The following is a 69674-nucleotide window of genomic DNA, read 5'->3' as shown; positions in this document are numbered from 1 at the left end:
AGACCGAGAAAATTGCGAAATACTGAAACTGCCTGAAAAAGGGGTGAAAATAAATCTTAAGATACCTGCCAAATGCCACACGTTACAGTTAGAGACTTCCGGTTTGCGTCATTTAGACGTCCCTAGGTGTGGGCTTGCAAGTGTAGAAGCACTGAAGCGATAACTTGAAATCCAGCTTTTTTCTTAAAATCCAAAAGGTCCCCCCTTCTCTCCTAAAAGGGAAGGCTTAAATCTTGTATGTGCTGCCAAATGCCACCCGTTACAGTTAGAGACTCCGGAAAGGGCGCGTTGTACGCCCCTCGGTGTGGACTTGAAAGTGTATAAGCAGCTCTGAACCGATAACTTGAAAGGAAGACCGAGAAAATTGCGAAATACTGAAACTGCCTGAAAAAGGGGTGAAAATAAATCTTAAGATACCTGCCAAATGCCACACGTTACAGTTAGAGACTTCCGGTTTGCGTCATTTAGACGTCCCTAGGTGTGGGCTTGCAAGTGTAGAAGCACTGAAGCGATAACTTGAAATCCAGCTTTTTTCTTAAAATCCAAAAGGTCCCCCCTTCTCTCTTAAAAGGGAAGGCTTAAATCTTGTATGTCCTGCCAAATGCCACCCGTTACAGCTAGAGACTCCGTAAAGGGCGCGTTTTACGCCCCTAGGCCATGGCTACAAAAGTGAAACGGAGCACTTTTGCGATAACTTTAAAGGAATCCGAGAAAACTCCGAAATACGAAACTACATGAAAAGGGAAAACCTAAATCTTGTATGTCCTGCCAAATGCCACCCGTTACAGTTAGAGACTCCGGAAAGGGCGCGTTGTACGCCCCTCGGTGTGGACTTGAAAGTGTATAAGCAGCTCTGAACGATAACTTGAAAGGAAGACCGAGAAAATTGCGAAATACTGAAACTGCCTGAAAAAGGGGTGAAAATAAATCTTAAGATACCTGCCAAATGCCACACGTTACAGTTAGAGACTTCCGGTTTGCGTCATTTAGACGCCCTAGGTGTGGGCTTGCAAGTGTAGAAGCACTGAAGCGATAACTTGAAATCCAGCTTTTTTCTTAAAATCCAAAAGGTCCCCCCTTCTCTCTAAAAGGGAAGGCTTAAATCTTGTATGTGCTGCCAAATGCCACCCGTTACAGTTAGAGACTCCGGAAAGGGCGCGTTGTACGCCCCTCGGTGTGGACTTGAAAGTGTATAAGCAGCTCTGAACCGATAACTTGAAAGGAAGACCGAGAAAATTGCGAAATACTGAAACTGCCTGAAAAAGGGGTGAAAATAAATCTTAAGATACCTGCCAAATGCCACACGTTACAGTTAGAGACTTCCGGTTTGCGTCATTTAGACGTCCCTAGGTGTGGGCTTGCAAGTGTAGAAGCACTGAAGCGATAACTTGAAATCCAGCTTTTTTCTTAAAATCCAAAAGGTCCCCCCTTCTCTCCTAAAAGGGAAGGCTTAAATCTTGTATGTGCTGCCAAATGCCACCCGTTACAGTTAGAGACTCCGGAAAGGGCGCGTTGTACGCCCCTCGGTGTGGACTTGAAAGTGTATAAGCAGCTCTGAACCGATAACTTGAAAGGAAGACCGAGAAAATTGCGAAATACTGAAACTGCCTGAAAAAGGGGTGAAAATAAATCTTAAGATACCTGCCAAATGCCACACGTTACAGTTAGAGACTTCCGGTTTGCGTCATTTAGACGTCCCTAGGTGTGGGCTTGCAAGTGTAGAAGCACTGAAGCGATAACTTGAAATCCAGCTTTTTTCTTAAAATCCAAAAGGTCCCCCCTTCTCTCCTAAAAGGGAAGGCTTAAATCTTGTATGTGCTGCCAAATGCCACCCGTTACAGTTAGAGACTCCGGAAAGGGCGCGTTGTACGCCCCTCGGTGTGGACTTGAAAGTGTATAAGCAGCTCTGAACCGATAACTTGAAAGGAAGACCGAGAAAATTGCGAAATACTGAAACTGCCTGAAAAAGGGGTGAAAATAAATCTTAAGATACCTGCCAAATGCCACACGTTACAGTTAGAGACTTCCGGTTTGCGTCATTTAGACGTCCCTAGGTGTGGGCTTGCAAGTGTAGAAGCACTGAAGCGATAACTTGAAATCCAGCTTTTTTCTTAAAATCCAAAAGGTCCCCCCTTCTCTCCTAAAAGGGAAGGCTTAAATCTTGTATGTGCTGCCAAATGCCACCCGTTACAGTTAGAGACTCCGGAAAGGGCGCGTTGTACGCCCCTCGGTGTGGACTTGAAAGTGTATAAGCAGCTCTGAACCGATAACTTGAAAGGAAGACCGAGAAAATTGCGAAATACTGAAACTGCCTGAAAAAGGGGTGAAAATAAATCTTAAGATACCTGCCAAATGCCACACGTTACAGTTAGAGACTTCCGGTTTGCGTCATTTAGACGTCCCTAGGTGTGGGCTTGCAAGTGTAGAAGCACTGAAGCGATAACTTGAAATCCAGCTTTTTTCTTAAAATCCAAAAGGTCCCCCCTTCTCTCCTAAAAGGGAAGGCTTAAATCTTGTATGTGCTGCCAAATGCCACCCGTTACAGTTAGAGACTCCGGAAAGGGCGCGTTGTACGCCCCTCGGTGTGGACTTGAAAGTGTATAAGCAGCTCTGAACCGATAACTTGAAAGGAAGACCGAGAAAATTGCGAAATACTGAAACTGCCTGAAAAAGGGGTGAAAATAAATCTTAAGATACCTGCCAAATGCCACACGTTACAGTTAGAGACTTCCGGTTTGCGTCATTTAGACGTCCCTAGGTGTGGGCTTGCAAGTGTAGAAGCACTGAAGCGATAACTTGAAATCCAGCTTTTTTCTTAAAATCCAAAAGGTCCCCCTTCTCTCCTAAAAGGGAAGGCTTAAATCTTGTATGTGCTGCCAAATGCCACCCGTTACAGTTAGAGACTCCGGAAAGGGCGCGTTGTACGCCCCTCGGTGTGGACTTGAAAGTGTATAAGCAGCTCTGAACCGATAACTTGAAAGGAAGACCGAGAAAATTGCGAAATACTGAAACTGCCTGAAAAAGGGGTGAAAATAAATCTTAAGATACCTGCCAAATGCCACACGTTACAGTTAGAGACTTCCGGTTTGCGTCATTTAGACGTCCCTAGGTGTGGGCTTGCAAGTGTAGAAGCACTGAAGCGATAACTTGAAATCCAGCTTTTTTCTTAAAATCCAAAAGGTCCCCCCTTCTCTCCTAAAAGGGAAGGCTTAAATCTTGTATGTGCTGCCAAATGCCACCCGTTACAGTTAGAGACTCCGGAAAGGGCGCGTTGTACGCCCCTCGGTGTGGACTTGAAAGTGTATAAGCAGCTCTGAACCGATAACTTGAAAGGAAGACCGAGAAAATTGCGAAATACTGAAACTGCCTGAAAAAGGGGTGAAAATAAATCTTAAGATACCTGCCAAATGCCACACGTTACAGTTAGAGACTTCCGGTTTGCGTCATTTAGACGTCCCTAGGTGTGGGCTTGCAAGTGTAGAAGCACTGAAGCGATAACTTGAAATCCAGCTTTTTTCTTAAAATCCAAAAGGTCCCCCCTTCTCTCCTAAAAGGGAAGGCTTAAATCTTGTATGTGCTGCCAAATGCCACCCGTTACAGTTAGAGACTCCGGAAAGGGCGCGTTGTACGCCCCTCGGTGTGGACTTGAAAGTGTATAAGCAGCTCTGAACCGATAACTTGAAAGGAAGACCGAGAAAATTGCGAAATACTGAAACTGCCTGAAAAAGGGGTGAAAATAAATCTTAAGATACCTGCCAAATGCCACACGTTACAGTTAGAGACTTCCGGTTTGCGTCATTTAGACGTCCCTAGGTGTGGGCTTGCAAGTGTAGAAGCACTGAAGCGATAACTTGAAATCCAGCTTTTTTCTTAAAATCCAAAAGGTCCCCCCTTCTCTCCTAAAAGGGAAGGCTTAAATCTTGTATGTGCTGCCAAATGCCACCCGTTACAGTTAGAGACTCCGGAAAGGGCGCGTTGTACGCCCCTCGGTGTGGACTTGAAAGTGTATAAGCAGCTCTGAACCGATAACTTGAAAGGAAGACCGAGAAAATTGCGAAATACTGAAACTGCCTGAAAAAGGGGTGAAAATAAATCTTAAGATACCTGCCAAATGCCACACGTTACAGTTAGAGACTTCCGGTTTGCGTCATTTAGACGTCCCTAGGTGTGGGCTTGCAAGTGTAGAAGCACTGAAGCGATAACTTGAAATCCAGCTTTTTTCTTAAAATCCAAAAGGTCCCCCCTTCTCTCCTAAAAGGGAAGGCTTAAATCTTGTATGTGCTGCCAAATGCCACCCGTTACAGTTAGAGACTCCGGAAAGGGCGCGTTGTACGCCCCTCGGTGTGGACTTGAAAGTGTATAAGCAGCTCTGAACCGATAACTTGAAAGGAAGACCGAGAAAATTGCGAAATACTGAAACTGCCTGAAAAAGGGGTGAAAATAAATCTTAAGATACCTGCCAAATGCCACACGTTACAGTTAGAGACTTCCGGTTTGCGTCATTTAGACGTCCCTAGGTGTGGGCTTGCAAGTGTAGAAGCACTGAAGCGATAACTTGAAATCCAGCTTTTTTCTTAAAATCCAAAAGGTCCCCCCTTCTCTCCTAAAAGGGAAGGCTTAAATCTTGTATGTGCTGCCAAATGCCACCCGTTACAGTTAGAGACTCCGGAAAGGGCGCGTTGTACGCCCCTCGGTGTGGACTTGAAAGTGTATAAGCAGCTCTGAACCGATAACTTGAAAGGAAGACCGAGAAAATTGCGAAATACTGAAACTGCCTGAAAAAGGGGTGAAAATAAATCTTAAGATACCTGCCAAATGCCACACGTTACAGTTAGAGACTTCCGGTTTGCGTCATTTAGACGTCCCTAGGTGTGGGCTTGCAAGTGTAGAAGCACTGAAGCGATAACTTGAAATCCAGCTTTTTTCTTAAAATCCAAAAGGTCCCCCCTTCTCTCCTAAAAGGGAAGGCTTAAATCTTGTATGTGCTGCCAAATGCCACCCGTTACAGTTAGAGACTCCGGAAAGGGCGCGTTGTACGCCCCTCGGTGTGGACTTGAAAGTGTATAAGCAGCTCTGAACCGATAACTTGAAAGGAAGACCGAGAAAATTGCGAAATACTGAAACTGCCTGAAAAAGGGGTGAAAATAAATCTTAAGATACCTGCCAAATGCCACACGTTACAGTTAGAGACTTCCGGTTTGCGTCATTTAGACGTCCCTAGGTGTGGGCTTGCAAGTGTAGAAGCACTGAAGCGATAACTTGAAATCCAGCTTTTTTCTTAAAATCCAAAAGGTCCCCCCTTCTCTCCTAAAAGGGAAGGCTTAAATCTTGTATGTGCTGCCAAATGCCACCCGTTACAGTTAGAGACTCCGGAAAGGGCGCGTTGTACGCCCCTCGGTGTGGACTTGAAAGTGTATAAGCAGCTCTGAACCGATAACTTGAAAGGAAGACCGAGAAAATTGCGAAATACTGAAACTGCCTGAAAAAGGGGTGAAAATAAATCTTAAGATACCTGCCAAATGCCACACGTTACAGTTAGAGACTTCCGGTTTGCGTCATTTAGACGTCCCTAGGTGTGGGCTTGCAAGTGTAGAAGCACTGAAGCGATAACTTGAAATCCAGCTTTTTTCTTAAAATCCAAAAGGTCCCCCCTTCTCTCTTAAAAGGGAAGGCTTAAATCTTGTATGTCCTGCCAAATGCCACCCGTTACAGCTAGAGACTCCGTAGAGGGCGCTTTTACGCCCCTAGGCCATGGCTACAAAAGTGAAAAGGAGCACTTTTGCGATAACTTTAAAGGAATCCGAGAAAACTCCGAAATACCGAAACTACATGAAAAGGGAAAACCTAAATCTTGTATGTCCTGCCAAATGCCACCCGTTACAGTTAGAGACTCCGGAAAGGGCGCGTTGTACGCCCCTCGGTGTGGACTTGAAAGTGTATAAGCAGCTCTGAACCGATAACTTGAAAGGAAGACCGAGAAAATTGCGAAATACTGAAACTGCCTGAAAAAGGGGTGAAAATAAATCTTAAGATACCTGCCAAATGCCACACGTTACAGTTAGAGACTTCCGGTTTGCGTCATTTAGACGCCCCTAGGTGTGGGCTTGCAAGTGTAGAAGCACTGAAGCGATAACTTGAAATCCAGCTTTTTTCTTAAAATCCAAAAGGTCCCCCCTTCTCTCCTAAAAGGGAAGGCTTAAATCTTGTATGTGCTGCCAAATGCCACCCGTTACAGTTAGAGACTCCGGAAAGGGCGCGTTGTACGCCCCTCGGTGTGGACTTGAAAGTGTATAAGCAGCTCTGAACCGATAACTTGAAAGGAAGACCGAGAAAATTGCGAAATACTGAAACTGCCTGAAAAAGGGGTGAAAATAAATCTTAAGATACCTGCCAAATGCCACACGTTACAGTTAGAGACTTCCGGTTTGCGTCATTTAGACGTCCCTAGGTGTGGGCTTGCAAGTGTAGAAGCACTGAAGCGATAACTTGAAATCCAGCTTTTTTCTTAAAATCCAAAAGGTCCCCCCTTCTCTCCTAAAAGGGAAGGCTTAAATCTTGTATGTGCTGCCAAATGCCACCCGTTACAGTTAGAGACTCCGGAAAGGGCGCGTTGTACGCCCCTCGGTGTGGACTTGAAAGTGTATAAGCAGCTCTGAACCGATAACTTGAAAGGAAGACCGAGAAAATTGCGAAATACTGAAACTGCCTGAAAAAGGGGTGAAAATAAATCTTAAGATACCTGCCAAATGCCACACGTTACAGTTAGAGACTTCCGGTTTGCGTCATTTAGACGTCCCTAGGTGTGGGCTTGCAAGTGTAGAAGCACTGAAGCGATAACTTGAAATCCAGCTTTTTTCTTAAAATCCAAAAGGTCCCCCCTTCTCTCCTAAAAGGGAAGGCTTAAATCTTGTATGTGCTGCCAAATGCCACCCGTTACAGTTAGAGACTCCGGAAAGGGCGCGTTGTACGCCCCTCGGTGTGGACTTGAAAGTGTATAAGCAGCTCTGAACCGATAACTTGAAAGGAAGACCGAGAAAATTGCGAAATACTGAAACTGCCTGAAAAAGGGGTGAAAATAAATCTTAAGATACCTGCCAAATGCCACACGTTACAGTTAGAGACTTCCGGTTTGCGTCATTTAGACGTCCCTAGGTGTGGGCTTGCAAGTGTAGAAGCACTGAAGCGATAACTTGAAATCCAGCTTTTTTCTTAAAATCCAAAAGGTCCCCCCTTCTCTCCTAAAAGGGAAGGCTTAAATCTTGTATGTGCTGCCAAATGCCACCCGTTACAGTTAGAGACTCCGGAAAGGGCGCGTTGTACGCCCCTCGGTGTGGACTTGAAAGTGTATAAGCAGCTCTGAACCGATAACTTGAAAGGAAGACCGAGAAAATTGCGAAATACTGAAACTGCCTGAAAAAGGGGTGAAAATAAATCTTAAGATACCTGCCAAATGCCACACGTTACAGTTAGAGACTTCCGGTTTGCGTCATTTAGACGTCCCTAGGTGTGGGCTTGCAAGTGTAGAAGCACTGAAGCGATAACTTGAAATCCAGCTTTTTTCTTAAAATCCAAAAGGTCCCCCCTTCTCTCCTAAAAGGGAAGGCTTAAATCTTGTATGTGCTGCCAAATGCCACCCGTTACAGTTAGAGACTCCGGAAAGGGCGCGTTGTACGCCCCTCGGTGTGGACTTGAAAGTGTATAAGCAGCTCTGAACCGATAACTTGAAAGGAAGACCGAGAAAATTGCGAAATACTGAAACTGCCTGAAAAAGGGGTGAAAATAAATCTTAAGATACCTGCCAAATGCCACACGTTACAGTTAGAGACTTCCGGTTTGCGTCATTTAGACGTCCCTAGGTGTGGGCTTGCAAGTGTAGAAGCACTGAAGCGATAACTTGAAATCCAGCTTTTTTCTTAAAATCCAAAAGGTCCCCCCTTCTCTCCTAAAAGGGAAGGCTTAAATCTTGTATGTGCTGCCAAATGCCACCCGTTACAGTTAGAGACTCCGGAAAGGGCGCGTTGTACGCCCCTCGGTGTGGACTTGAAAGTGTATAAGCAGCTCTGAACCGATAACTTGAAAGGAAGACCGAGAAAATTGCGAAATACTGAAACTGCCTGAAAAAGGGGTGAAAATAAATCTTAAGATACCTGCCAAATGCCACACGTTACAGTTAGAGACTTCCGGTTTGCGTCATTTAGACGTCCCTAGGTGTGGGCTTGCAAGTGTAGAAGCACTGAAGCGATAACTTGAAATCCAGCTTTTTTCTTAAAATCCAAAAGGTCCCCCCTTCTCTCCTAAAAGGGAAGGCTTAAATCTTGTATGTGCTGCCAAATGCCACCCGTTACAGTTAGAGACTCCGGAAAGGGCGCGTTGTACGCCCCTCGGTGTGGACTTGAAAGTGTATAAGCAGCTCTGAACCGATAACTTGAAAGGAAGACCGAGAAAATTGCGAAATACTGAAACTGCCTGAAAAAGGGGTGAAAATAAATCTTAAGATACCTGCCAAATGCCACACGTTACAGTTAGAGACTTCCGGTTTGCGTCATTTAGACGTCCCTAGGTGTGGGCTTGCAAGTGTAGAAGCACTGAAGCGATAACTTGAAATCCAGCTTTTTTCTTAAAATCCAAAAGGTCCCCCCTTCTCTCCTAAAAGGGAAGGCTTAAATCTTGTATGTGCTGCCAAATGCCACCCGTTACAGTTAGAGACTCCGGAAAGGGCGCGTTGTACGCCCCTCGGTGTGGACTTGAAAGTGTATAAGCAGCTCTGAACAGATAACTTGAAAGGAAGACCGAGAAAATTGCGAAATACTGAAACTGCCTGAAAAAGGGGTGAAAATAAATCTTAAGATACCTGCCAAATGCCACACGTTACAGTTAGAGACTTCCGGTTTGCGTCATTTAGACGTCCCTAGGTGTGGGCTTGCAAGTGTAGAAGCACTGAAGCGATAACTTGAAATCCAGCTTTTTTCTTAAAATCCAAAAGGTCCCCCCTTCTCTCTTAAAAGGGAAGGCTTAAATCTTGTATGTCCTGCCAAATGCCACCCGTTACAGCTAGAGACTCCGTAGAGGGCGCGTTTTACGCCCCTAGGCCATGGCTACAAAAGTGAAAAGGAGCACTTTTGCGATAACTTTAAAGGAATCCGAGAAAACTCCGAAATACCGAAACTACATGAAAAGGGAAAACCTAAATCTTGTATGTCCTGCCAAATGCCACCCGTTACAGCTAGAGACTCCGGAAAGGGCGCGTTGTACGCCCCTCGGTGTGGACTTGAAAGTGTATAAGCAGCTCTGAACCGATAACTTGAAAGGAAGACCGAGAAAATTGCGAAATACTGAAACTGCCTGAAAAAGGGGTGAAAATAAATCTTAAGATACCTGCCAAATGCCACACGTTACCGTTAGAGACTTCCGGTTTGCGTCATTTAGACGCCCCTAGGTGTGGGCTTGCATGTGTAGAAGCACTGAGGCGAGGTGCGTATTTCATGCAACAACTTTGACGCATTGCCATTAAGCAACGAACGTTTGTACTCCGATGCGATTTTTAGTTCTTGACGAGGTATTATCAGGGGTCATTATGAAAAAAAAATTTGGTCGAAAAAAACTCACAATCAGGAGTGATTGATGAAAAACCGCACGCCGGTAGTATTTTTTTAGGGGGGTCTAATCAAAGTGGACCACACTGTACGCAAGTTGAGTAAGTCAACCATGAAGTGTGCGCATCCAATATCTTTGCATGGTTAAAAAACTTTATCACAATACAAATTTGATGAGGTCACTTCTTGGTTCACCTGATCGTGTGTAGTAAGTTAGTTCAAGTAGGGCATACCCTGTATACGTAACATTCGTGCGAAGCTCATCTATGTATAATTTATTAATAATTGTAACATATTAAAAAATATTAAATTATTTATGTAAGTGTGAAACATATCCAGGAAAAGGCTCGGCATGAAACGTAATTCTTGGTTACGTCATAGTCTCTGTATCTATGAAAAGCAAGGAAAATATTAAAACAGCATAAGATCGAGTCAAATATGCAAAATGTTTACAGTTGTCTGTGGCAGTTGCGGTTTTTTATATGTACGTAATAATAGGTCTGATTTCTTATTTGTGACAATAGATGCTTATCTCATCATTTTTACCATCAGGGTAATTCCCGTTCAATATTCTTATGTAAAACCGCAACCGCCAACTCGACCATACTCCTGTTTTCTGGAATTTCTAATAACAGTATTTAGAACCGATTTTCCTGACGAAACTCATCATTATTTAATCAGATTTCGTAGTTAACATAAATCTGGTTAACAGAAAAGATGTTGCCAAAACGAATCTCAATTATTCATGCGAGTATCGTTTTGTTTGCTGGATCGAGAGTGAAGTCCAAATTCCAGCGAACCACTCGGCTCCAAAATTACAGATACCGATGGATTACGTGGAGAAAGTGGAGTCAGAAAGTGAGACCTATGCCGTTCGAAATGTGAGGAAAAGTGGGAATTTTGTCATTAATTGCACAAGTAATCAACCCGTCGACTGGAGGTTTAAAGGATCCATTGTAAGATTTAAATTTATTATTTCATGTTATTTTAATGCAATGACACTAATTGGAAATATAAATTTTGTCTACTAGGGGAACACGTTGGTGAAATCGGAGCGGTCAATGACATTTGAGGAGTACGATGGCGACAGAGGGTTCAAGGGAGCATGTTTTTATAGTTCGCTAATATTTTCAAAAATTGAGAATGAAATATCTGGCCAGTATTTTTGCATCGTAAAGCCCAAACTGGATTTAAATCCGTACAAACAGCAGGGTTTACAACGGAAAATTACTCTACTGTCAGGTATTTTTTAAATTATAATCATAAAACCTATTAATTCTCTCGCCTTTAATTTGACATACACTCTCAAAAATGTAGCGTACTTCTCGAAAAGTAAAAATGAATGTAACCCTAAACCGAGAATAAGAAGGTATTTTAAGAGTAAGTTCAGTTGCTCTAAATCTAGTAAGCGATCCTTCTAACTCTGAAAAAACCATACTTGGCAATAACTTAAAAATGAGTCCACATCTACCCCCATTAAAGTTAGTAGAACTTCATTGCGAGTAAGCCTACCGCAATTCACCCGCCCTTCTTGATTTGCACTTTGGACTTTATTAGTCTATTCCAGATTTACACATTTCCCTCATTTATTCCGGAATTTACATTCCTATTTTTAAAATTCCAAAATGTGTGATGCGGAGATTCAAAGATTGTTAACTCAACTTAATCTTGGAAAATACTGTCAGTTGTTTAAAGGTAAGATCTATTTTAAATTCCATTCTACATTTTTTAAAGTTAAAACTCTTAGTTTTGCACGTTTTTTTAACAGACAACAATCTAACCGACGATTCTTTACAACACCTTCAAAAAGATGACCTCATCCACGTCGTTCCAGTCCTTGGTGATCGGATTCTGATATGGAATGGAATAAATAAGTTGCAGTCTGATTCGGTATATGTTTGTTTTGTTTGTGAAAAGAGATTTAAACTTTTAAAATTGTATTCTGATCACTTAAAAAATGATCATAAATTACTGGGAGCCGATTCACATAGGTGTGTTCATTGTGGTGGCTTATATCAAAGAAAGCCATACATCAGCCATTTAAAAAATGCTTTCAAGTTCCATAAGTTGCTATTGAGTGAAAATTTTCTCCCTGAAAATTACGAGGAAAGAAATCCACCAATTGAAAATATGAAAGTAGTTCACGCAGATTTTCTTGACCGAAGTTTCACAAAAGATTGCGACAATGATATTAACAAAGAACTTCGTGAATTAATTTTCAAATTGATTGCAGGAATTTTGCGTTCAGGAAAGGTCCCAATGAGCACAAAAGACGAGATTTTAACTTTAATTAAGGAGTTTACCGTAATGATCTTAGGAGAGGCTGTTTGCAGATCCATTATAATATTAAAAAGTAACGAAACATTAAGTGAAAAGTTATTTAAGCTTGAACAAATTAAAAACTTAGCTCACGTGTTCTCTTCGTTTGATAGTAAACACAAGTTAGACAAGCTTTTAATTGACGGAAATTTGTTTATTCCTGCTCGAGAAATAGTTTTGGACACAGATTTACATTTTCCATTAAAAATTGGGAACCAGCGACAAGTTTACAGACCAATTAAGCTTCAATGTTTCAATACGTGACTCAATTTTCCAATTATTACAGAAACCAGGCTTTTACGACATACTTGACAAACAACAGTCATATTCAGGGAGAAAATTTTCATCATTTCGAGATGGAAAGTTTTTTCGCGATTCCAACTTTCCATCTCAGGTAATTTTTATAAATATATACTTTGACGAGGCTGAGGTTGCTAATCCTTTGGGGTCCAAAAATGGGAAACATAAGTTGGCAAACTTTTACTATTCAATCCAAGATATGCCTTGTCATTATAATAGTTCAATTGAAAACATAATATTGCTCTGTTCCCTTAAAAGTGAGGATTTAAAGATATTATCTCCAAACTCGGTTATGAATATCATTGTCAAAGAGCTTTTATTTCTTTGGGAAACTGGGATAAATTTCAATCACAATGGCAAAACTATTAATATCAAAGTTGCATTGTCCCAAATATCGGGTGACAATTTAGGATTGCACACCATATTAGGTTTTTCCGAGGGATTTAATGCCAATTATCCATGCAGGCGTTGTAAAATGCATAAGCATGATTGTCAAACCGCTGTGACCGAAAACCCCGGAGTATTGCGATCAATTGAGAATTATAATCAGGATGTTGAATTTAGAAATCTTTCTGCTACTGGTATAAATTTTGAATCCGTGATAAATTCACTTCCATATCACCACGTAACGAAAGTGTTCGTGTTCGATATTATGCACGACCTACTGGAAGGGGTAGTTCCTGATTTACTCAATTTAATGATCAGTTTAGGAATTAAAAACAAGCGTTTCAATTTGGATAAGCTGAATTATCGAATTGAATCCTTTGATTATGGACGGCACTTCCGTAGAAGTAAACCGTCTCAAATTAAAGCCTCAGTGCTAAAGGGTGACACAAAGTCAGGACAAAATGCTTCTCAAAATTTGTGTTTGCTCGTCTCTTTACCGTTAATACTTGGCGATTTAATGCCACACGATGATCCTGTATGGAAACTATTTTTGCTATTACGAGAAATTTGTGACATAATTCTTTCGCACATTATTACGAAGGGTGGCCTTATTTACTTGGACTCTCTTATTTCTGAATTCTGTTGTAATTATCAAGAATTATTCAAACGAAAACTGAAACCTAAACATCATCATCTTCTTCATTATTCAGGTTCAATTGTTCAAATCGGTTCTCTAAGGCAGTACTGGAGCATGACTTACGAAGCTCGACACAAAGTATTCAAAACTACAGCGCATACGGTGTGCAATTTTAAGAATATACCCAAAACATTGGCTTATAGGCATCAGCTTGGGCGATGTTTTTCTTTAATCTCAAAAAATGTATTTTCACCGTGCACATTCGTAGTCCCTAAATACGAATTTATTCAGTTGAATGACTTTGTGCATGCTGAGCTTGTGGCTGATCATTTCCATTTCCAAGAAAATCCTATAATCAAAATATCAAATCTTGTTGAATCCAATAATTCTGAATTTAGAGTAGGAGGTTTTGTAATATTGAAATATTGCACGCTTTTCCCAGAGTTCGGGAAAATTGAAGGAATTTTATTAGAGGACGACGATTGTACTTTCATAGTAACCGAATTTTCTAGCAAGCTTGTGACACATTTGTCAGCCTACCAAATTTGTAAGTCGAATAAAATTCGATTAGTAGATCTGCATGCAATTAAGCATTACCAGCCCTTATACACAATGCATTCGTTTTTTGACAATGATGTCAACGAATATATTAGTGTTCCATTTAAATTAGTTTGAGTAATTCAATTTATTTTTATTACCAAGGTCTGACGTAAATGAATACCGAACTAATCCACTAAATTAACATAAATTTTAAGTACTTTGATATAATATAATAATTTATTTTGTGACAAGCGCGTCGAAGACGACAATCAAAGTTTGTTCACTTCCTCATTGATAAGCAACCGAGAACTTCTTGAACGAGGACTAAGATTACCAACCGACATTCTGCTATCCAAAAGGGCAGAATTATCCTCCCCATCATCTTCTATTACTCATCAGGTACGAATGAAAAATAACCAAATTTTCTAGCTGCTCAGTTTATTAATTTGTATTATTTTATATTTAGCAACTACCTTCAAGTCAAACGATTTTTCTTGAAGTAATCAGAGAGAACGAACCGTTAAGCCAAAATTCCACTGCATCAACTTCAGATTCCATAGAATTGGCCACCACTTCTGGTTCCTCATTCACAAGACCAGTGGAATCCAGCCCGGTTATAAATACTAAATTAAATATTTTAAGTACATTGTTCTCTTCCATATTTTTTGTGTGCTCAATACGATTATCTGGCTTCGTCAATTTCAGAGCGCTCCCATACATGAACATCGATTTTATAATTTCGTAAGTCTTCGACAAGTGTTGCAAGTTTCTGGGTTGCTAAGCTTTTCGTATACAATTTTTTAATGGGGGTAATATTTGCAGGATATTGATGCGGTTTTGCGAAAAAATGATGCAGTGAAGCATATACTATTTCAGAAGATCCCAGCCAAGAAAATGGTGGTTAAGGATGACCGTCAGACCATCGCCGCAGTACTGGTGGATGCTATCATTGAAAATCTTGGAACATGGTACGTTACAGGCAAACAATAAAAGATTTTATTTGATTCAATTAGTCGCCGTTTATAGCCCAAGTAAGCAAGCAATGGACCAAATGGCAAAAGATCTTGTCGGAAAATATCCAGCCCTAGGGGACCCCAGACGCAAGCATCTCGGTTACCAGATGTGGTTCATGGGTAGCAGCGATGGCTCCCCGGCGAGCGGATTTTTGGAGGAAAGGCTTAAAAATCAGCGAAAAAAAATCTCCGATAAAAAACTTCTGTCTACTTCAGCTACAAAGTGTAACGAATTGGATTTGCCCGTTTTGAATTGGATATCTGATGACGAGGATGGTGAGATTTTTTAACCTTTATAACCTTTAATGACCACTTGACTTCTCGCCCATTTGGTAGCCAAAACACTCTGCAAATTTTGCTGTCATTGTAATACCCTGTTAATATATAGATGATCCAGATCCGGAGGAAGGAATTCTGGAGTATATTCGCCAGAATTTTGGAACTGATGTTGACTCGGCAATGAAAAATACCGTTTTTCAACGTCGCACAGTGATACGCCGACTTAACGCGGTAAATGTAGATATTCTGGATAATTTAGTAGTATCCATGCCTCGACTTTTCGATACAGAGGGGATGGTATGTACAAATTATGTTATATGAAAGTACGCAAGAGTTAACTTAACAGGATTACTTTATCAAAATATATACATATATAGATAACTCAAGATTTCGATTGCCGTCATCCTGCACTGGCCTTCGTGATGTACGACCGGTGGCCAAGGGTATCTCGAAAAATCCTGGAATATGCAGAAGAGAGTGGAATCGACTACTTGAAAAAATTCGGTGTGATGAAGAGTCGTTATGACCTGTCCTCCGGTACTTTATTTACGAAATAATTATTTTTAACTCAAAGTTATGTATTTTTTTGTTCCTTAGATGACGTTACAATACTGGCTTATTGCGTATTGCCGTTTGTGCTTCCATCGTGTGGCCGACGGGCCGCATCCGACAACTTGGAGGACCAGTTTGACGATGGAGAACTGCCTATGGTGACTACGAGAGGAAAACGTAAGGCAAAAGCCGCTGGTCGTCCCCCCAAGAAAACCATGTCGATTCTGAAAGCGTCGGACTTGGACGTATACAAAAGCATGTTTGTTGTAAAACCGGTGCGTTATCGTTTGTACTATAATCTTAGGGCAATTATGTATAATCTCATTCTAATTAATATGCAATCTTCTTTTTGCCAGAAAAATACTCATGTAGCCGAAATTCTTAAGATGAACACACACCAAGCTCCGTTTTTACTTGCCCTGGGGACTATGGCCGATCTGCAGTTTGATTCATTTTTTATCATCATTCATAAGGTTGCCATTCCATGCGGTTCAAAATTTTTGAAAGCCTTTGACTCATTGACTAAGATTTTCACCGTGTTGCCACTTCCGTTTCCAGTTGAATCGTTTAACCATTGGTTATTTATTTATCACGGTGTATTTGGTAAACCTTGCCAATCAAATCTTCCACCCGTTGTACAGGCGTTGATTGGACAAATTATGCAGAATATTTAACTGTTTCAAAGCTTGTTTTACTGTTAATAATATTTCAAACATTTTTTGCTACACTGTAATATTATTTTTAACCTACCTATGAAAGTAATTGAATTGTAAAACTTAATAGTTGTGAAATAATAAATCGCACTCACACAAATAAATATATTTTTCCCCGTTTTTAACTGAACTTCTAAATTAGTAAGGCGAGCCCCGGACAGAGTAAGCCATATACTCAAAATCGTGTTCACTTTTACTTAGAATCGGGCAGAATTGCATCATATCGAGTAAAATCTTACTATGTATCGTTCAAGCCCTATGCATAATTTGGAGCATGCTACAACTCTGAGTGGAGCTTACTCCAGACTAGTTGCTACACGCATTACTCCGGGCAGCGTCGAAGCACTTTGACTACCTATTGGAGTGACATTTTACTCCATTCGAAGCGAAAATTTTTAAGAGTGTACGTATACTAAACCAGGCTTATCCTTGCTCACCCTACCGGATGAAATGCGAATAACGTACGATTTAAATTGGTTGCTTATCCTCATAAAAAATCACCGATATGACGATAAGCGATACCCTTATGAGTTACCGTGCGCTGAAAATTCACCCGATTCGGAGTTTTCCCTATTCTCAAAAGGAAGAACGGTCCGATACTGAATTACAAAAATATTTACAAATTTTAAGTTTAATATTTCTAAACTTATTTATTCAGTATACAAATTGGATTCAGGAAACGGACTTTGTTCGAAAGTCTGCTGTCTCCATCACGGTTAATTTGTATGAAACGGATCTTCCCCGAAGTTTCAAATGTGTTGCGCAAAATAAAACAAACAATTCTCAGAATTCGACGATTTTTATTCGAATTCCAGCATATCCAGGTCTCAGAAATGTATATACTTATCAAAGTACGAGGCGACAGAACGTATAATTTAAATCTTGATTTATTCCCGCCAAGTAGCCACCGTATATTGGCCTGATAGAGAGGACATCGTCTACAAAAACTTGAACATATTTTACTGCATTTCTCGAATCCCGGTTCGATTCGAGAAGGAAGATTCCCTCCCAACATACTTGGAAGACACTAAGGCGGGATTTGTCGACTACTATATCGGCATGGGTTTCAAATACACAAAGGCGGTACAAGTCACGCTGGATGATGGGGCAGACGCGGATGGCCAAATTGGAAAAGTCACGTGTCTCGATGAGGCCAGCAATGGGACACATGTTTATTGGAGTTGGAACTATACCATTTCGAGCGGTAATTTCGAGCGGTTCTTTTAAATATGTACTGTAAGACCAGTTCAAATATGTGAATAATGGCTTTACTGAATAAATTTTTACAGAGGAAGATGGTAAAGGAGAAAGAATAAGATTTAACGGGCCGTATAAAAGGGCAGAGTGTAAAACATCGGTTGAGGAGGAACTCACTGGTATCCTGTACATTGAAGCTGGAAACCATGTGGAACTATCAATGAGAGAAAATTGTCTTAAATTACCATACAATGTGACCGAGTAACTTTACTTATTTCAGATTTTCAGGCATTCTAAAATGGATTTTTTGGTAACATTTGTAGGAATGGAATTTTTGTAACCACCGAATACCCGAATTACCAACAGAGTCAGAATTGGAAGATTCTTCCTTTGTGTACTCCCCACTTCCGAACGGGACCTCTGGGGCGTTTCAATGCATGACGCCAGACGTGTACAATGATGGAATTCACTATGAAGTATTTGCTGAGACGGTGAATAACCAATTAGGTAAGAAATCCAAGTATTTACCAACCTACATATTATCTAGTATTATTAGTACTAGTGAGTAAAATGCTGGTGTTGCGATACAGGGAATGCAAACAATAAGGAGCAGGAATTCATAAAAGTGGGAAAATTATCCAAATACTCAATATTTATTGGAGATTTTATCCACATTAGTTGTATAACTTCTAACATGTATTTCTATGGGAGTGGAATTTGGGTATTACTTTTCAATAATGGAACTCAGTCCGCTGTCCAGAAATGTGAGGCAATTGCGAATTATGGGCAAATACTGGACAATATATTCAAGAATACCTCGTTTAAAATCGTTACTTTGACTTATTTATTGTTAGCATGGATCATTTCTGACGATATTCACCGCGTCGGCTCATTTTTGGAACGTCACAGCAAAATCACAATTAACAGTATGGACGTGATTGGAACAACTTGTGGTGGGATTTCCGTCATTTATTCAGAAAAGTGGGCGCGGTCTGGCAAGAATGCTGGGATTGTTTTTCCTGATCAGAGATTTGATAATTTAAGGGTTAATGCAAGTAGGTGTTAAAGGTATTATACATTGACCTAAATTTGTTTAATTTAATATTTAATCATTTCGTGGAAAGGAACCGAGTTGCCATCCGTAGGCCCGATGGGAATTATCCTGTCCGCCTCTGCAATGGTCATCCTGGTCGTAATTCTGATCGGATTCGGAATCTGGATGCGTATGAGGCCCCCAGTAGATGCCGTATTCTACAAACTAATCAAAGATTTCTTCGACGGATACGAACCGACGGGGGTGGATGTGACCAATCCTTGCCAAACTGCGGAAAGCCAGCCATACGATAAATCTTATGAAATTCCATTAAAACATGTGTCCATCAGTAGGTTCAATTTGCTTATCGTTATCCCAAAGGCCATAATATTTTGCTTAATTTGTTTCTTATAGAGTTGGAATCTCCGTTAGGAAGTGGAGCTTACGGGTTGGTATTACACGGGACGATAGATGGCAAACATATCCCGCGCATAAAAACAGGGGGTAATACGCGAGTCCCCAGCTGTATCGATATTGCTGTCAAGACGATCAAGCCAGACTCAGATTCCTCTTTTCTAACTTCTCTCCGAACTGAAAGTTATGATTTATATCGGACAACATGACAATGTCCTTGCCATGATTGGTGCTTGTACTGAGGAACTAAAGAATCGTACTGGCTTAAATATATGGTTAAAGGGGTGCCGAAATCAAGAGGGGGTTTTCAACAGTTAATTTGTGATTAAATAGGAGAGCTGTACCTCTTCTTGGAATACTGTGAGCATGGCCCACTTCAAAATTACTTGGTGGAAAACCGATCCCAGTTTTCGCTTAAAGGACAGGATCCTTCCCAGAATGGGTAACTAGTTGATCAATTTCACTAAAATGTGTAGCGCTCTGATAAAAATATTTGTACTGTTTTGCTACTTAGAGATTACGAAAATAATCTGGGACACGGATGTAAAATAAGTTTACAAGATTTGTATCGTTGGAGCAGTGAGATTGCATCCGGTATGAATTATCTTGCGGAAAGAAAGGTAATTTTTATTTTGCTTTTTTAGTGTTCTGCCAATACAGCAATTAAATTGTTGTTCCAGGTATTTCATGGTGACTTGGCTGCACGGAATGTACTCCTGGATTCTTCATTGAAAGCAAAAGTGTCTGATTTCGGCCTCTCGAGGAGACTTTACGAACGATATGAGTATGTGAAGCAGTCTAGGGTAGGTCCATTTAGAAAATTGTGTGATTAGATGGTTAGAATGAATATGATTTCCTACTTTCAAGGAACCTCTACCGTGGAGGTGGATGGCCCTGGAGTCACTGAGAGATTTGACCTTTTCCACGGAGAGCGACGTCTGGTCATTTGCAATCACACTTTGGGAAATATTCTCACTCGGTCAAGTTCCGTACTCGGGAATTCAGTATACTTCCGAATTTGTGGAATTACTAGAGACAAATTTCCGTTTATCAAAACCACAATATTCATCAATGAAGATGTAAGTTAATTATGTGATTGATTTTTAAGCAAATGCTCATTAAGCAAGGATGTTTTTTTGTCGTCTTAGGTATAATTTGATGCTTCAGTGTTGGCACAACGAACCAAGTGAACGACCAGCCTTTTATGATATTGTAGACGCAATGATCAACATTATGAACTAGGTGATTCTGTGGCACCCCATTAAATTCATATATTTATGAAATATATTATAGGACTAATTTGCAAACCGTTAATTTAATCGGCACAGAAATTGAGGATTTGCAGTTTGTTAACGGAACAAAGCCTTCACAGATTAGCAATAAACTAAAGTATTGATTAATAAGTTAGACAACGGCAGTTGTGCGTGACATATATACATATGCGATGAGTACGATATGGTATTATGAGGATTTTATTGGTTACTAAATTAAACAAAGGGTCAATGAAGTTTAAACAAATCATTTTTATTCGTTGGTTTATGCAAAAATTATTTAAATTTTAAATTTTGTCGATATTAAATAAATATGTACTTATGTACATATCTGTTCACATTCATTCAATTAGAGCGAAATGAATAATGAATGGTCAATTATTCATTGGATGAATGAAGCATAAATGAATAATTCCATATTTCAGAATGAATGAGCGGATTTTTTATTCATTCATATTTCCCCCTATGTTAAACACATGGGGTGAATATAGAATGAATGAATAATTCATTAATATGAATGAATATTAAATGAATAGTGAAAATGAATTTCGAAATGAATGAATTTCGAATGAACAAAAAAAATTTGAACAGCTATGTGTACATATGTAGGCAGTTTCAGTGGGTTAATAAAAAACCTGGTGGTATAAATTTCTTACGTCATTTATAAAATTGAATTCCATCATGATGATCAAGCCTTGAAATTTACAAGTACTTTTAGTTATTGGTGCCTTAAGCTCATATTCATACTCGACGTCTCTATGACGGTCTCTTCTACAATTTTAATGACTGGTAAGAGAATGCAGACTTGCTAGCGTGGGTATAAATCTGTCAACAAATTGGAAAAACTTGGCCACCGAATACTAAAAGATTTGGGAGATTTTCTTCTCCTAACTTGTGCAAGATCAACGTACAGTACTTACACAACCCATTTGTTTGTAGTTCAGTCTTTTGACATAGAGACGTACAATCTAACAGTGGCCGCGGAAGCAGGGGGGAAATGGCCCCATCACCTGCCCATGTTAAGCACACCCCACCCTTGCTTCCCCTGCAATGTCACCATTTGTCCGCACGGCTTCCGCGATCACTGTAATCGGCTGCAGTACTAACACACTACCCTACTTCCAGCTTGTAGAGTGTGGATATACATATGATGCTTTGATTCTCTTCGATTATCTTTCAGCTGGAGCAGCATGACTCAGTTTTTCACTCACTTATTTCACAGAGAAAGTTTTACTAAACTTAATTCGTCACAAGTTTTAATTTCCATGATTTTCTACTCATTTCTCTCTATTGAAAATGGGAGTGAAGTATTTATCACTCGTCCTTTTGTGCCTGTCTCTAAAAACCTGCCTCTGTGAGAGAGAGGATGCCGATATCGAGCGCTTAAAGTATGTCGAAAAGCTTGTGAAGGGTTTGCACGGTCCCATCCACCACCTCGGCAGCCTACAAGCCGCCCTCTGCGACCCGGTCGGGGTGGGAAAAGTGTTTGACGTCTTTGAAGCGGAAGATTTTGTGGACGATGTGGAAGACTGGGATCGTGACGAGGCGATGGAGCGTTTCAAAGAGGTCATGACCAGTGTGGGAGGGGAGGCGGAGAAATTGGCCTACTTGGAGATAATATTGGACCGGCTGGACATTCAGATCAGTGTGGAAGAACTGGAGGAGACGGGCGCGCTGAGTGAGTCGTTCCAGTTCCAAGTGGACGTCTACCAAAGGGCTGTAAGATCTGTGGAGGAGGTGAGAATCTCACCGCGAGATGGTTAAATACGTAATTTGAATTAATAATATTCTTAATTTAACCAATTTTTAATAGAGCTCACATCTCATCGAAGATTTGATCCAGACTGCGGAAAATTATGAATGGTTGGTCGAGGAACAGGCTAAATTTGTGGAAAACCTGACCTTGGCATGCGAAGGAGGAGAGGAGTTTATTGCAGGTCTCTTGGATGGAACGGCTAAGTTGGACACGTTTAATAGCGGAAACTTCGGGCCACGGGCTATTGAGCAGTTTACGAAGTATCAGGAGCTGGGGGAGAGGGTTCATGTGAGAGAATAATTGGACATATGAGTAATTTAGTTGGGCGCTGGGATAATAATAATTATTATTTTTTAGGACGCCGTAAAAACTGGGAAGATGGAGGACTCAATTTCCAACTCGACTCAAGACATGAACAAACTGGTTGAGATGTGCAACCTTTGGACGAAACATACATTCAGGGCGAATTTGCGGGTGGGATTTAAGCACGTCAAGGAGGGAGTGCCAGTCAAGTTGGAAGTTTTGGAGAAACTGGTCGAATTTCATGCAAAGATTGAAGGCTTGAAGAATCTTGTGCTGGTAATGTTATGATGATGGCAGGATTTTTACGAATTTTACAATATTTTAAATTTTGCGTATTCGTTTATTCGTCATAGTTGGAGACAGATGCCACCATGATGGAAGAGTTGGGAGATGAGCTTTCTGAGGAGGAAGAATTACTGGCAGACTTCATGTCCGAGGAGAACACGATTGAGCAAATACTCAACGTCGTGCCAGGGACCGGTGTGTTTTTGAGGAAGGCCGGCGAAAATGTGGACGCTATATCGACAATTGTAAGTTTACAGTGATATTTTTAGCGTCGCATGTACGGCTCACATCAGAATTTATGGATTTTACAGCGAAAGGCCATCTCACAGAAGAGAGAAGTGGAAAGCATTCTGACGGACCAGTATAAAGAGTTGTATGGAAGATGGATGGGAAATATAAAGAGAATAACAGAAATTTTGGAAAACGTGGTGAAGAAGAAGGTTAAGACTGAACTGTGAACTTGGCGTCAATGTCCATAAATAATGCGGAGGGTGATAATTATTTTATTAAATGACGGTCTTCCACTTACTATGATAAGCTTTTGGACATTTTTCCTAATTTATTTAAAATGTCTATTTATTATTAGGCATCTTTTAACGTAAGAAGTCAAGAATTAATTTATTTGTAAGGCGTTCTCCATAATCCCAGAGGTTTAGTTAATGTTGAATTACAATTAATATGAGTGAATAAAATTTTATAAAATGACAAATTGCAAACTATTTATTCGTATCTTACAAAAATCAGCCCGGAAATAATGTTGCGGAGAAAATAAGGAAACCTAATCTTCTATGAAATGAATATGAAAATTAACCAAGATTTAAGCAATACAAAGAGAGGTTATAGATGTACGTTACATATATGTAAGGTACATCTATAATCTCTGAGAATTATAATTCTCAGATGGTCAATTTAACAAAAGCTAATGTCACAACATGCACTGAAAATATTGGTGCAATTTTGAGATATTAATCATATGTACTGGAAATTAATTGTGAAATGTGAAATGAATATATGCATTTTTTATATTATTACTGATAGACTATCAGTGATAGTTATCAGTGAAATGTCAGAAGTTTCCTTCGAAGAAATGAGAAAATCTCATAAAATAATATTCTTTAAGATACATTGTCAAAGTTTGGTCATTACTCAGAAGTGAGAATTGTACTTATTAATAATTTCAGATTTGACAAGCTTTGTAAAATTAATTACATAATTATAAAATGATTTTGGACATAACTGCGTCTCTGTCGTATAATTTGGGAAAATTGTGTGCAGGATCTATATTGAAGAGTTTGAATCTCCCGCCAGAGACAATGACGGCTGAGATGTATGTAAGTCTACAAATAGAATACAATCGCACTATTAGTAGTCTATTTTTATAAATTTGTATATCAAATTAATATTTAATCTGTAGTATTTGCATACGAAGAAGAGCGTGAAAATTTTGTTAAATAGTCAGATTTTCTTGTGAAATTGTGTGTAAAAAGCTTAGGCAATCAAACACTGGCGCCAATTAAGGTATTTTTTAGACATACCTGTATACAAACTTTTGTTATTTCCTTCCACCGAACCACGGTCTCTGCTTGGCGCAGCATGCTTCAAAAATGTCTGCACTGGGCACGTCCGGTAGTTTGCAGGTTGCTTCGCCAAATTCAAATTCAGTTTTGGTGGTAGGGGGCGTGCAGACTAAAGATTGCGCCTTGCCGCATTTCATAGTAGCCTGGGATCCATAAAATAGGCACTTTGCCTTGTTCAGATCACCTTTTATTTCGCCTTTCTGTAACTTGCGCGCATCAGCTCCAACGGTAGGTTTGGGCATTGTGATCAATGCGAGAAGAACGGCTATTGCGCAAACTCCGAAATACTGCATGTTGCCGACTAGAAGAAAAAAAGGTTAGGTGACGATTTGACTTGATTTTAGGCTTACCTACATATTTGGTGGTGATGGACGCGTGACAGGGGGAGTATTAATGAGGGCAAAAAATGTGGACCAGAAAAACACGGGTGGATTGTTTTCCAAACAAAAATCTGGTAAGGGTTCGTTTTGGGAATTTTTCAACGGTTTGAAAACCGGAAGAATTGGCAGAACAAGAGGAAGATAATAAATTTTTGATCAATTTATGTATAATCAATAATCATGTCTCCCGTGATGAATGTTGATTTTTGCATTTTACACTTTTACAGGGCTAAATTTCTGCATGTGTATTATTCCCAGTGGTAAATTCCCACTCGTAACCCTGTGACATTGTTTGGAATTGGTTTCCATTCTACGGAAGGCACGTGTAGACAGACTAATAAGTTGGTCCAACTTACAATGCGAAGGCATGAAGTGATACACTCCTATCTTGATGCGACTAATTTTAATTTGTTCACAATCAAAACTAAGTAGACCCGTATTTTTTCTTTTCCCATAATGCGCACATTTAAGCGCGTGGCGGCAATTTCAAATCTTTTTCCAGCCAAAATTTCAAATTTTAAAATCGCTGTAACTTTTTGAATTTTGGCGCGAATTCAAAAAACTAAAAACATGTACGCTTAGAATTACTTCCTTTACAATCTAAAAATTCAATTGCAAAATTTTTTGAAAATTCGAGGTTTTAGCCATTTTTTGAATTTCGCAATATAGAAAATCCCGTGAAAATTCGAATTTTCAAAAAATTTTGAAATTGAATTTTTATATTGTAAAGGAAGTAATTCTAAGCATACATGTTTTTAATTTTTTGAATTCGCGCCAAAATTGAAAAAGTTAAAGCGATTTTAAAATTTGAAATTTTGGCTGGAAAAAGATTTGAAATTGCCGCCACGCGCTTAAATGTGCGCATTATGGGAAAATAAAAAATACGGATCTGCTTCGTTTTGATGCTGAACAAAATAAAATTAGTCCCATCAAGATTGGAGTGTATCACTTCATGCCTTCGCATTGTTAGTTGGGCAATTACATATTATCCCATTGTTTCTCATCTTGGTAGCACTTCCGTATTTATAACTTGACACATGCTTTAAGGTTATGGCTAATTTAGTTGCCTTATCTTATAGCGAAGTTAAACTCACGATGACAAGTTGTCGGGATGCGTGCTGGATTTAAATAAGCAGAGATATCTTTCACAAAATTTAAAAACACGCCAATAATTAAATATAATTATTATTGACAAGCCGTACATAATCTTGGAATAATTAATTGAAAGTAATAATCTTGACAACTTTTAGATATATAAAATGTAGAATATTACAAGTAATGACGACAATTAGGTACTTTGTTATAATTAAATTGAATCTCAATTTATAAATGTATTTAAATCGTTGCATGCTAAGCCTAACCAAAAAATATTGAGTGCATGTAATTTGCCTGATGAAATAGGGATAGAGCTTGTTGGAATTCGCATTTGCCCCACACGGAAGCTCTTTGCCAAGTACAAGCTCCGGGTGATAGTTTCGCTCTAAAAATCATTCGATCCAAGCAAGCGACGAACCTTTAGGAATCTCGATAGTTTTGCTTTTACTCAAGTTTGAGCAGTGGCCGCGGAAGCATGGGGACAGTGTCCCACAGAAATTTTGAAACTTCCTATCCCTTCAATGTCAAGATGCCCCCTACATCCTCTAATGTTATTATCCCCATATTCCCTTCCGCGGCCACGGAGGTTGAGCATCGATATGCACTGCACCACAAACTTGAACGCAGTTATTTGTTTATTACTCATCATTATTATAACTTCGTAATGTGGAGCACATTATGTGTTGTGTCTTGTTAATTAAGACTCGTATTTTAGGAAAAGTATTAATTACGCATCTCTAGTTCAAAGTTGTTTAAATACAAACAACTTGAATATTTGGTGTCGATCTGTGCATACTGTGGCTGAAGATACGACGAAATGTAAACACGTCATGTTTATGCTTTGGGTAAAATATTGATAAATATTATTCATGATTGTTGTGCGGGGCTCTTATTGGACTTTGTTGTGTTCTCACGCTTCGTAACGACCTGATTTGAATGATTCATTAAGTAAAATAAAATCGTGTCATATTTTCCAAATGGCTGTCTTTCTCTCTCTACTTATTTGCTGCGTAATTTTTGTCATGTAAAAAGTGAGTTTTGCGTGTATCAACGAATGCGAAAAAATTGAATACTAATTTATAAGTAAATGAGACGAGATAGGACGAATGTACAAATTTTATATGAGTTCGTCTCATCTCGCACAATTTCCTGGCTCATGTGAAATATCACCTAACTTATTTCCCATCTAATCTCGTCTCACCGAGGACCCTACATATTTATTATTCGCTTTTAAAGAAAATCATAATATTCACTAAACACAACTTTTCTTGAAAAGGTGGTGCTCACCTTTATATTCAAAAGGTCCATATTTATAAATAGGTCACTGCACTTCTAAAATATTTAAATGCGACACAATGTTCGGAAACGTTTAAAGTAAGTATACATATAAAGATGTGCCTAGGGAAAAATCGTATCGTTTGCTCACTTTGCAGGGGAAGGGTGACTATTCTTAAAATAAATATTTAGGAGAGTTTTAAAAAGGATGGCATGAGCGAACAAAATAAGTATCCACCGACCTCATGTCCTGCAAGGAAGAGGGGGGAGAAGAATCGTAGCCACAAAAATAGAAAGGGTGGCATATTCCTCTCCCGACGCTGAACTGGGTCACACGTCAACTTCTTCTCTCCAACTGGACACCCTTCCTGTCTAAATAGGGAAATTTATGAAGCGCCTGGTTTTTGCATAAATAGACAATAAATCGGGTAAGTTTGAAATTTAATTGGTAGTGATTTTGCAAGCAAATCTTCCACCGGGCCGACGAGGACGGCAATTGCATTTCTTGTTTAGTACTATTTTAGGCTCCAACTTTATTTCAGCTAATTGATCTTGAATTGTCAGTTCTAGTGCAGTATGGAATCCGAAAAATATCCTGTCATCCGTCTCATAATTGACCCTAAAATAGAAGAAATGCTTCCCAATAACACCAAAACTAATAAAGGACCTTCACCGTTCCCCCAGAGATCCTTTATGAAAAATTGTTTCATCTGCGAGAAATCACAAATTGAGAATTCTGGGCAAGGACAGGAGTTAGAGAAAGAACGGGCCGAGCTGTTAAAATTGTTGGTGGTAAATTCAGAGATGCGACTAATGGAAGTTCATCCCTTGACTTTCGACGCCCAGAGTGACACGACCTGTACAAATTGCCACACAGCGATGGATGCAGTTTGGCAGCTGCATAAGCAAATGGAGGCCGTGATTCGGGAAATTGACGGTATCGTTAGAAAAGTTAGAAATACGATGGAACAACGCGAAATTGTCGAAGGTAGGAGTTTTTTACAAGGATAATTTATTAACTTGATGTTAATTGAATTATCTTGATGCCATTGTTTATAAAGGGGATGGTCAAATAGTGGACGTGTCGTCGTCTTTTGGATATTTTAAGAAATTAGAGGTGAATTTGGTTGATGACCTAAACTGTGAGACAACTGCATCCGCCGACCAGATTTGTACCAATAGGGATAAAGGCGTTTCTGGAAAATCGACCAACACTGAGAAAATGGATGAGGAAGGTAAAACTCGAATTTTTATAATGCAATAACTTTGAAAAATACGCTACATAATATAGGTATCACTATTTACGTATATCTGTAACCCAACAGTTGATCCGATTCCCAAACTTGCCAGGCGGAGCGTTCGTTGCGAAAATCAAGCCCCTAAAAAACCTTGTGATGAACCACGGCAGAAAAAATCAAACCACAAGTTGCCAATCCCGCTGCCAACAGTTGTATGCGCTTCGAAGGTCAAAAGGAACGAACACCCTAAAAAGATGCGTCGTCAGTGTGCGGGTTGCAATAACTTGTTCAAATCACCAGGGCATCTCGAACGGTAAATAATTACGTTAATAATTACTCATTATGGATGATGGTTCTTAAAGTCATAATGGAGGCTAAATTTCAATGATGAACTTATTAATCGATTTTTACTGCCAACTAAAAGAATGCAAACGAAAAGAATGCATTTCACTATTTATTTTTCATTATTTCCCAAACAAATGCAGTAATTTTGAAAGTAACTATTTCTGAGTTAGTAGTTGGAACGATGACAGAATTTATCATTGCGATTTAGACTAAATTGTTAAGTGACTTAAAATCCAAGTGGTAACTTAATTATGAATTACCAAATATTATTTCTATTCCACAGCCATATTCGTTTGCGTATCTGCGAAAATAAGAAATACCGGAGGAGGGAGAGACGATCAAAGGCGAAGAAGGGGGCATCAGAATATAAGATTGAATTAGGGCTTACCATTACCCTGAAGGACTATCCCTTTAAATGCATAAATTCCCTCTGTGGACAATCTTTTAAGAAAAACGAGCATTTAGCGGACCACCTAATTCAGTGTGAAAAACGGGCATGTCTTGGCTGCCACGTGTCCATCCCTCGTGCTGAGTTCGAGCGTCACCTGGGTTCCTGTGTGAAAGCCAAGTTATTACAGACAGCAATGGAGGCATAAATAATTGGGGCTTTGATCGTCGCCAACTGTCCATTATTCAGAATTATTCAGATTCTCAAAAAAATATTTGAGAACTGGATAGCGTACTCAGGAGTGAATGGATTTGAGATTATTTAAAATGTTGTGTCCAGCAGTAAGATCGCCTAATTTAAAAACTTTGTTATTTGTATGCTAAAATAAATATATTTGTGGTGCTCACATATGTAAATACTTAAATAAATAATTAAGTATTTCAAATACTGTATTTGACGAGGGAACGTTTTATTTAGTTTTATTATTTGGATATTTTGTTAGTAATTTTGCACTGTATCACAATTTACATACACAGATTTGTGTAACACTTCTTATTTGAATATTGCTGGTGCATGAAGATGTAAAACCATAAATAACGTAAACCGACGGGACAAAGCATCTATTCCTGGTAAAGGGTACATCGGTTTATTGAAAAATATGTAATTGGTTCACTTTACAAACATATAGTGCAAAGACAACTTAAGCCATTCAAATAATTATTACTATTTCTGGTACTAATGAACACACGACGGGACTGTTGAGTTGTATTACATATATGTTTGTAAATTACCACGATTGTTATTGTTGGAAAAAATGGATGGATGCAGTAATTAATTACTTATTTCCGATTAAAGAATTAGAATCATCAAGTTTTTAATAAAAATTACAGTTGTTTAATTAAATTTGCAGACTCAAGTGACACACTCGTTATACGATGGTGGGGGAGTATTTCCGGAATGATTACGTTCCACCGATTCTTCAGCAGTTGGTCGTGTGTCGTCCTGGATGGATAACTCACTTAAGGGGGGACAGCTGGGGAGATAGTTTGTACTTCGTGATACAACGACCGTCCTGGTGAGAGGGATCGTATTTGGGGAGTCTGATGGTACTGCGGGAATTCTATTATTTCCTCCGGTGCGGCATTGTTGGTAGCATTTGTAGTGGAGGTAGACGAGGAATATCAGAAAAAGGAGGACGCCTCGATAAAATAAGATTTGAAGAGGCGCGAAAAAGAAATGTTTAAAAATTTCCCCAACTTCCCTGGTTTCAATTGCTGGACCATGGCTTGATTAAGAAAAAAGATTTTGGACTTTTTAAAATCTATTTATGATTACATACAAATATTTTTAAAATATTTCAGCACTTTAAATTTATTTATACAATTGTCAGAACAATTTAACCCCAGTGTTATAATTGAAAGTTTTAGGAGGAATTCTATTGCAGGAAAATTTAAAGAATGGCAGTTTCCAAAAAGTAAATGTCTCTCGTTTAAATGTACAGACCATAGCAGCAGTGAAATTTCAGTAAAATTACTACAGAGAGAAATATGTAGAGTGCATGTAAGTCTTACTCACCGATATTTACTTCTTTCATTCCCTTTCCAAATTGTGGACATGGTTGGTGTAAACTGTGAATGCAACCATACCTGTTCAAATTTTTTTTGTTCATTCGAAATTCATTCATTTCGAAATTCATTTTCACTATTCATTTAATATACATTCATAGTAATGAATTATTCATTCATTCTTTATTCACCCCATGTATTTAACATAGGGGGAAATATGAATGAATAAAAAATCCACGCATTCATTCTGAAATTTGGAATTATTCATTTATGCTTCATTCATCGAATGAATAATTCACCCATTCATTATTCATTTCACTCTATTTGAATGAACGTGAACAGATATGAATGCAACTACTGGAGAAAGTGGAGAAAAGTCAGCTGTCCGGTATAGAACCAACTTTACCCACGTTATTGGTTCGATGGTATGGAACCAAGGAAGGGTGTCGAAAAACACCGGATATTTTGTATGTAGTGTAGATACATCGTATTTATTATCATAAATATAATCATTGCATTTAAAAATTTTAATAGCCAGTCAAGATAGAAAAAATGCAAAAATTAACAAAAATAGTCGGCAACGGCTTTTCCAACTTTAATTTTTCGGTTAGATATTTTTAATTATGAACGTACCTAATTTGAATTAATGAACCATTATGAAGAATTCTAAACTTCTCAGTTTAAATTAAATTATTTCAGACAACGCTAAAGGCTCAAAAACAATATGGTGTGAACCAGGGTTTGGTTGTGGTGGCGTTTTCTCGGATTAGCATGCATTCTCCACTTTGTTCATGAAATTCGGGCCCCCAAAAAATAATACCAGACATGCATTCAAATGTTAATTTAAAATGCTCAGGATTAAATTAATCAAATTAACCGACGGATATATCTAACATGTATTAATTACTAGAGTAAAGCCCGTCCTTGTTGTTGAATATCACGAAAATCTACCAGACTATCGATATAATTCACAGAAAAGTTTGTCTGAATGTGAGTGAGGAAATAATGACGACGACGATAATAGCAGCTACCAATTAACAAACAATAGTTCGGTTTGAGACACGGAGGAGAGTGGTTGGGTCTCTCTCTCTGCATTTCAATCAACTCTAAGTTACGACTACACAATTTGACACACAAGTTTTCTTTCAACTACGAAATGGAGCTGAACCAATTGTGTGAAAATTTGCGTACACTCTACATCGACAATTTCAACAAGTTCGCTGAACAACTTGCTGCAAATCTCAACGAAACATTAAATCGTTGTTTCAAAACTACGGGACAGTCATCTCATCGTTCTGAGGGGGGCAGAAACTTGAGTGCACGTCTTATCAAATCCGAACCGCGTTCTCATACACCAGACCGAAGTTTTTCTGTTTCATCACCACACCCTACTTTGTTTCGACTCCGAGATGGGGGCTGGGACAGAGGCCGCTCTTCCAGCCATCATCATCATTGTCCACCCAAGGGACGCCTGGGGGGACTGTACTTCCGGCGACCAGTGTCTCAAGCGGGACGCCGTGGAGGCTGCTGCTACCCATTCCGCCAGGTGTGGCGCATATGACGTTCGACGGAGGTGGCGTAATTTGACATTCCTCGCATCATCATACGTGGCGTGGACTTTGCTCTTCTCCCCTTGTCAGCAGGCAAGGATTGTTAGAGCACAGTATCCATCTCCTCACCTCGCATCTTCTCCTTCCATTCTACACGACACACCTACGACCGGATGCTGACATCTGATCTACATTCTTCTATCCCCCACCCTCAACTACATTATACAGTTTCGTCGCCCCTCACCCACATTCGTTTTACTGCAATCAGCTCTGGCCTGGATTCTTCACTGACTCCGCTACATGCGACGCAATTATTATTATTATTTTCTTCATCTCACTCCTATGTAAAATGATTAATCTTCTATGTATGAATATGTAACCGAACTCATTGTTTTATGAATGTCAAATTCCTCTTACTCATATTTTTATTGTTATTTTTTATATAACCATTTACTGACTCTGTAAAATTGCTCCTTTATGGGCCCGGAGAGGCCGTGAAAAAGGAAGAATAAACATACATACATACGTACATACATACATTAACAAACAATTGCATTCACAGCAGCTATTTATTTCTTTAACTTGGCACTGATTATCATAGAACCTTCTCCAATGGATGTTAGTTGAGAAGTTCTTAAATGGGTTCTACATAAAATCCGCAATAAATATTAATACGCCTACGGAGAAGTTGTAATCTTGCCTAAAACTGGAAAACCTGTCTTCGTGGCAGAACCACGTAAGCAACCTTGAATTAACCTTCAGCTACCCAAAACCTGAACTCAGTTAAACAGAACTGGTACCCAAAGGTGTACAAACACAAACAAAGCATATGATGTTACGAATTACATACAGAAAAATCATACGAATGCATAGCCTGAAATTTGCCAAATAATAAATAGTTTTTTTGTTTTATTTTCCATAAAAAAAATTAACAGTATGCCAGTAAATTGCAGGGCTCCACTCGCCGCAAACTCCCATCCGGAATCCATGTTTGCCACAACAACACGCATCAAGTTATCCTTTTAATCTTCATACGTACCTTCTAAAATGTGAGATCATCGTAGTTTAAGGAGCAATAGTAGCCTCACGGATTTCAAAACACATTCATCCCGGGCCCTCACCGTGTCCAATTATGTTGAGTTGTCTAGCTAATCCTACCTGCCACTATGCATACGAATTAATATGGACCTGCGTGGATGGGATGCTCAAAAATATTTAAGATCAGCTACTGTCTAACTGATAGCGCAATCTCTTCGTCTCTGATTTTGCTGGGAGTAATTTCAATTTGTTCGTCCAAGAAAATAATCAGACCGTATTTCTGCCTTTACATTTAAGTACGCTATGATTGCCTTGCAAGTAATTTATTTTTTATTTCCATACTTTAGCATGGCCTTAAAATACATCTGCAACTATGTGCAATTATAATGATAAAATATTGACCTATAAATTAATTAGTGAACAGTGTCGGTTAATAGAGCCGTCTATGTGTCACTGTATTCCGCCAGGATCGCTTGCGCCCCCTTTTCCGCTGTTAATATGACTCCTCCATTCAAATTGGCATTGGTCGTCCTTGGCATCACACTGCCGTCAATGGCACGCAGCCCAGCAATTCCTAAGACCCTGCAGGACAAGCGAAATATTGGATAAGTTGACCTTATGAGGAAAGTATAGCTTAGCGGGCAAGGTTTCTATTTTGCCCACTTTTAAGCATTTAGCCCAGTGAGAGGGATGGTTTTGAAGTTATGCTTACTTATACTGATAGTCTACGACGGTCATGGGATTTCCGGGAAGCCCCATTGCGCAAGTTCCAACGATATGGAGCCATGAGTAGCCACGTTGATGTACGTAGCACATCCAGTACTGGTTAGATCGGTAGGGGACTAATCTACAAGCCTCAGGAATGCTTTCCGTGTACGCCACATCCATTGCTTGGAAGGAGGTAGTGTTCTCCATAACTTGCAGGCCAAGTTTTATCCCTTCATACGAACAAAATGGGAGGATATTAGTTAAAATCAAAAATAGTGAAGTGTCAACGTGGTGCCTTTATTTAAAAAAAATTGGTTGAATTTCTGTTGATGGTCTGTGCATGCAAAATGGAGATAATTTGTAGTCACTTTTGTAAACTTGTCAAGTTCAAAAACCCCGCCATTTCTTGACTCGGGCCAGAAATGGCGGAGTTTTTTATCTTAAAAATTTACAAGATGTGGAAAATTGTCTGTATTATTAATGCACAGAACATAATTTGCAGCCTTTTTGTAGACATATTTACCTTCAATCATAACTTCCATGTCGGAAAGTACGGTAAAGAGTTTGAAATCGATAAGTGCCAAATTGACATCGCTTCTCTCCCCATTTGCATAATTTGTGGAATTGAAGCCGATCTCGCCCACGGATTCGGCCCGATTTAGAATGATCTGAAGCGCCAGTGGAACCCTGGTCGTGCCATCGTGGATTAAGCCATGTTGCGCAAAAACAATTTGGTAGTCTGGCCAATCCGCTTGATTGTTCGCTCTTGCTCGTGACGACGTAATAAACGCTTGCGGACCGACGTCCAACCGGGTCAAGAATCCGGTTCGGTTAGCTTCTTGGTACGCGCTTATCTCCGCTTCCATATCGTCAATGCGCCGAAGCAGAGCGGGGTTTGCGTTATTGGCGGTAAAACGCAGCACGACGGCGGAATGATCGCGTAAATTTTTTCCCACTCAGGGCAGATTGATTTCTACGGGGATCTAAAGTGGGGGAAATATATGTAAGAATGGAAAATTTAAGTTTTAACGGGGTTAATTATTTCTTACGCCTGCCGCAGTTAGAACGTCTTGCGGACCAATCCCGCTCTTCATGAGGAGCATGGGGGACGAAATTGTGCCCGCGGAGATGATTACTTCCTTATTGGCGTGGGCAATCTGGGGGATTCTGTGTCGTTTATAGACGACTCCATAGGCTGTTTTTCTCTCGTTGATGAGGACCTTAGAAGGGATTGAAGAGGTTAAATACATATTATTCAAAAAACGAGCAGGGTACACTCTTTGGTAAATTTTAAAAATAACAAAGTGCTCTTGTCGCGAAGAGTTGAATTTTTATCAAAAATAAATTTAAGCACCTGTTCAACTTCAGAATATCGTAGAACCGTGAGTGAACTTCGCGTGGATTCGAACGGTTTGACAAAAGCGGTGTAAGTGCTTTCTCGCTCGCCATTTTGGACCGACATTGCAGCGGGGGTAAAACCTATAGTTAAAGTTCAAATTAGATATTGCCACGGTTTTAAATAAAAATAAAATTATCTTACTTTCAGTTTGATTTCCGTTGGGGTCTCCTGTTTGGTAACCAAGTTCTGCTGCTGCTTGGAACCACGACGCCAAAATTGGTGGCATGTCCGTATTCACGGTTAAGAGTCCGCCAGTTGCATAAAATTCTGGAAAATGTAGTTATAAGTGAATTAATTGAACTATTAGTAAATTATTTCTGTCGGTTTTTTGCTCAACTTTTCATAAATTGAGTATATGTGTACGAATAAAAATTACCATTTCTACTCTCCTCCACGATCAAATCTCCAATGAAGTTCTCATAATTTTTAAAATGATTTAAAACATTGACATATCGCCAAAAATCGTCTCCAGTGAGTAACGCGAAATTGTCATAATCACGTGGGTTGCCTCGATTCTGTAATTATTTTTGGCATTTTTATAAGTTTTAAGGTAAAATTATTTAATTAATTTATAAGATTTTTATGATTTACATAAAAATTGCCATTGTGACTTCCCGACCCTCCAAGCATTCGACCGGTGTGGCTTCTGACAATCTAAAAACAATAAATACGTGTTAAAAAATGTTATATTCTGTCCCACAAGCTCAACTTACCCCACCCCCCTCCTGATCAAAATTTAATTGCGGGACGGACTCGAAAATATTATTGATTGCGGGATTCGTTCCCACGAATTCGTTAAGAAACGGATTTGCCGCCGTGGGTGGCGGACTGCCGCCGCTTTCTAGTAGTAGAACGGTATAAAATTCTGACAGCCTGCCCGCCACGAGAGACCCCGCCGTACCGCCGCCCACCACGATGAAGTCGTAGGTTTTTATTCGCGGTAAACTCAGGTCGGCGTCGAGCTCGGTTTTTGTCTTGTGGTAATCGTCTTGGCGGTATTTCTCTGCGTCTTGTTCGACCAGGAGCGACATGGCGGTGAGAATGAATGAGGCGGCCAACTTCATGGTTGTTTCTGGGGCGAAAAGAGACTTCGATTGCGGAGAGGCTTCGGTCCAACTGTGTGGGGCAGGGGTGTGAACCGTCGGGTTTTATACGCGTTCAAGTCAAGGTTCTACTTATGATGCAATACGCGACAAATTTTGATCGATTGACAGAATAATCCGCAAGATTGATGAATCACGCAGATGTGGCAAAGTAACAAATTTATTTTGGTGGTTATGCGTTCTTATCGGAGATAAATATCATGCAGTATGTATAATTGCTTAAAATTGTCAGAGAGTAAGTGATTGATTGGGTGGTTTTATAATTGATTCTGTCAGGCGATTGGATAACGGAATTCTTGCTTCGTTTCGTAATTAGGGGAACTAGGTATTGATTTTGATTAGAGCGGATAAATTGTATGGGGGGAATCAGTTAGGAAATCGAGTGTTTGATGGATGGTTGTACAGGTTAATTATAAATAAACAAGGAATTTGCATATCATTGACGTACAACAGTTTGCTATTACCCGCGTTCGGCTAAATCCGAGCAAGCCGGGTAGCTAAATAAACAAAATTAAGCGATTAGTCACTAATTGATTAACGGAAAAAAGAAACTGGATCCCCCCAATGAATTGGAATTTTGTTACAGTTAATCTCTTGTTACAGCCTACTTGAAAAGATGGACAGTTTAATCTTGACGAATTATTTTGTGCACTTCAATGCTCCGTATGTTCTGCATTGTTTTGTAAATAACTATCCCCATACATAACTTGTTGAGTGTTTATTGCGAAACGTGTTGACAGAGAAGTTTGCAAATACAGTTATGTATACAATTGACTGAACATCTGCTTCTATCTCAATTTGTTACACAATTGATCAAATTCTGACAGCGTTACATAGCCAGATAAGCAATTGCTGTTCATGCTTAATACCTAAATATCACGTAATTTAGCATGGAAACAGTACATGCTTGTAGCAAGTCTTGGAATGAGATGAGAAGAAATATATTCCGACGGAAATTTTAGACTATGTACATTCTGTAAGAAATGAATAAAGTTTATGTATATTGTAGGAACTGTTTAGTATGTAGTGGATGACGAAGGAGTGTCAGTTGAATGTCCAAATGTTTCCAGTCTAATTGGCTGATATGGGTAGGATGATATTATAAATGTAGATTTGGGTAAAAAATAAAGATGAAAATACTATCCAAGCGAGATCATCGATAAGGATCATGACTATCGTAATTATTAAGTCAGATAAGGTTGATTTTAATTCGGGACGGTTTGACAATAAACATATCTCGCTACTTGTAAATCGATAGGCTCAATGGTAAACTTCATATTTGGGAGTGTATATCATGAATATAGATTCGAATAAGCTCAAGGTTTGAATTCAAGGCTGTTTGTGTAAGCTAGGATTGCCGGTGAGATCAGGTGATCGTGGGATGGGAAATAGGTGCGATCGCACACGACTCAGATAAAATCATGGAGATGAGACAAACTCATATCAAATACATCCGTGTGATTTAATGTGAGCCGAGATCTGGAGGATCTAACCTGTGTGATAAAACGAAAATTTCGGAGCGGATATAATTTTGAGGTAAGTTGTTAAATTGATTTATTATTTCTGGGGTTACCGTTTCTGACGAGTTTACAATGTCATATTTTTAAGATTAACCTATACTTGACCCTGTATTATGTATTATGTATTACGGTTGGAGTATTTAAACAAGATACAGACAGGTCTCTCCAAAAAAGTTGAGCAAAGATTAAAGATCTCTTCAAATCATCACGAATTCTTCGTGTGAAATGGTCTTCTCCCCGACCTTGGCCGTTGTTCCCCGCAGGAAATGAGTCGTCACTCTGTCTCCCATAAAGGAATTTTTCATTTAGTGGTTGATATATCGCTGTTTATGCAAAGTTTGTGTAACCTTTTCGAGTCTTGCTAGAATTTCCTGCTTCTTGACTTTGCATCGTTTATTTTGAAACCAGACACGGATCAGGCGAGGGCTAAGGTTTGTCAGTATTTGCAGTTCTTCCTTCTCAATGTCGTCTGGCCTCGGATTTTTGGCGAAAGAAGTGCGATGAATTTCCAACTGCTTAGCAGTCAGGACGGTTCTGACGCGAATTGTGCGGGTTTCTTGGAATAAAAAAATCTCACTGTACATAAAGTTTCACATGAGTGGATTACTTACTTGGATTGACGTCTCCAACCGGAAGTTGGGAAACGTTGGCGGATACGATCTGAAAGAATTATTAGCCGCCAATTAAGATTTTGAAATTATTTAGCATGTCTCTCCCTCACCGGCTTGGTTTCTCGTGCACGCCTCCGATCGCAAAACCAGTTGCGAATCTTGGTCTGATTCCAACCGGTTAATTGCTGGAGTTGGTATAATTCCTCTCTGAGAGGGTATGCATTGTGGGTGTACCAATCTTGCAAGATGTTGAGATTTTCACGGTCGACGCGATCTATGATGGTGATGATTTTTTCAGAATTGTTTAAAATCGCATAGTTAATTACTAATTTAATTATGCAATTTTTACTTGCCTTGGGTCTCTCGTTGCGGAAGTAATCCAGCTACTAGACCGAGTTGAAATATTGCTAGGGCACATATCACACCTACACCGTCTACATGGGGAAAGATCTGGGAGTAGCATAAAAAGAGTAGTAAAACAATAACGGATTTTGTGACGCGTTGGCAGACCAAGGATGGCTTTGGTTTCTCCATTTTCAGGAAACTTTTCAAATTTTGGAGGAAATTTGTTATTATTATTATGGAAACAAATATTCCGGTGTGGAAGAGGATGAAGGTGGGTGAAAGATAATTGGAAGGGTGAGTGAAGGGGAGTGAGGGCTGAAGAAATCTTGCTTGAAGGACGCTCAGTCCTCTACAGAAATGGCAGATATTCAGCAGTAAATCCCTTATTTTGACGATGTCCCTAAAACTATGAATGTTTAGTATAAGGGTTTGTCTCTAACCCAGTCCACGGCGCCCCTGGCAGTTTCCCACCACCATTGTAAGCTGAATACAGTTGCATATATCCATTGCGACCCTGTAGAAGGGTCTTGTATTTTAAATGCATACATACAGTGCACGAGGTCTACTCATGTTGCTGGTGATTGCACATTTTATGGAGAGGTTGCCATTTCTGAAAGGTTTGGACCAGAGTTGTACGTAAAATATGTATTGACAAAATGCTGTCCTTTTGGAAATACTTTCTGTACAGCGTGAAGTTCTGAGAGGGAATGATGGGATTATTAAAATACGAGTCTCAAGCGCCACCCTCATGGGAAAAGAAGTAATGAAATAGTGGCGTGAAATTAGGGTTAGGTGATGAAATAATAAAATAAATGTATGATTAAGAAATGAGTTTATTAGAATTTGGTCATCTCATGAAATACTTCTTTGTGGAAAAATTGGTGAGAAATTTAATTAAGTACAAATACTACGTCAATAGGATGCGATGAGACAGGCCAAGTCTAATCTCATTACCTGGTAGAACTTGATGGATGGGTAGTCAAGATGACATCTCACGTTAATTGAGACGAGGTGAAATGAGACGCATGCAGCTTATATGAGTTCATCCATACTTTATTGGCAAGGAACGTTATTTATGGTACTTTTAATGATGAGTTTCCTTCGACACGAATTATAAATTGTGCATGAAGTGAGGTCAATGAACCGCAATGAAGGTCTGGTTATTAATTGTGCTGCACAATTTGTGCATTACTCGCTAAACCAGGCAGAGCGGAAGGACAGACTCCTTCTATGCATTCATTAGTTATGTTGACATGAAAAGTGCAACCCATCGGTTGATTTTGCATTGATGAGAAAGTGCCCATTAATGTTTTTCACGCAAACAATTTATTGACCAACTTTCTTAAAATATGTAAACCCATTTTTGCTTGTGATAAGTATGGTTGTCAGTGAGATGCGACGGTCTCATTAAAGATGCCATTGAATGAGAAATACGTGAGATTCGAAATAATATGAATGTGTGACATGAGACGAGTATGGATGGAGTCAATGACCACCATTTATTGCACACTGCAAAATGTGCAGATATTTAATTGGAATTAAAGCCTTCTTGTGAATTTCGCTGGCTGACAAAATTTGTGCGAAAAACAGATTCTGGCCAATTCATTCACTGCGATAAACTACAGTTTGCGGATTTTTCCCTTGATTGGAGAATAACTTGAAGCTCTGCCAGTGTAATTTTTCTTCTCCAATTCGCGTTGCCAATTTGCCCGAGCAAACGATCAGGTGTTCAGAGTGATACTTGGATTTTGTTCGGATCAAACTTTTTTTGTCGATCTTGAAAATTATGATTAGAAAATATTTTGAAAAAAATTTTTGAAATCTGGAGGATTGTTTTGAATAGATTGGATGAATAAATTGTCTTAATTCTAAAGTGTTTCATTATTAAATATAATACTTTATGGAATTTATTTGTATTCGTTATGTCGAACTATTTTCTTGTGTAGTATCGAGGGGCAATAAATACAAAGATACGTCCTCACCAAACATTTAGCAAATAATTTGACAAGATTTAAAAACATCGCTAATATAGCTACTACTTTCTCCCTTATTTGGTCGCCAACAACAAGGTGATCGTGTGGGACATCACTCCGGAAACGTAATTCAAAAAATAATCCATTTCAATCCCTCTCCTTATAGTTTCCACTGAACCGAGATACTCCAAATTAATCGAGTTTGGCAACAAACTCTTAACCACTCTCCGTCTCACCTTATCATTGCCGTGATTATACAACATTTTACCGATAAACTTTCTCGACGCGGAGGACGCCTTTGCTAAAAAACTGACAATGAACCATTCCATTAAGCTGGCCGAGGTAATCATTACGACACAAATTAGAATAACGACGACCGAAATCTGATTTCCATTCGCAAAAAGGACACACTGCAAAATTGCGTGGTACAAACCGAGGATAGAAATTACGAGGAAGATTACATGGTGGAAATAAAAGGGTACAATTTGGCCGAGAAAGTCCGACTGGAGGGTGGTCATTATGGTCAAATTGTGGTAAATTTGGATCGTTTTATCAAACTTCAAATCAACCTGGATATTTTTCCACCGTAAATTTTGTTTGGCCAAGAACGGAGTGATAAATTTTGTCCACAAGTATAAAACTATTAATGGGTTGGCGATTACCAAAATCATGAGGCTGTTCATGGACATGACGATTTGGCAAGAGAAGAAAGTTAGGGAGGAGATGATGATATGGACGGGGGACGAGGGGGGGATGCTAGTGCGGAAATAAGATTGGGAAATGGTGCGAATAAAATCGAAGATGGGGTGATGTTCTGAAAATGAAGTGGTGAAGACCATAAGTGGAGTGGCGTAATCCATGAAGAAATAGACGGCAGTAAATATTTTGACGATGTGAGACGATGCGGTGTGAATACTGGTCCGGCCGGAGAGGTTGTGGTGCAGAAGGATTTCTGAGAATTTGTGAGAAATGAATTAATATTGGATATTTGGTTGTCTAGGAAGGAAGCTGATTTACAGGGATGGCGAAGGGTAGCAATTTACAAGTAGGGAATTTTGAAGATAGTACAGTCCGAGTAGAGGAAATAAGTAATAAATCTGAGCGGGATCCAATCTGAGAGCTAACCTTGAAAACGTTTGTCCAACTGTAGGACAGATTCGAAATTGTGAATAAAACTTTCCTGGCGGGAATATCCTGTCAAATGGGAAACGTATTGTATTCCAATGAGGAAATATACAGTTTCCTCAAAAGTTAGACAAATGGTTTTGATGTCGCCTTCATTCCTGGTTTTAAATACGAGGTACGACTGTGCAAGAAGGATTGGTTGGAGTATAAATTTGAGCCACATTGAGAATAGATGGAATGATTTGTGATGCCAGTTTTTGAACGAAGTTGGTTCTGCCCGACAAGTGGCGGGATTCCATGCTAAACTGTACGCGGTGTATAGCGAGTTTCTCTGCGCGGTTAGAATTATGCGGCGGAAGAAATAAATCCCGTTCACGTACCACATGATGTTGAACTTGATTTTTTTTTACAATTGACTGTAGAATTTGTATGTCGAGTTGGTGAGGTCCCGATGGAACTGGAAGGATAGAGAAAGGAAATATTTTTCCTTGACGATATATTAAATTGGTTGTTGAAAATTGTTAAATAAATATCTGGTTGATGTAAATACTAAAGTGTTTTATCCACATTTACCTATAGTGATGGCACCTATTATTCTAGGTAAATAGTCGACTTGCGATTGTTCTTCGCCACTTATTTACAATTAAATTAAATATAAGTTTTGATAAATGGCAGAATTGGAAAAGTTAAAGTGAAATTACAGAGTACAAAAGATGTATTTTTGAAAGTTATGAACATATGAGACAAGCAGATGCCATAATATTGTAATTGTTTTGATGATAATTATTATTTGTACTTTTAGATAAAAACTTATACAGACATATGATAGGCAGTATTTTCACTAGGAAAAAAGAGGAGCCTAATAATGATAATAAGGGATAATTAACAAATTATGTAACTATTGTAATAGATGCTCTTTCCAATTTTATCAGCTAATTTGAATTGAGGAAGCGTAAACTCTGGCCTGGCTGGCTCAACGTGTACAATTAAATTATTAATTCAGATTTGTTAGTATCATTTGCAGTCAATTTAGAGGAATATTTGAAACCTTATCTACGCAATTGTTATTATCATAGTGAAATACTTATGTAACAAAGTAAGACTTACGAATGGGTTGGTCCGCTGTTCATCAAAGAGTGCAGGAATCGCAAGTTATTAAGACAAAGTATTATCGCCATCCCGAAACTAAGAATCTTTTTTTTCAAGAGTATATGTGAAGCTTTCAGACTCCCATCAAGATTGAAGAAGAATGTGGTCTCGCTTATATACCCAACTATAACCAGAAATGTTTTAGCCAAACCCTGGTTCTTTACAGTACACTGTTAATAATCTGGTAGAGTCACGATGGTAATAATCTATCGGTAATAAAGTTGGTAATAATATTCTACCAGGTGGTGAAAATGTGTTACCAGGTGGTTAAAGTCCGTTACCACTGTGGTACCGAAATAATACCACACGGTATAACTTATTATTACCATCTTGGTAGAGTCATATACGTGTGCTTTTCGGTAATGTTTATTACCTGATTTTTGTGAGTGTATATGCTGTAATGAAAAATAACCAGAATCAGTACATTTGCCATCCGGCCTGACTAGGTTCTTTCACTTCGAATGGTTATTATACATAAATCAGGTGGCTTCTTATTTTCTATTATGTATTCTCACATATCTTTGACTATAAGCAAGATATGCATTGCACTTTATCGTGGCGAACTGGAGGATCAATTAATCTGGAAACTTATCCGACACTTTGAGGAGATTAATCTTGGAAGGTATACTATATGTATAAAAGGGACTGATATTGACGTATAGATAAGTCATACATTTATGTAAAATTATATTTCAGAAACTATGAACGAAGCGACCTATCTAATAATTATTGCCTGTTTTGGAGCAGCTTTGGCCGCCCAAGGTTACAACCAAGCTATCGTGTTTCGAACATCACGGTCTAAAATGGGTAAGCTGTGGTCGGCGCAGTAAAATTAGACCAGTTGTGCTGAGAATGATATGTATAAGGCTTATCAGTTAGGAGAATTTTCAGGTTAGGTTAGCATTTGGTTCCGTTTTATGCACATATCCGTTGGCAAAAGGAGTTGAACGAGACCAAGTTAATGGGTGGATATACATACATACTAATTTGAGATGAAGGGTGGTCAATAAGAAACGAACGTGGACGGTAATGGTGTTAAATATTGAAGAGCGTAAATCCGGTTAACCTGTCAACCCTTCATAATACTTTATATTTCCCGTGTATCCTAAGTACATACTTTTTTTACGTACTCATGAACAAGGCGGCGACACGGATTTCAAAATCAAAACCCTTTCTACATACTTCTTTCCATCGATTCTGTAGAATATTTCATCGCATTTAAGAGTGAATTATTTGGAAAATTGGAGCTTAATAACCAGCCCCTGTTGTCGAATATGTCTACGTCAGCCTAGTTTCACCTCAGTCCTAAAATAAATTTCTAAATAATTATGATTGTTTTTTTTCCGAATGACTACAACATTCACGGGCACCCTTCCACCTGTGCAAAGATCGTTTGATGTGCTTAATAATATGGAGACCATTTTGCTTGACATAGTGAATAAACTACGGCCAGCTTTATAGAATCATTTGCCAATTCGTCCTCTATACATGCAAAAGAATTGGCTGAGAAATTGTCGCGAAAAATTAAAGACGACGTCTTCCAATATTTTGCCTCGCATGAAGATGGTACATATTTACAGAGAGGGACATCCGAAAATAGTAAATATGTAATCATGTGCCATTATTGCTGAAAATGTGTGCCAATAAGTGCCACTATTTTATTTCACAATTAAGTTCTGTTTTAACAGCTCCTCCCACCATTATCCCATTGTGCACTGAGAGGAATAAACTTTCTCCATCCGACTGGGATTGCTTGGCGATGGATGCAGCCCGACTAATGGCCATCTTGTGCTTTATGCCATCCTTCACCATTAAATTACGGAGTATGCACTACATTGTTAAGTAGAATTTGAAAACATGCAGAACATAAGCTTATTTATCCAGATTGCGAGGCACAGATTGATTTGCAGAGGTACACTTCACGATGTAGCATTGTTAGTTAATTGCCTATGACATGTGACTATAACATTTGAAAATAGTAGAGCTGCAGATTCCACCTTTGCCTTGTTAAAAATCACAGAAGTTGATAAAACGTATCCAAATTTCGTTACCAAGTTGAAGTATTAATTTTTTAAACCGTTATTCAGGCCAGGAGCCGTTCTAAAATTGTGCCAAAAATGTAGCCAAATAATTTCTAGACATGTCAGAAATCAATTTCGGTTGAGATGTTTCATTATTGTTTTATTATAAATTGACGAATGTCTAGGCATTAAGCGCCAAAAATCGAGTTGGAATTCCTTCATATGAAATTTTCCCTCTTCATCCACTAGTGATGTCGCAGTGGGCGTTCTTCTGATTTTCAGAATCCCTGTACTGGCAACCATGCACCCATTCCTTAACACCTGTTCCATTGTTGTCCACCAGGACAACATTCCCAGGAATGTTGTCCACCAGCCAAGGAGGTGAACAAATGTGACGGAGGTTGCATGCTGAGCACAGCGGTGGAAGGTGGAAAACAGGTCGTAAAGGTGATTTGCGACGGCAAGATGTTCGACTCCAGAAAGATGGCGGGATAAGGATTCAAATTAATTAAAATTCAAAATGTCAAATGCAAAAATAAATGAAGAAATGAATTATAATCCGGGCGAGAGAAGCCTCTTATTTTATTAACAAAATTGTGGTGCATAAATAAGCAAATTTCTTATGTAAAAATCTACCATACGCTCCATGGCATGGGAGTAAATTTTGCATAGTGAAGGAATTCGCGTTATTGTAGTTGAAAATGAGTTTGTAAATTTTGGGAAATTGAGCAAGCTTCGCGAGTCTCGTTGGCAAATTTTTCTATCAGTAAAACGGTAGCAATTTTTTCTTGCAAGTTTTAATGCATGTCAGCATCGTTTGGTATCCTTGATATCAATAATTTTAAATTGGATAAATTTCTGTGAATTGCGAGATTCTACGGAAATATCTACTCTTGGCCGTCTGTGGTTGACAATCGAGAAGAATCATAAAATAGTGGGTTTAAATAATAATATTCTGTGAACACGAAATAAATTGGTACAATATCAATTTGTGAGACAAATTTTAATAATTATTTTTTTAATGGGCAATCTGTCACTATCTAGGTATGTATGTAGGTGTTTATATAATATTAAGATTTAGTGTTGAGATATAAATCATGAAAATTTGTACATTAATATATTTCCAGAAACATGGATCCATATTGGGCTGAGCTTGTTCATCATCCTGCAAGCGCTTCAGTTAGTTTTTGGGTTTATCCTTTTGGTTTATGGATTGACGGAGGTATGCTGTATCATAAAATTATTGTTTGTATACTTAAATGCTTTTGCTGAACTTTTCTTGCAAAATTGGGATTCGTTTAAAAGTACAAACCAGAAGGTTGTTTGAGAATTTTCAGTTCAACTTATAAGTTTCTCTGGGGACAAAATATGTAAAGGTTTGTGTGCAATTGTCAGCTAAAAATTAAACACCAGTTTAGCCAGAGTTCCGCAAATAAAATGTATTAAATTTGATATGTATTTTAAATTTTGTAAAAGACTTTGAAAAATATTCTTAACTTATGCAGCACTCTATACATACACCCAACATACGCTTTTTCGACCACCCTGTATATAATTACTTTCTTCAATCTACTCGGTTTATTCTAATTAACTTCTACAAATTCGGGATTGGAATATTATTCTTTAGTAGGAAATTTTTGCTTTAAAATTGAATTGATTTCTAGATAGCGGCTGAGCGAAGCATAATCACGTCGTGGCTGACGTTGAAGGTCGTGTCGGCATTCATCTGCGCAGATCTTGATGGGACGAGTTTTAATTTCAAAAATAAGCGGACCCGTGTTTTTGCTGTCCTTCCAATACTGGCAATTGCCACACACTTGTTTTAATTCGCTCAAAAATAAAAAAAGTTACGGCGATTTTAAATTTCGGGAGTTTGTCTGGGAAAATATTTAAAAATTCCGGCACGCGCCCAAATGCGAGTATTGAATAAAGCGAAAATACGGATCCGCTTATTTTGGTGGTGAACGAATTAAATTGATCCCATCAAGATGTGAATATTACATGAGAAAACCCTGCATTGTCAGTGCATGCGAGACTTGATAAAAATAAGAGTCTCCTTTCTTACAAACGTCGTGACCCTGGAGCCCTCCTGCGCAGAGCATATCTTCTATAATGGCCAAGTCAGTTCCCCACCGGGCGATACAGTCGGGTCTGGTTACTTTAGGCAGAGTAATTCTCTGCAGTTGGAGCGGGAAACCGCCATCAGGTCTGGTCCATCCCCATCCCGCTGCGATAAGGACATCATCGTCGGCAGGCTCTTGTGCACATAGTGGAATCGTGTCTACCCTTGGGTGTTGGTCGTCAGGGTTTAGGTCGACAGCGGTGTTCAGAATGATGATGCCCACGTCTGGCCCTGTAAAATCTGGCGCTCTAATAAAAAAATTAAAAAAGGTAAAAATTCTGCCAAAACACTTCTATTTGGTACATATTTTCATTTTTTGCGTATGGAAAAAGTAGGCCAATTTTGGCAATCATTTACCTAACGTTAATAAAATGGTACCGAAAAAATGTGAAAACTAAAACACTAATGCTGGTGGGAGTTATATAAGTAAAAGCAAACTAAGTGATTTGCTGACCCGCGATATTCTGGATGTGGAATGACCCTTTGAACCGATTTTGGCTGGATAGTAGGCTCACGCGCATATATATTGTGCGCACCGGCGAGAACTAACAGCCGCCGTGGACTAATCAGCTTATCATTCTCCATGAGGCAGTGTGCCTGAAAAAGTACACCGTTTCATTACAGCCCTAGCATTTTGTGGCGTTTATCTTACCGCGGTGGCAACTCGGTCGACGCCAATGAGGGTGCCGGCACACTTAATGTTGCTTTCCCCATTACCATTTGGATTGAGTACGTTAATTGAGACGATCCATGGAAACTCGCCTGCAGCGGCGTTTTGTCCGTGTATTATCAGGGGTGTAATAATACCTGAATTGTTCATCGCGGCGGTGGAGACTGGAATTAGGAGTGCAAGATTTTATTTCCTGTACAGATGGTATGCAAGAGTAAGATTTACCGTGAAGATTGGTCACTATGTAGACCCATAATGCGAGAGTTGTCCGCATCTTGCCCTCTAGATATTGAATACTGTTGACCAAACTTCCTTAAATAGTGTTTATGTAGACAACCAACGTAAATGTATACGGGCACAGGCCGCGGAACGAGTGGGGGCATTTAACATGGTAGGATATCCTGGGGAGGGGTTTCTTAACATTGGAGGGATAGGAGGCTTCAAAATTTCCGTGGGGGCATTACCCCCAGGGTTCCGTGGCCCCTGTATACGCGATTTCTAAGAAATTGAGGCAGCAGAAGTGATAACCACTGCTTCGTATGGTCCGAATGTTAGCAAATACATAAATTGATGTCGTAATTTTCCACGAATATCAGTTAGTAAGCAGGGTTTCCAACACAGGTTTTTTGTGTCGGAGGTTTTCTGTGTATCTTGTGTAATACGGGGTATGTTGTTTGGGATTGACAAGTAGGTTATATGCGTAGATGGAGTTATGAAAGAACGTTATGTATAAAAAATCAGATGCTTAAAGCTATATATTGATGCATTAGCTAATTTAATTAAGTTCTTAGTATAATTTGTGTGCAATATTTGGTCTAATGCGATGTTTGAAACATTTCGGCAGTCAGTAGTCAGGCATGAGTATACTAAATTCGCACCTTGAAGGCACCAGAAATGGCTAAAAACTCCTTTTTTTAAATTAATTACACTAGGGTAAGTTTCTATTCCGCCATGCGATAAGACATACGAATTTCTCTTAAACCTATATTTTTGTTGGCTAAAACAAACTTATCTCATAATGTACTTCCTACAATTACTTTTTACCGGTCTTTCGAACATACAGGTCTTTTTTTTGCAAATTTTTTTGACAATAACGCCATATATGCGTTACCTTCTGAAAAAAAAAACACAAATACACACATGCCCGACATATTTGTGGCGTAAAAACATAAAACAAGTTATGCGGTAAAACCGCGATAAAATACTATTTTTTAACACTAAATAAGTTACATTACATGATTATTCACACTAATACTCGAATCTGAGACATCCCGCCATAAATAAAAAACCTGGTCGATTTCGAAAAAATTGTAAATGAGAGAAATCTAAGTTGCACCGTCCTAAAGAAGGTCCCGCTTTGTTTTAGTTAAAATATAACGGCTTGGCTGTACCTTTGATTAGAATTTGGCAACTCAAATTGCGAAACTTTTCACAAATTCGAGCGTGGCTCCGCAGGGAAGCCCTATTTCGAAAAGAAGGTCCTGACGAGTGCCTTTCCCACACCTCTCAGGATTACGATTCCGTCGAAAAAAGTCAAAACTTCGACATGTTTCTTCAGTGAGAATGAAATTACCCGAAAATCCACATTTTGAATTTTCGCGCGTCAGGTGAGCATTATTCGAATAAAATTGCCAACCAAAAGTTGTAGCTGTTCCACCTATGGATATAACCCTGTCATCAATTTTTCTTTGTCATGCACCCAAATCATTTACGGAGCTATTTAGTGATTAACGTGCATCAAACGCTAATAGGTTGGTATTTCAGAAAGTTTTCTAAATTTTGAAAAACTGTATGCGTGCTCTATACCTATATTTGAGAAGCGGTCATAACGTTCTTTCACATTATCCTCCTATCTTGTAAGGTTTCGCCACACGATCTTTTTTATTTAACATTGGCGTGTCTGCTAACATACTATACCTTTCCATAGGTCGGCAAAAAAGTGTCCTGCGTTCATTGAAATGTCCTGCGTCATATGGAAAATGTCCTGCGTCCATATGGACGCAAATCGTCCTGCGTCCATATGGACGCAAATCGTCCTGCGTCCTGTGTCCATATGGGCACTTGTCCTGCTTATCCGATTAAGCATTATCGTCGGCTTAATTTTAAAATCAGCTAAGTATAATTTTTAATTAATTCTAAAATGAGTTTGAAATTTTTCTTAATTTTAAGATGAGCTAAGTGCACGTAAATACTATGTAAAATGGCTGCACTTAGCTTATTTAAAATTAAACACAGAGTACACTTAGATCTCTTTAAAATTAAAAACAATTTCACATAGCTCATTTTAAAAGTATACAAAAATTGAACTCAGCCTATTTTTAAAATATGAAAAATTTGCACTCAGCTTATTTTAAAAATATGCAAAAATAGCACTTAGCTCATTTTAAAATTAAGTCAACGTTATGTCTATTTCGATAAAACAGTGTCGTGCGTCCTATTTTTCGTTCTGAATCCATCGACCGTTTTCAGTGTCCTGCGTCCATCGTCCTGCGTCCATCGTCCTGCGTCCATCGACCATTTTTAGTGTCCAGCGTCCATCGTCCTGCGTCCATTGGAATTTGTTAGTGTCTTGCGTCCATCGTCCATCGTCCTGCGTCCTGCGTCCATCGTCCATCGTCCTGCGTCCATCGTCCTGCGTCCATCCATCGTCCATTTTTTGTGTCCTGCGTCCATATGGACGCAAAATCGTCCATATGGACGCGTGTCCTGCCGATGTGTGTACCTTTCAAATCCAGCTAGTGGACGTAAATGGAAAAAATAGAAAAACACTGGACAAAAAATAATGAGTTGCGAACCAACTCAATGCTCAATGCTAAATGAGTTGTGAAATTTATTTTGTTTTGCAAATTGCGGAAAAAATATTACGAAGTCTGAATTAGTCAATTTAATTATTTGCAAAATATTTGCAAAATAACGAATTAAAATTAACTAATTAAATTAACTAATTCATACGTTATGCTGCTTCAGTTTTAAATGGTAACACTGCTAATTGAAAAAATTCCGACATAACAGAATGAAATAAAAAATACTCCCTTTTGTAACCTATTGTCTAAATATATTTTCAGGACGAGAAACAATGCGGTCAAAATGGATAATTTCCCCTTTCTGGACAATCTTCATCCAATTAATCGTGTTGTCCCACCTCGAGGTGAATTGTTCACAAATCACTTCAGACGATTCAACGAGATACATAACGTCGTTCATCACATTAAACGGAAGTTACGTTTGGCAAAAATACATGAATATCGACAACTCAAGAAACGCGGGATTCGTAAACCGGTCAACGAATGTAGTATCAACCACTGTCTGCAGCTATGAGGGAATTTTGAAATCAATGCAGGATTCTGAATGGGGTAAGACTTCGAGTGCAGGAAGGAATTGCGAAATTATAAAAGAAATGTTTTTAAATGAAATGTTTAGGAATCCACGGGAAGATAGTGTTGGGGATAGACGTGGTTGGCATCAACGGGAATCTCGATTACAAGTCGAAAAAAGCGTACGAGGATAGCGCGAAAAATCGTACCGTAAAAACAGTTCAAACAAATAGGACGTTGTCATTTAATGTTCACCCGTATGGAAAACAAACTTATTATAGAAGGATTTTCATTGGTCCCGGGATTTATCAGGTGCGTTTAATTAACAATTCTACACGAATTTTAGATGGTGAAAGTTATGGTGAGGAGGGGTTTATGTGGGTGAGGCGAGAAGATTTCCAAAGTTCCCGGTGGTGTATTTGAGAAAATATTTAAACTCAAATTATGACAAAATATTTATCCACCCAGTTTGAATCGGTGGGTCTAAACTATGAGGGGAACATGAGACACATGTTCACAACTAAAATTCAATTAAGCTGTATCTGTTTGTTTCCAGGAAACGGACGTTATCACAACAGACCCCAGCCCTAGATCAGATGACAATGTGACTATCAGTCTCCAAATTCGGAATATGTTGGTGTTGAAGGCCATAAAAGTCGTGTATACCACCGACTCAGTAAGTAGACCACGGGATCATATTAAAGAGTTTCATGGAGGAGATGCAGACTTTAACGCTGGCAACGGAGGAAAATACGTGTGGCTCGTCCCGGAATACACCACCGTGCACACTGACGGAATCACGGGGATGGAAATTTTTGTGGAACTTCGTAAAAATGAAAAGTTCAAAAATCTGCACCAACATGCGAACAGAAATAGTTTGGACTCCCCTTACCTCTTATTGATAAACGATACGAAGCAAAATGTTCGTATATCAGATGTAACTCTATTTAGAACGTCGTATTCAGAAAATAAAGATCCCGCTAAATATGGCTGGCCACACTGCACAGAACCCGACAGTGAATACTATCCGATACGTGATAAGGGCCGTCTTTACCTTTGCTGGAAAACTGTGGAATATCAGCGTAAGAGGAAAATAAATGTGGAGGTAATGATTCTCCTAATAATTATGATTTACAGCGCCACTGGACTTTAATGAGCCGAACGGCATTCAAAAAATTGAAATGTTAGGAGTGTATACTTGGGGTCTTTTGTTCGACATGAATGAGACGCACCAGTCAACGTTTACGTTTCGAGACGAGGTAACAACCTCAATGGATTGCAGTTACGAGAGACTTGAGAAATCCGTCGAAGAATCAGGCAAGACACAAGCAGTTAGCAGGAACCAATTTGTTCTAAATTTCATGGTATACATGTGTTTATTAGGTGGCGGTGGCGGTCTGAACTTGGGTGTACCGTTTGACATTGTAACAGTGTCTATTGGCGGCAACTAGAAAGCATCGTCAACGTACGACAACACAATTAATCAGCGGACAGAGGAGAGGTATACAAAAACGGAAATAGACACGTACGTCGTTGGACCTAACTCTAACTTGGCGATGTACCAGTTGAGCTTCACCGCTCCTGGGTTGACACAGGTGGCAACAGAAACAAACTTTATCCTACTTTTCATAACATTATTTAAATACTGTTTTTTGTAGCAAACAAACATCATCTCGACTACACCGTACGATATAGAGAGTGACCCGATAGATATCATCATTCGTCCAATTCGGGTTTTATCTGGTGTGGAAGTACTTTACAGCTACCACTCGGATGATCGAATAGGAAACTATATTCGGGAAGCTAAACACCGCGACCATTCGATCAGCTTTAATTTTAAAACCGTTCATGTTCTTCTGATGCCGAAGTGGACGTTTAACCCAAAAGAAGGCATACAGGGCCTTGAAATTGTTAAACAACGAACTGAGAATAAAAATTATAAAAATCTTACCCCCGAAGCTTTCCTTTACACGTACCTAGTGCCTACTAAAGACCCTCGCTCGGATTTCCGTATTAGCGAGATTAGGCTGCGTAGACGTCGGTCGAAAGAGGAGCCGGATCCGAGAGCAAATTATTTTGAACGGTGTACCAGTGACATCAACGAAGGCAGGAATATTGTGTACAACCAGGGGTGGACGAACGAGTTGTATCTTTGTTGGACAACGGTTAAATATTTAGGTACATTTTCGTAAATTACCGGCAAAGTGTTCGTTTTGATTATGACCTGTGCCAAAATTTCTTTCAGAATCGGACAGCTCAACTTCACAGAAGATTGGTGTGACTGGATTCGTGGACCCAGTATCGGGTAATTTGGGAGTCTTTTCTAACAAAACCATGTCAAATCCATATGCTGCAAAGGATGCCAAAATTATGGATCACCCATGGCATGCTTCTCTACAGTTATTAACAAATTCTGGATGGAGACATGTCTGCAGCGGGTCTATCCTGACTCCAAAAGAAGTCGTGACCGGGGCTCATTGCTGTGCCACGCAAGGATTCGCATACGGGAGTTGGAGAATCGTAGCAGGAACTGCAAACATTACAGCACGACACGCTAAAAGACAGACAGCATTTGTCAATGAACTCGTTATCCACCCCGGATATGACAACTTCACATTTGATAATGATATCTGCAAATTGTATCTTGATGCAGGTCTTGAGTTTTCTGAAACAGTTTCGCCCATCGACTTATGTCTGGAGGCGACGAATGGAACAAATTTGGTTGCAACCGGCTGGTTGACCGATGCCCGCATTACATCACCAATTCTACAGGAAATCTCCTCTCACAGTGACCCGAGAATATTTTGCCAGTTGAATTCCGGCGGTCCGCTTGTTCACCATTATTGGTCGTATCAGCTGATAGGGTTGGGACTGGATTTTAAACGTAAAGTATGCCTCGCAGGAATCAAGTCAAGATTTACGTGTGATTTACACCGAAGAGTTCCGTTCGTGAGCGTGCATCCTTTCTTGAATTTTTTGGGACAGGGTGGTGGTAAGGAAAATAAAGAACTTTAATTACTAGTGTTTCATTCTGACTGCTTTATTAAATTCATTTTATTTATTTCAATTTGTTTCTCTTTTCAGAGCGAATATGCTGAGTGGATGTACAGAATGAATGCCTGCAATGAAGGGAACATGACTATTTAGAATCCAGGCTGTCGAAATTTAACGTTTACAATAATTCTTGCAAAAATATTCATACTAAACAATTTATAAATATTATAAAATTAATAGATATAAGAAAATTTGTTTACATACACAATATCGGAATCGCGACGTTTTGCTTTGTCTTTATGGTTAATTAAAAATAAAAATTCAAGCAATCCAATATTCTTATTATTTATGTCGAAGCATTTACTTCCTAAGAGGATAAGTGTGGTCAAAACTAAATTGAGCCATAATTTGTTTCACGCAAACCAGGTCGTGATTGTTAGGTCAGCACACCAATGACGATATATACGTACAAATATAGTTTGATACATAAGAAAGCTTTACTGTGCGGGTCAGGTTAGGAAAATAAGTTGAAAGTCAGCTTAATCCGTGATAGAATTGTGTTTAAACGACGTGCCAAATTATCTTGATTTGAAGTGTTGACGTTTCTTCTCAGTGACACGATTTTTAACAAAATTTCTCAACTTGTAATCTTTTTTTGCTTCTACACTTGGATTACTATCTAGCTTGTCTTTTACATGGTCTCGCTTTCTATGGTGTGTATTTTAAAAGAAGAGACATTTTTGCATGCAAAGCTTATGAAGAATTGTCTCTTCTTTTAAAATACAGACCATAATTAAATCCAATAACTCGCTATCCATCCGCTCCCCTGCATTGCAACGCAGTCGTTTTTTACGTAAGGGGCACGTAACATCATGATAGCTAAGAATCGTGGATTCTAAATAGACTAATTGTGAATCAACGTCTTCTGATTTAGCAATTACGCTCCAATCTAAAGTTTCTAAATCAGTACCTTAACTATTTGCGTCAAAGTTTTTAAAAGAGCGAAATTCGACCATCTTTGACTTTTCTTTCACTTGTTTACTACGCTTCACAAAATAAGTGAAACGATGGTCAGAAGTGGTGAGAGAAAAAACACCTGATTGTCAAATTTTGTCATTAAAAGATACATATATATGATCAAGTAAAGTACTTGTGGTGGTAGTAGCTCTAGTCGAATTATTGATAATTTGTGTACAATTTAAGCCATTTACAATACCTGTTAAACGGCATGCGTGTACAGATTTAACTAAAATGTCAATATTTATGTCGCCTAAAGCAACGTACTCAGTCTTATCTCTAATTAGTTGTAGTAATGATTCGAAACATTCAATAAAATCCAATTTGTTGATATGTGGAGGACTATACATTAATATAACAATTACTGGTTTAACGTGTTCTTGAAACAGTTGAATTGTGTTGATTTCGACTTCCGGGGGGAAGGCGACGTCGAAGTGAAGTGGAAGGAAACGTTATATTGTCTTGTATGTACATACCGGAACTACCTCCTTGTTCGCGCGAGCGAGAAGGCGAGACCGATGTAAGCATGTAATTTGAGCCCTTGGAAACATAGGTTCAAAGCATGGTTACGGCGAAGCCATAGTATGCAGTTCAACTGGGGTCTCAAAAAAGCGCACTGAAATTGAGAGAGAACGGTTCGTCGTAGAAAGTTGATTGGAAAGACAATAAGTTAAAGAATCTTATCAGGGTGGTCGCGTTAATTTGTCCGGTAATGTAGCTCAATTCTAAGTATGAAAAAAATGCGAAAAACACGATATTTTTTGGCGATTTTGGCTCGTGAGGCCTAAATCAAAAATCGTCTTTACTAAATGGAACCTAAATTTTTCAAGGATTTCAAAAAACTTTCAATTTTTGAAATCGGTTAAGAAATGAAAAAGTTATAAGAATTATAAAATATTTTTAATAAGTATGTATGTATCATAGTAACTATGCGACAAAACTGTGCATATGCAATGGATATTATGCATACATACGTATTACAATTTTACTGAGATTTTACACTTGAAAATCAAAAATTATTCATGAAATTGAATGATTTTTTCACAAACTGCAGAATTCAAATAGTTTTGCTATGACATAGGGGTTAAATATTATCTAATTTGATATATTCGGAAAAAATACTTAATAGCTCACTATTTATTGATGATCACTTACAAACTTTGAAATAAAAAACTTTTCAAAAAACATTCTAAGGCGAGATGAGGCGCACTAACAAACTTAAAACAAGTCCTCTCCACCCCCTTAGCCCCCCATTCCCCTGCATGTCGAGCCTTGGCCAGCCTAAAATATCCAGTGCTTTGCATAAATCATCATAACTCATTATACTCTAAACTCAATATACATATTATCCATCACGAGACTAATTAATGTCAGCTTTATTGTTCTTAATCCCATACTAAATTAAAATAATTAGAAGTACGCAAGGGCTGAATTGATTGATTAACTGTTCTTTAATTATATATAACCACGCCTCCCGTGAATTAAATGTAAGAAAATTGTAGAATTGATAAAATTGTTACCTTTCGCATGGTAAGATTCGCACCTCAACTAACATTTGAATTCACTGATTATTTTGATACATCCTGAGGGCATAATTCAGTATAAATATAAAAAAACTTCTGGTATAGGCTGGCCAAGGCTCGACATGCAGGGGAATGGGGGGCTAAGAGGGGGAGGGGACTTGTTTCAAGTTTGTTAGTGCGCCTCATCTCGCCTTAGAATGTTTTTTTGGAAAAGTTTTTTATCGTGATGTCCGGTCAAAGCGAAGGAAATTATATCCGTCGATGTGCAGCTCGGAAGTTGAAATACCCTTGTGTAGTCGAGTTTCGGTGATTCCGCAAAATTAAAAGTATTCGTAGTTAGAAATTGCCTCATTTCGTCGAATTTGCCGAGGAGGCTGTTAACATCAATGTGGCCAAATTTCTGACCTTTTGTGAACGCGGGTTTTGGAATGCGTTCACACATTCTCCCTTCCTCCGTCCCGGTTTGATCAAAGGTAACGTCCAACATGGAATCGGTCGCCGGTTCGACATCAAGTTCAGGGTTGGGTGTTCCCTCACACTTTGTACAGATCCAATCCGGTTTGACGTTGGAGATGGAGTAACCCGTTTGCAGAATCCCGATGAGTGGGTGGCAGGTTTTATGGTGCGCCTTTTTGCATTGACAGCAAATTAGCCGGTGCTGTCTTAATCCGATCCTGGTGTGGCAGGTTTTACAGTTGAGTTTGCTCATTATTACATCAGAATGAAGAGTATTTTAGCGCATCGTCATAAATGCAAAAAAATGCAAAAATATTTGTGATGATAAGTAGTTAACTTGCCTGGCGATTTGCCAGGCGGGGATGGCAACTACTAAGGACCAGAGGGTTCAACTTCCACCAACGTCCAAGTAGTGCAGGACCACCCCCGTGGCTTTATTTCCAATTTCTAGGGTCAGCTTATTCAAGGTCGCCGTCAGCAGCAAAAACATCCTGGGGAGAGGTTTGTATAGGGATGTGGAGCACAGGGATGAATGTCCACCACCACTTTTAATCACTCGCTCGGTTGAAATTTAAGTTCTAAACTTCTAGACTTTTCGTTCTGTTTCGAAATAGAGAAAAGTGCTCTCTCTGGTTAGTTTTATATACAGCACCGTGTACAAAGCACATGTTAATTGCCATTCTCAAATTAATAATGTAGCAGTGCTCTCCACGAGACGAGATCGAAGAAAATCTCGAAACCGACACGCCGTCTCGTCTCGAAAACTTTTCTAGACTATGGTCTGTATTTTAAAAGTAGATGCATTTTTGCATGGAAAGCTTATGGAGAATTGTCTCTTCTTTTAAAATACAGACCATAAATTTTGATGTCTCGTCTCGGTTTCATCTCGTCGAGACCGAGACGGCTAGACCAATGTATTTCTTATGGAAGCATAATATGTCGTCTCGATTATTGAACTTCAAGTCTCGTCTCTAAATCGAGAATCTCGAGCCAAAAAACCTCTTCCCCATTCGTTTCGATCTTGACGAGATGAGACCGAGATATCTGGATCTCGATTCATGCACTGCCAAGGAGAGCACTTTGCTGCTTTTAGAAATAGTACGTCGAAAATTTAGAAAGTTTTCTTAAACCATGTATAGATGTTTTTATGAAAAAATCGTAACGTCTCCTCCGTTAAAAATATTGGGATAAGTTTATTTAATAATTAAAATGCTTCCTAGATGAAGAAGATTGCCAAACATGATATGACTAAATGGAATGTGAGTGAAACGCTGGATCTCTGGGAGGAAGACACAGATCCTGAAAAGTTTGTCTTGGTTGAGAAATATAGGGCGATTAGTGCAGAAAATAAGAGAGATTTCATTGTCGGATGAGCTGTTGCAGACAATTTCAATCTTGGGGCTTTTGGTAAGTTGAATGAACTATGCAATTCATAATAAATATTTATTTAAATTGGATGTTAAAAATATATCTCGTCACATAGCTTATCCACGCAACGGGGGAAATGCTTGACAAATTTGCAACGTTTGAAACAGCCGAGGCGAGCAAAATGTACTCGGAAAAGGTTGGAAGGATATTACCAAAAGTTTTAAATGCTATTGGAAAATTGGAAAAGGATGCCGTGATTGTATTTCGAATGATATTCTTGTTAAATTATCTTGAAAATCCCATTAATCTTATATAATGTAATTTATTTATTACGTAACATAAATAGTTTAGTGGTGGTTGCTTCCACTTTGAAACTAATTGGTAATTAACTGATATCTGTTGAGAATAAAAATTTGTGTTTGCGGAGTATTGCCAAGAATTACATCATAATTTTTTAAAAAGTCTACGTAAATGAGCAGTGTTGTACACAGTGAATAAAGGGTTACAACTACATAACCTTATATTGTACTATTTTTTTGCCGAATTAAAATTGTTAAACATAAGTTAATTATCCCATATAGTGCGATAAATTATTTCATTAGTCCAATTCATCAATGTCTCTATTTTCAAACGGTAGCCCATCTTTAACCGAGGTAGTAGACCACTTCAAAACTTCGTTGAAAATCTGGCTTTCCGAATCCTCCATTTTCCTCTGACATCTCGCACATTTACACCCCAAATGGTTCCAGAATTTGACAACTTCTTTTGTCGTGTTGGCCGTTCCAATCTGTTCCTTCAGAATTGCTTCAGTTTCCTTTATCTTTTCCACCATTGGCATCATATCCTTCATGTCGAATGATTTAAGAAATTTGGCAAGATTCTCTTGTAAAATTGATTGCAATTCCGGATCAGTTTCTTCAATTCCCATGTTTTCAAACGTTTCTCTCATGACACCTTCAATTTCGTCTGTCCGATCTAGTTTGTTTAACATATCGGCCCGTGTGACTGGTTCATCACGTTTGACAAAATTCCATGGGCACCCGCGTCTCGGGAGAAACTTACAGAACTCAGGTTTTCTAAAGATGTCTCTATTTCTGCGCGGTTCTCGTGATGTGTGTCGTCCATGACGTGGCTACCAAATCCAGAGGAGGACCACATGTTCATAATTTCCTCCAGGACATCTCTCCCAGGGTCAGGTTTCAGTCGTGGAATTAGATTTTGCATTGATACTCCCGTTTCAAACATGTTTGTGATGAATTGCTTCATGTCGCTGAGACAAGTTGTCGAATGTTTAGAAATTTCTTCAAGTTCGGTGGAAAATTCTTGGTATAGTTCGTGCCTTGTCGAAAATTGGTCTTCAATTTTGTTGAGATATAGTTGCAACAGGTATTTTAAATCTTTGTGGGAGCACAATCGCATTTTTGTTGCTTTTCTAAAGACGTCTACCGTAATTTCGTGGTCTGCCTTTTGAATGTCCAATGCTTGATGTAAGTGTTGTATAGTATACCGTTCCAAGTCGTTTCCGATACATTTCTCCATCGCTCCTTGCTTCGTGAGGGGTTTTGCAATTACTTTATCGATGTTTATCTTCTCGTATTTGCATGTGGATACTGAATCTTCAATAACACTGTTCAGAATAATGTTCATATTCTTGAGGGAGGATAGGCTGGTCGGATGTGGTACCGGAACACTTTTGTAATCCGGGCATGACCGTAGCATTAACTTTATTTCCGAGGCGGCCGGTCGCGTGTGGTAATCGTGATCTAGCATGGCTTGAATCCATTTGAACTCGTTGGGATAACAGTCGAGGTCTTCTGGGAATTTTCTTTTTTCAGCAACCTCACGGGCTTCTTGAATGCACCTGTTGAGGCCTGTAGATATAAAATCTTGACTTTTTGTGCGGAATTCGAATTTGAACTGGACTAGCATTGGAAGAAGCATGAGTCCTAGTGAGTACACATTACTTTTATGAGTTGCCCCGAGCGTGCCAAGATTTTCTGAATTTTCAACCTTCCCCTGTTCCGGACTTATGTACCTTCGTCGATTCTCTACTGCTTTGTTCAGGGTGGTGTCTGTTTCATCGGTTGCGAATGGTATGGTGTAAGTTGCCATGCCAAGGTCGAGAATCTTAGGGATTATGATACCATTCATAACTGTGAGGATGATATTGTCAGGTTTTAAGTCGCCATGAGCGATTTCCTTAATCTCGAGATAAACCAAAGCTTCCAACAACTGGGTAAAGATGGAACGCGTCTCCGCGTAATAGTCAGATTTCGTTGGCTCACCCGGTGTAGGATTTCGCGTTTGCAGAAAATTCAGCAAGGTATGTCCGGCACAAAGTTCTTACTTTTTTAACTTACACAACTAAGCCCATGCTAAGACTTATGGCCCATGCTAAGACTTATGGCCCATGCTAAGACTTATGGCCCATGCTAAGACTTATGGCCCATGCTAAGACTTATGGCCCATGCTAAGACTTATGGCCCATGCTAAGACTTATGGCCCATGCTAAGACTTATGGATCTGCAAATTGTCGTAATAATAAGGCAACTTTCCAAAAGTTAAATATGACGTTAAATCCACACATACGTAAAACAACACTGCTGGCTTGCTTTAAGAACGATTGAAAAATCGTTTTGGTTTTTAATGTTAGATTCATTTAAAAAAAATTCGCCAAACCATTGAAACAATTCGCGCAGGTCCCTGATAACTTTGTAAAACTTGTAAAATCCGTAAACTCACAAACTCTTATGAACTGTTACAAAATTTCCCAGTGAAAATTAGCTTTCAAATGTTTGTAAACTTACTCAGCTCAACGGAGTCTCTTTATTTTGTAAATTATAAAATAATTTTACATAAATTTGATTTTACCAAGTTAGCAATGACTACGCGAATTCCTCTCAGCTTGTCGAGTTAAACTGATTTAGGCTGTAAAAACTAATTGTTTGGTAAAATTGTAATTTTGGAGATTTGGACAAATTTAACGATTTGTCAATATTTATTCTTCATCAAATTAGTTCGTCATTTTTTGGGTATAATTCCTTCAATGCACAGAATGTATCTGAGATTTATCAGAGTAAATTAAATTTCCAAACAAAATTCAATATGACTTTTGAATTTGTCAATCAGTCACTTTTTCACTTGTATCTTTGTAACAATTAAATTGTGCAAATTTTATAAAATCGGGAGATATAATTTTCGAATTGTGTAAATTTTAAGTAATATCCAATTACAGAAGGGAAATTTTCTGCTAGTAATTAAGTATAGTTTTCAAGCTACAAATTATTAAAATTATTAACAAAATAGTTTTCCAATAAATTATAATTAGCCATTTCATGTAAGTGTTGGCAATTTTGTAAAAGATTGACAGACAGTTTGGCGAAAATAATTTTTCGCCAAAGTGGGAAAAAAATTATAATGAAAGTCCCGGATGGCGAAATTTTTGTTACATATGGCGAGAATTAAAAACTCATAAAAGCACCTTTGGTGAAATATAAATTTTGCATTTAATCATGTCAAACGCCTCAAAATAAAACAATTGCATAAATAAACTATTAAATAATTCAAATTCCAGAAAATTAGGACTTCTAATCTGGAGAGCTTCTGGCAAGTTTGGATAATCAAGTTACAAATTTTTCATTATTAGCTCGAGTCCTATACTTACTCATTACTTCGCGAAAAAAGTGATCCAATCTCCTATATTTTTTTATTTTGTAACTTGGGTAGGACAGTACCGTTATCAATTTTATAAAGAATATTATCAATAGCATTTTGCTCGCGCTGTAAACAATACATAAATTTCCAGATGGGTGGTTTATGAATCCTAATTCTTTTCTGAAACTTATTATTTACATCCGTAAATCGAAGTTTCAAGGAACACCTCAAAGTCTAATATAATTTGGAAAGGATTATGAGTTTTTGACATGGTCTTTTATATATAAACTCAAAGTTTGATAACATTCCTTTGGAATACGTGGAATTCCTTTGGATAACGTGCTCATTCAAATACATTAAGATATGAAAATAAAGAAAATAGGTAAATTTTTGTAGTATTATCTTTATGATTTAACATACCCATAAAATCTTCATTTTTGCCAAATGTTACATTTTTTCGCCAAAAGGTACTTTGAAACCCTTGTTCTAAGAGATTCTACGGTTCGAAAACAATACAAACAACCAAATCTAAGAGGTTATCTGTCAGAGTTTGTTTAAAAAAGTTCAGAAAAATTTAAGAACCTTTCTCTATATTTTTTTGAACAGTAACCAGTAATTTTGAGAAATTTAAAAGATTATAGATAAATTCACGAGAGTTTTTTTTAATTGTAAAATTAACTGTACACTTAATAGTTGTGGACTTGTTGCTGACTAATTGGAACCTTATTATAAAAAGTGGCAAAACCAACGAAATAAATAAAATCTGATGTGTGTGTAACATATGCAAAATTGAAACAAAATAACTCCAAATTTGCAATTATATCAATTATGTCACCAGGAAAGTGTGCGTAGTTTTATTTGTCAATAACAATGCCCAAGTTTACACATTTACTAAATTAGATGTGAATCGCCTTAAAATTTCTCATGTACGAAATTGAAATTTTAAAAACTTTCTAGCTTCAATTACATCAGATTAATTACCAGAAACATTGAAAAAAAATTGTTTAAGTCAAAAATTGAACTTCATCGTCACATTCTAATCGTATTAACCTGTCATAATTGGAAATTTTATAGATTTTTCGCACCAGATTAATTACTAGATATATACACCTAAAATATTTTGTAAAATTCAAAACTGAGCGCCATCCTAATCGTATCTGGGAGGAGTTCTGCCCCGCCATGAAGTCATTGGAGGCGAGGCACTGGTACATCCCGACGTCGTCGGGCTGAACACGCACCAATTTAAAGACTTCGCGCGGCCCCACTTGGAATCTGGTGGAGGAGCTGGGCCCGTTTTCCAGCTCGGCGAGGGGCACGCCGTCCTTGAGCCAAACGAGGGAATGGATCGTCGAACCGGAAACGAGACATCGGAGCGAAGCGGACCGTCCCACGCCCACAATTTACGTCGGAGGAGATATTTGCACGCGGAGAGGAACTGCAAAAAAATCAATTTGTTACAAAATTTTTGTCAACAAGTTTGTAAGGTTTATCAAATTTTGTTAAAAAATTCAAAATTTCCATTTATGCGATAAGTTAAATTTGTATTGTTTGTAATAAGGATTAGTTATTGGGAATTTTGTAAAATTTGCAAATTTATAAATGTTATAAATTTAATGTTATAAATTTAGTCCATTTAACAAACAACACTATTTTTCTACGACGTTGCAAAAAAGTATGACATTATCCCAACCGGACTACTACTCAAAGATTTCTCCATAAGGTTCGGACCTCATGATAAGATCCAAAGTTTTCAAAAACGAACTGAGTCAAACTTATTAAACTGTCTTATCAATGTAAACTACACCAAGCAAAATAAAATTCAATCAGAAATGAAGAAATTAAGAACAACCATTCGAGAGTCAATCCCTACATTATGGAACTGGCTATGCAACTTAATGAACAATATGAGAAACTCCCTTCATCTGAAAATTTCCAGCACGCAGAAAAATAAGTTCAATAGACTTATGGAGAAAAGAGCCGAAAATGTCTGTACCACAGCATATCAAAATAATAAAGATTTACTCCAGAAACCAACAATTTAAAACTTGTCATCCCGGCCTCTTTCTGCATTGGAAGAAAAATTACTCAACCTAGGACTGAACTTTTCTCTTCCCATAAAAAATGTTGGAAACACTATGATTGACACTGCAGCGACCCTGGAACTTCGAATGATGGATATGGAACTGACAGATAATGACAAAAACAAAATCAGAACCGGAGTAGCAAGAATAATGGCCAAACACATTAAAAAAGAACAAATCCAACAAAGATGGGAAAAGTGGATAAATAATTCAATCAGATCCTTACTTCAAGACACGACAATATGTATGACTAAAGCGGACAAAGGAAATTGCGTGGTCATCATGGACAGAGAAACGTATAGAGAAAAAATGGCTGAAATGATCATGTCTGGTCCATACACCATGCTAAACCATGACCCAACCCCACTTCATGCGAAAAACGTTGCAGAAAAGTGTCAAATCTTGAAAGAAAATGAGATCCTGCCCGAAAATATTTTACCACAATTAATAGAAAAGAATCCTCGAGCTCCAATAATTTATGGTGCTCCCAAAATCCACAAGTGCAACATCCCATTAAGACCAATTGTGGATTACAGATGCTCTCCAACATATAAATTGTCCAAATATTTAGCAAATATTCTAACTCCAGTCGCCTCAAAACATGAATTCTCAATCAAAAACTCTACTGAACTCGTCAAGGATCTAAAGAAATTAAAATCAAGACCAGGTGACATCAAAGTTTCTTTCGATGTTACCTCTCTCTTCACAATGGTCCCAATACCAGAGACTATAGATTACATCAAAGAAAGATTGGAATCATATCCACAACTCGCAGAATTAACAAAACTGTCCGTGTAAGATATCATATCACTCCTAAGATTATGTACATTCGCTTCATATTTCCATTTAGAAGAGAAATATTACAAACAAAACCATGGGACGGCGATGGGGTCTCCTCTTTCCCCCGTGATGGCAGAGTTTTTCCTTCAAACCCTGGAATTAACACTTATCAGAAGCAACCCCCACATCTACTTTTGGAGACGCTTTGTGGATGACATATTGTGTATAATCAGACGAAGGAGAAAAGACCAAATATTACAAATGATCAACAATTTTCATCCATCCATCCAATTCACAATGGAGGAAGAAATTGATGAAAGAATACCATTCCTTGACATTTTAATTTATCCTAAAAATGACTTTTCTTTAGGCCATTACATTTACAGAAAACCAACTCAAACATCCCGATATCTCAATTTCCGGTCATTCCACCCTCGTGCTCACAAGATTGGTGTCATCGACACGCTACTTACCAGAGCCATCCGACTTTCAGACGTGGAACACCTTGATGATGAAATCAAACTTACCAAAATCATACTAGAGAAAAATGATTATCCTTCATCTCTTATTAATAATCGTCTGACCAGGGTGCGGATAAAATGTCAACAAGATCAACGGGAAAAAACGGTTGACATACAGAAAAGGATCATTCTTCCGGGGGCTGGAGATGTAACGTCAAAAATTGCATCCTACTTACTAAAAACTATGGACGTGGAAATAGGATATTATCCCGGACCGAAACTGGGTTCAATTTTATGTAATGCTAAGCAGAAGCTGAACAGACCAAGAGCTGGAGTGTACCAAATCAAATGCAACTCTTGTCCAGATGTGTACATTGGTGAGACCGAACGAGACTTTTTGATAAGGATTAATGAACACCAAAACGATATTAGAAGAGCCAGTATAACTTCTCCTGTTGCACTACACATGCTGGAAAACAATCACGAATTAGACACAACATCCTTCCGTCTCATAGTTCCTGAACACCGGAAATTCTTTCGCAAATTTAAAGAATCCCTCTACATAAAGAAAATGGACAACAAAATGAACGTTTCCAAAGGCATTAACATCAACCCGATATGGTGCGCAACACTATTAAATTTTTTATAAATTACGTCCAGTAACCAAGTAGCAAAATGTATACCAGATTATCATATTTTTAAAAATAAGCAATGATTGTGATTTCCAAAATCTTTGTACATGCCTGATGAAGATGACTGTGGGTCACTGAAAGCTAGCAATTTTTCAATAAATCAAGTATTATCCTCGAAAACCGCAGAGATGTCTACTAATAAATGTTATAAAGTTTATACCACCGTGGAAAAAGTATTTCGATTAATAGCGAGTAATGGTTTGCATTGAACTTTTCGAAAATCTTGCGTATCTAGAAGGCCGGAAATTTGTTTTTTTGTGGTAATGGTTTAATCGTAAATTGTATAGATTTGATAGATGTCACTGGAAAATTTGGATTAAAAGAGGAGAAAAAGCACAAGAGAGTTGACAAATTTTTCATTTCCAAATTTGTCCTCTTCCGATGCAATTGCAAATTTCTCTGTCAAACCTTCGTATTTGCGGATCATGCCGTTTGCAAATTTCATATTAATCAAATTTGTGATCGAGTTACAAAAATTTTGTGAAAGTCGGAGACCATACCCTGGAAAATCTCCGTTGTAAATGTACCATTTTTTGTTTCACTTTTCCCCCTCGTACATATATAATAATAATAATAGTGTATTCACTTTATATTCGGTAGAAATACATTTCAAAAGAGATCATTCATATCCTGAAGTTCAGGAAATACATGAATGTCTTAATTATAGTCATTAAATCATATCAGAAAATCAATTACATAAAAAAATCATAAACAAATTTGAGACTTTTAGTCGGTAAAACAGGTAGCTATCATATACTTTTAAGTAATATATAGTTTTTTAGTTTAGTTTTGAACGTATTCTAAGAATGTTCAGCCTTAAGATTATCCGGTAAGTCATTCCATAAACCAATAGCCCTAAAGTGGAAAGGTTTTTTAACAAATTCAGTCTTCAGTATATGTACCACAACAAATCGCGTAATAATAAAGTCATAAATTAGGCTACTAGCTCCACCACCTCGTAAACTACTCCTCGTCACACTCGGACCTGACGACTTTCTCGCCTTGTGAAATTAAGCGAGCTTTCACTTTGGACAGGACAGCCAACACGTAAATCCATCAATCAGTCCGTTCAGCAAGGCATACAACCTTGCAGCAAGCAGTGCAGGTTCGCGTAGCCCAAGTTTTTAGTCCCATCCGCACCATAGACCGTTTTGTGAATGTAGTTTTATTTTTGCTGGAAAACAAACGTATATGAAAGTACATAAACATGTTTTTTTCTATTAATTGTAGCCTTAAGAAAATGCATGAAACTGCAAGAAAATGTAAGCTGTAAATAATCTGGTAATAAACATTACCGAAAGGCACAAGCATATGACTCTAGTAAATTGGTAAAGATAAGTTGTACCGTGTATTAATGGCTTGGTAATAAAGTTTTACCATCATGGCAACGAATTTTTAGTACCTCGTAAAACGTCATTACCAAATTTATTACCATTAGCTGTGAATAGCATAGTATTTATTATGATAAGTTTGGTTTAATTGAATGTGGTCTATTACCAGAAACTAAGCACGAGCTAAAATGATAAATTCACCAATCAGGATCTACATATGTGGCATTGCAAGGTTTTATTTTGTAAATAAAAAGCGATTGGGTGTACGTAAACATTAAAAGTTTAATTATATGCTGCATTTGTGTTAAAAACTCGAGTACGATTGGTTCGTCTTAAAAAATATGTTAGCGTACATATGTGTACGTTCCAACCATGCACGTATGTAGTCATAGAACATAGCATAATTTAATAACTGATCTTCCATACCAATTTTAATCGTTTAATGAAAAAAAAGAACGAAAAGGGCAAAAAAGGCGCAAGTTATTAACGATTTGTGAAATATTCATATGGTTAATATATTCATATTTATTATTCATTATTTAATGAATAAAAAAACAGATTTTCATAACAAATTTTGATGACAAGCATCAATACAAATTTGTAAATTCCATAAGTTTCACAAAGATTAAAATTTAATATTTCGACTTGTGAAGTTTATACTCTCTTCGTAATGACGTGATATGGTTTAGGGCTTAAAATGGGTCGTGGAGAGCACATTGGTCGAGTCTCTAAATTCAAAAGACCTAGCAAAGTGACCAGTGTAAAATTCCTGGCGATTGTGGCAAAGATGAGGACGTCGTTGACGATGTGTTGCTTATGATGGTCGGAAGTCATAAGACGCTTGTGTCGGGGGACACTAAATCCGACGTTAAATTCTGTTCCATAAATAAAACAATTACAAAAACTCTAGTGTAGGATTATTTACATAAGTTCATTAATATTTCGTGGCCAATATTTTTTAGTTGGTTGTCGGACATGTCACGATTTCACGATTTCTCGTCCAACTCGTTGTGCCAGTCCGTCATGACGACTAGAGTTAAATAATGAAATATATGTAATTTGCATACTGAAATTCGGTTGTTTTTCAGGAAATGTTATTTTTTATTCGTATAAGAATCTTTCGAATCTAAATTAATTGTAAAAGTCGTACCAAATTTGTGTTTCAATTTGTGCAGGTCTGCAAACCATTCACCTTTGCGAATTCCTCAATTCGTCAGAGCTGGATAAGGTTCCCGAAAATTAGAAATCTTCTCGAACCTGGTTAAATAAAAATCTAGATTAACATTTTATATTTTTAAATCAGCGTTTCGCTTGTTGCGGGTGTGCAACATTTCTTGCACAGCAAAACAAGGAACGCAGTAAACATGAAGTGTGAGAGACTGAAAGAAATAAGCACCATTTCCCCACGCGCCGTATGAATTACTTACCTTTGCGGGACATCATGTCTATCGCGTTGAATTTCTTGGAAATCAAAATATCTGCCTTCAGGAAATTACTTCCTTGCTGCAATTTTTTGCAATTTGTTATTTGCACCCAAAACATTTTAGTTAACACAATTAATGATACATACCTAGTATTTCTAGAATTCTTATGCATTATTATTTCCACTGCATATAAACAAGGTCCCAAAAAAGGGGAAATCTTAGTGAGACACGCGTGCAATAACAAGAAATAAATAAAACTTCCGGTGTCACATTTGCATCACCTCTCCCGGAACAATTTATTGCATGAACATTAAGTTTGGCATGAACGGAATTGCAGCACAACGCCAATAAATTTATTGCAAAATGTGTAAATTTTGGGGTTATTTGACCTAATGAGCTAATATATACAATTACGACCTTACTGACCGAACTCGACAATTACTTCCGAAAGAAATCACAAACAAATTCGACAGAAAGATTTTCTATCATCTTCACATTTTGAATAAAACTTGGCCTTCCTCCTCCGTTCCTTCCTCTTTGCCACCTTTGTTCCGGTTTCTTCCATCTGCTTACCGCATGCACATAACCTCTGCTCTATGTTTGATTGATCTAAATTATGTGCAGATTTTTCGTGAACATGGAACTGAACAGTTTCTACATTGATTGGTTCAGTTAACAGATTTTCTTCATTTCTGGCATTAATTTTTTTAACTTGACGCAGCTCAGTATTTTTCAATCTCGCTCGTTGCTCCCAAACTTTTGCCATCCGTTCCTGTCTTGATAACTGTAA

At 38.4% G+C, this 69674-nt stretch overlaps 7 protein-coding genes and 2 long non-coding RNA genes across 12 annotated transcripts; 4 read left to right on the top strand and 5 right to left on the bottom strand.

Annotated features, from left to right (window-relative positions):
• The first annotated feature begins 10282 nt into the window (after positions 1–10282).
• On the top strand, positions 10283–16455 carry LOC118433446. Of its 4 annotated transcripts, XM_035845378.1 has the most exons (13): positions 10283–10549; positions 10625–10835; positions 10911–11288; positions 11362–11483; positions 14029–14175; positions 14243–14389; positions 14482–14517; positions 14599–14744; positions 14803–15065; positions 15178–15365; positions 15446–15605; positions 15666–15895; positions 15977–16454. In XM_035845378.1, exons 3-13 carry the CDS (start codon positions 11219–11221, stop codon positions 16292–16294), a joined length of 1827 nt encoding a protein of 608 aa, XP_035701271.1. In that variant the 5' UTR covers positions 10283–10549; positions 10625–10835; positions 10911–11218; the 3' UTR covers positions 16295–16454. The 4 variants fall into 4 exon arrangements, with proteins under 4 accessions (XP_035701271.1, XP_035701273.1, XP_035701272.1 ...); XM_035845380.1 differs by having other exon boundaries at positions 10625–11288; positions 15178–15299; positions 15977–16455; XM_035845379.1 differs by having other exon boundaries at positions 10625–11288; positions 15446–15572; positions 15977–16455.
• Positions 16456–16783: 328 nt separating this feature from the next.
• LOC118433438 lies at positions 16784–19253 on the top strand. Its single transcript, XM_035845369.1, has 9 exons — positions 16784–16924; positions 16992–17157; positions 17238–17537; positions 17623–17783; positions 17854–18037; positions 18121–18294; positions 18385–18585; positions 18655–18912; positions 18978–19253. The coding sequence occupies exons 1-9, from the start codon at positions 16784–16786 to the stop codon at positions 19184–19186; spliced, it is 1794 nt and encodes a 597-aa protein (XP_035701262.1). The 3' UTR covers positions 19187–19253.
• A 63-nt stretch (positions 19254–19316) lies between these two features.
• LOC118433444 (fibroblast growth factor receptor-like) lies at positions 19317–20425 on the top strand. The gene is made up of 5 exons (XM_035845373.1): positions 19317–19419; positions 19492–19597; positions 19658–19780; positions 19845–20056; positions 20126–20425. The coding sequence occupies exons 2-5, from the start codon at positions 19574–19576 to the stop codon at positions 20217–20219; spliced, it is 453 nt and encodes a 150-aa protein (XP_035701266.1). The 5' UTR covers positions 19317–19419; positions 19492–19573; the 3' UTR covers positions 20220–20425.
• A 3310-nt stretch (positions 20426–23735) lies between these two features.
• Positions 23736–24550, bottom strand: LOC118433449. The gene is made up of 3 exons (XR_004833377.1): positions 24524–24550; positions 24128–24470; positions 23736–23929 (listed from the first exon to the last, which is right to left on the bottom strand). It is a non-coding gene; the product is annotated as an uncharacterized LOC118433449 (long non-coding RNA).
• A 2945-nt stretch (positions 24551–27495) lies between these two features.
• LOC118433437 lies at positions 27496–29251 on the top strand. Its single transcript, XM_035845368.1, has 4 exons — positions 27496–27907; positions 27981–28154; positions 28245–28470; positions 28786–29251. Exons 1-4 carry the CDS (start codon positions 27496–27498, stop codon positions 29096–29098), a joined length of 1125 nt encoding a protein of 374 aa, XP_035701261.1. The 3' UTR covers positions 29099–29251.
• Positions 29252–33486: 4235 nt separating this feature from the next.
• LOC110862253 (glucose dehydrogenase [FAD, quinone]) lies at positions 33487–34617 on the bottom strand. The gene is made up of 3 exons (XM_022111433.1): positions 34275–34617; positions 33756–33981; positions 33487–33625 (listed from the first exon to the last, which is right to left on the bottom strand). Exons 1-3 carry the CDS (start codon positions 34615–34617, stop codon positions 33487–33489), a joined length of 708 nt encoding a protein of 235 aa, XP_021967125.1.
• Positions 34618–34707: 90 nt separating this feature from the next.
• On the bottom strand, positions 34708–36214 carry LOC110862252 (glucose dehydrogenase [FAD, quinone]). Its single transcript, XM_022111432.1, has 7 exons — positions 35864–36214; positions 35742–35804; positions 35527–35665; positions 35292–35417; positions 35106–35230; positions 34801–34971; positions 34708–34734 (listed from the first exon to the last, which is right to left on the bottom strand). Exons 1-7 carry the CDS (start codon positions 36212–36214, stop codon positions 34708–34710), a joined length of 1002 nt encoding a protein of 333 aa, XP_021967124.1.
• Positions 36215–37908: 1694 nt separating this feature from the next.
• Positions 37909–38654, bottom strand: LOC118433448. Its single transcript, XR_004833376.1, has 4 exons — positions 38495–38654; positions 38385–38433; positions 38121–38329; positions 37909–38052 (listed from the first exon to the last, which is right to left on the bottom strand). It is a non-coding gene; the product is annotated as an uncharacterized LOC118433448 (long non-coding RNA).
• Positions 38655–46177: 7523 nt separating this feature from the next.
• LOC118433436 (coagulation factor IX-like) lies at positions 46178–48063 on the bottom strand. Its single transcript, XM_035845367.1, has 5 exons — positions 48015–48063; positions 47772–47953; positions 47574–47716; positions 47063–47367; positions 46178–46224 (listed from the first exon to the last, which is right to left on the bottom strand). Exons 1-5 carry the CDS (start codon positions 48061–48063, stop codon positions 46178–46180), a joined length of 726 nt encoding a protein of 241 aa, XP_035701260.1.
• Between the last annotated feature and the right edge of the window lie 21611 nt (positions 48064–69674).

The sequence above is a fragment of the Folsomia candida genome, unplaced genomic scaffold (assembly GCF_002217175.1).
Source record: "Folsomia candida strain VU population unplaced genomic scaffold, ASM221717v1 Fcan01_Sc052, whole genome shotgun sequence".
NCBI classification, from domain to species: domain Eukaryota; kingdom Metazoa; phylum Arthropoda; class Collembola; order Entomobryomorpha; family Isotomidae; genus Folsomia; species Folsomia candida.
Note: the sequence above shows the minus strand (reverse complement) of the source record. Positions and strands in the feature narration are given on the sequence as shown.

Excerpts from the sequence above, each read along its gene's own strand:
- LOC118433446 (XM_035845378.1), top strand. The coding sequence starts at position 11,219 with ATGTGTGATGCGGAGATTCAAAGATTGTTAACTCAACTTAATCTTGGA. Across the intron at positions 11,289-11,361 it reads ATACTGTCAGTTGTTTAAAG|ACAACAATCTAACCGACGAT; the intron begins GTAAGATCTATT and ends TTTTTTTAACAG. Across the intron at positions 14,176-14,242 it reads CATCTTCTATTACTCATCAG|CAACTACCTTCAAGTCAAAC; the intron begins GTACGAATGAAA and ends TTTTATATTTAG.
- LOC118433438 (XM_035845369.1), top strand. The coding sequence starts at position 16,784 with ATGCGAATAACGTACGATTTAAATTGGTTGCTTATCCTCATAAAAAAT. Across the intron at positions 18,586-18,654 it reads TAATTTAAGGGTTAATGCAA|GAACCGAGTTGCCATCCGTA; the intron begins GTAGGTGTTAAA and ends TTTCGTGGAAAG. Across the intron at positions 18,913-18,977 it reads ATTAAAACATGTGTCCATCA|AGTTGGAATCTCCGTTAGGA; the intron begins GTAGGTTCAATT and ends TGTTTCTTATAG.
- LOC118433444 (XM_035845373.1), top strand. The coding sequence starts at position 19,574 with ATGAATTATCTTGCGGAAAGAAAG. Across the intron at positions 19,781-19,844 it reads AGTATGTGAAGCAGTCTAGG|GAACCTCTACCGTGGAGGTG; the intron begins GTAGGTCCATTT and ends CCTACTTTCAAG. Across the intron at positions 20,057-20,125 it reads CAATATTCATCAATGAAGAT|GTATAATTTGATGCTTCAGT; the intron begins GTAAGTTAATTA and ends TTGTCGTCTTAG.
- LOC118433437 (XM_035845368.1), top strand. The coding sequence starts at position 27,496 with ATGGAATCCGAAAAATATCCTGTCATCCGTCTCATAATTGACCCTAAA. Across the intron at positions 28,155-28,244 it reads TGAGAAAATGGATGAGGAAG|TTGATCCGATTCCCAAACTT; the intron begins GTAAAACTCGAA and ends GTAACCCAACAG. Across the intron at positions 28,471-28,785 it reads TCACCAGGGCATCTCGAACG|CCATATTCGTTTGCGTATCT; the intron begins GTAAATAATTAC and ends TCTATTCCACAG.
- LOC110862253 (XM_022111433.1), bottom strand. The coding sequence starts at position 34,617 with ATGGAAGCGGAGATAAGCGCGTACCAAGAAGCTAACCGAACCGGATTC. Across the intron at positions 33,982-34,274 it reads CATGGAAGTTATGATTGAAG|GGATAAAACTTGGCCTGCAA; the intron begins GTAAATATGTCT and ends GTTCGTATGAAG. Across the intron at positions 33,626-33,755 it reads GTCGTAGACTATCAGTATAA|GGTCTTAGGAATTGCTGGGC; the intron begins GTAAGCATAACT and ends CTTGTCCTGCAG.
- LOC110862252 (XM_022111432.1), bottom strand. The coding sequence starts at position 36,214 with ATGAAGTTGGCCGCCTCATTCATTCTCACCGCCATGTCGCTCCTGGTC. Across the intron at positions 35,666-35,741 it reads GTCACAATGGCAATTTTTAT|AATCGAGGCAACCCACGTGA; the intron begins GTAAATCATAAA and ends AAATAATTACAG. Across the intron at positions 34,735-34,800 it reads ACGTTCTAACTGCGGCAGGC|ATCCCCGTAGAAATCAATCT; the intron begins GTAAGAAATAAT and ends CCCCCACTTTAG.
- LOC118433436 (XM_035845367.1), bottom strand. The coding sequence starts at position 48,063 with ATGCGGACAACTCTCGCATTATGGGTCTACATAGTGACCAATCTTCAC. Across the intron at positions 47,954-48,014 it reads CATAGTGACCAATCTTCACG|TCTCCACCGCCGCGATGAAC; the intron begins GTAAATCTTACT and ends TCCTAATTCCAG. Across the intron at positions 46,225-47,062 it reads GCTCCAGGGTCACGACGTTT|CATACCTCCGTCAATCCATA; the intron begins GTAAGAAAGGAG and ends TTTATGATACAG.